The sequence below is a fragment of the Lethenteron reissneri genome, chromosome 10 (genome assembly GCF_015708825.2).
Source record: "Lethenteron reissneri isolate LAM-NWPU_2019-01 chromosome 10, ASM1570882v1, whole genome shotgun sequence".
NCBI classification, from domain to species: Eukaryota; Metazoa; Chordata; class Hyperoartia; order Petromyzontiformes; family Petromyzontidae; genus Lethenteron; species Lethenteron reissneri.
The window spans coordinates 9,854,106-9,926,194 of NC_083788.1; the positions used below are offsets into that span (position 1 = coordinate 9,854,106).

Below are 72,089 nucleotides of genomic sequence, written 5' to 3' on the forward strand. Positions count from 1 at the left end.
AAAATCACGTAGAGGGGAAACAATAAAATAATACAAATATAAAACAATAAAATCCTCACGACGTTTCGACTGCAACACAAGCAATCATCAAGAACATTTTCTTGCTGTTTTTCACACCTGATGATGATTGCTTGTGTTGCAGTCGAAACGTCGTATGCTATTATTTAATTTAATTTATTATTTTATCTTTAGACGTGACTTAACCGAAAGAACCAAATAATCAATTATCGTATTCTCTAGAATATAAGATGCTCCGGAAAGTAAGACGCACCCCAGCACTTGTGCCCGTTGTCAAAAAAGTTCAACAAATCTGGATACATACGCACCCACCTACCAGATAATAAGTCACATCTAAGTTTAATTTAAAATACAGGGGATTGAAGAGGGGAGGTCATAATCTAGAGAATACGGTATATCCCAGTTTCGTTACCAGAGATTATATAATTAATTTCAATAAAATCTCGACTTAACGCTTTCGTGACTGCAGGAATTCATATTCTCTGGGTCTTTCCGTAAAGTCACGTAGATGGGTTCAAAGAAAATAACAAAAAACTACGACGTTTCGATCTCAACACAAGCGGTCGTCATCAGGAGGAAGAAAAAAAACCGTCGTAGTTTTTTGGTTATTTTCTTTTGTTATTTTCTTTGAACCGATCTACGTGACTTTACCGAAAGACCCAAATAATATCATTTCAATTAATCAAATTACTATAAAAAAAATAGAATCTATGCCTCGAATTTCCTGGCTGGCTGCTGGCTACGCTCCTCTCCACCCCAACAATAACTCTGTAGTTGGTCGCTGCTTGCGGACAGTTGCCACCGCAACTAGCTGGGCAACTGGCTACGCGTAGGATCTTTAGTGTAACGAATTAACGTTGAGTTGAAACGGCGGAAGAGCTGGGAGTAACGGGTGCCGATGACAAGCACGGTTCATTTCAAATCACTCGAGCTTTTCAATTTGTGCTCCCATGAATGTAATTCTTTTGCCAACATAGTCTTGAAATCCTAGTTACTATATATATGTAAAAAAACCTTACAATCCGTATTATATTGGCATTCTGTTATGTAAAAAAGCAAACTACTTTGAGTGCTCCGCGTACAAAAGTTGTCAGAAGAACATGGAGATGATTGCTGTGTTATTTTACGTTGCAGAACCACGGGTTCTCTACGAGTAATAGTGCAAAAACAACAACAATTATTATTATAATGATCTGTAAATTACTCAATTGGGATTACACGTAGCAACATGGCTCCCGACTGCAAAAAAAAAATACTTGGCAGGACTACTTATAAAGTACATGACTTGTAACTCAGTGAGGCTTTTAATTCAGGAATGCTTTTGATTTCGTACCATTGCGTGTGCAGAAGTTTGGAGAGTGGTGGCACCGTGGTAGTTTATGTATATTTTTTGTATCAGGTCAGGCCCACTTCTTCAGAAGCGACCTGGCCACAAATGATAGCTCAACAAAGTGGATTATCGCGTGGCAACGTATAGCCGCAGCCACACACTCTAAACGCGTGACGTTGATTCTAAGTGTGGAGGGAAATACCGGAGGACCCGGAGAAAAATCCATGCGACCAGGAAAATGAACAAGTGCAACAAAAAGTTTTCAGCAAAATATAAAATACTTATAGAACGGGATCGGACACGCGCTAGCTCATAGAGTATAGCTAGTGGCCAGATCCCATCATCATCATTTGTGATGGTCGATCCACTGCTGGATGAAAGGCTTCCTTCCCCAAACCGCCACCACCTCTCGTGACCCTGCGTTGCATTTGCCCACAAACCGATCTCGTCGCTTCATCTCCACTCGGGACGCATTCCAATCCGTGGCTTTCCACTCCAGCTCATCGCTTCCGATGCCTGCGTTCTTAGTCTCTGGTATTGCTCGGGCTCAATGGCCGAGAAAGAGCGGCGGAGATGGGACAAGCACTGATACAGCGCCGCACACATACAAAGGGCATCATCATCTACAAAGGGGCACGGTGTCTTGCGGCGTCACGCATCAGGGAACTTCCTCAGCGGCGGACGTAAATTATTATTGGTCCTCGCGGGCTCTTTAATAATGGATCAGAGCTTTTTTCTTCTTGGTTCTTTCGGTAAAGTCACGTAGAAGGGAAATAATAAAATAGACGCTGTCTTTCCGACAGACCTGGACGGCTGCTTGCGATGTGGCCGAAACGTCGTGAGAATTGTATTTTTTAAATGTTTTATTTTTATTATTTTATTATTTCCTTTCTACGTGACTTTACCGAAAGAACCAAGAAGATTAATCCCTGCAGTCACGACAGCTTTAAATCTAGACCAGAGCTTTGTTCTATACCATTAAAAGTACATTTGAAAGAGCCCCCCCCCCCACCACCACCACCTCACATCCTCTTTATCAGACCCGCATACAAAATTCTAACACACACAGGATTTTCACATGTCTCGACCACAAACCCACTCTTCCAATCTAGATTGTAAACAAACCTCACTGTTCTGGCATGCTATTTGCATGAAGGACGCTGTATATAACATCACGGTATTATTATTATTATGTATGTTGATTGCACACCTCCCCGTGTCGCTGTTGTGAATCAGGGAATATTCCTCCGAAATCTCACCAATTTGTGTAACCTTTTAAGACAACGCGGTGATATTGACGTTGGCGTTTTCACACACACACACGCAACAACCCGAATCTTTTGTAAAAAAAAAAATTGATTGCATAACCTCTTTTTCTCTGCATAGTGGAATTTGTTTTTATTGTAATAGCCTCCACTCCTATACGCAGGCTTTCACAAGCAATGCTGTGATTCATAAGTGGGTTATTTTTGGGTTATATTATCGTGGAGGTATGGTGTCAACATGCTTGCTTGCTTTTCAACACTCCGATTTGGCTGACAAAAACCAAATCAATGGGCACAGAAGTACTTATTAAAATGTGATGATTGGGACGATATTGGTCGTGAAAGCAGACGTATAAAATGTAATGGCTTTCCTCCCTCCCCCCATGATGTGACAACTTAGTTTTAATTGCCTCTTTAAAGGTGGTGGAGAGTTAAAGTAAAAAAAAACATTCCACTTTCACGGCACTCGCACCCAAAATAAATTAATTACGAATCAATGGATGACGATGTTTGCTGCGCTTACCGAACGGTGAAAGTTTAACACGGAGGCTTTCGCGGGAATACTCAGATTGTGAATGTTGTGGATTTGCTTTCCAACACACCCGTGTGTTGTACTAGTAACGAATTGGCACGTTCTGTTTACGTGACAAACCTTACCAATTGGCTGTGTCGGGTGGTGGTGGGTTTGACGACACATTTATTTGTATTCAGACTGTGAATGTTGTGGATTTTTTCTCCAAAACACCCGTGTGTTGTACTAGTAACGAATTGGCATATTCTGTTTACGTGACAAACCTTACCAATTGGCTGTGTCGGGTGGTGGTGGGTTTGACGACACATTTATTTGTATTCAGACTGTGAATGTTGTGGATTTTTTCTCCAAAACACCCGTGTGTTGTACTAGTGTAATGCGGGCGTAAATGGGCGGGGCGGATATGACGATCCGAGAGGGAGGAGTCAGGGTGACGTGGGGGAGAAGTTATAGCGGGGAGACAGGAAGCTATCTGGGTCAGTCGGGGGAGTGAAGGGTGGTGAACACGTTGGGTGGTCGCCGTGCCTCAGCCTGGTGGCTGAGGGGCTCATGACGGCGCCAGCCAGCGGGGTGGAAGAGAGAGTGGAGGATTGAGGTTGGAGATGGCGAGATAGCCACAGAGGCCACGAAGGGCTGAGGTAGGAAGTGGCGAGATAGCCACAGAGGCCACGAAGGGCTGAGGTAGGAAGTGGCGAGATAGCCACAGAGGCCACGAAGGGCTGAGGTAGGAAATGGCGAGATAGCCATAGAGGCCACGAAGGGCTGACATTGGGAGGTGGCGAGATCGCCACGCACGGAGGAACAGGGAGCAGCGATGGAGCTGCTGTGGGGGCAGCCGGAGGGCTGCACCAAGAGCCTGCAGCAGAGCTGCAGGAGCGTGGAAGGCTACGGGAGCGAAGGCAGATGTGGGGCTGCCAGGGAGAGAGTCTCAGGAGGAGTGCCGTGTGGGAAGGAGAACGCGAACCCCAAATAAAGGACACGGAGTCAGCAAGAAGTGTCTGAGTCCTTTTATTACACTAGTAACGAATTGGCATATTCTGTTTACGTGACAAACCTTACCAATTGGCTGTGTCGGGTGGTGGCGGGTTTAACGACACATTCATATTTACGCGATAGAACCCCAAAAAATAACCTATATTATGGAAGAATGGTGACATATTCCACGCAGTACAGAGGAAAGTTTTTTTCTTTTTACGAGCGCAATTTTTTGTCGTCGCGTACCGTACCTGCATGGATTATGTTCTTTTTGAGATAGCGCCAAAAGGAACCCCGCCATATAATTTGCAAGCTACGGGGACTGCCTGCCGCGCGATGGTCGGCGAGGAAACTCGCGAAGAGCTGAAGGACGAACCGACGTGTCCATTTCAGCGGGCCGGTGTCAACGCGGAATATTAAAGAACGTCGAGCCGGCGAGCTTCGGGGGAGATACACGAGTTATTTCAGGTGACCCACGAAATGAGGACACGTCTGGGGTTTCCAGATACAGCTCTGTGTCGTCTGCGCGTGCGTTCGTGGCAAACGGAGGCGCTGGAAATCTGGCGGTCCGTTTATGTCAGCATAATGTTGATTTTATTAAAGCAACAAAATACTAAAAAACGCAGTTGCCGAGCACAGGGCTCAGGGGCCATGAACGTCAAACGGCCGCCGACAAACAGCACTGTATCGATGTTGTAATCGATCAAGAGTTGACACGTTGCTTGGCTTTGAGCGAGGTTAGTGTTGTAGGAGCTCGGGGCGGGAGAGAGACGATGGGAGAGGGAATCCAACGTGGAGCAGTGGGAGCAGTGCGAGGGAAGAAGCAGAAAGACCCTCAGTGGTGTAGCCCGCAGTGTGGTGGTCTGTGGATGAGTGAGTGTGTGAGTGTGTGGCTGAGTGTGTGTGAGTGGGTGTGTGAATGTGTGGGTGAGTGTGTGTGTGTGAGTGTGTGTGTGTGAGTGTGTGGGTGAGTGTGTGGGTGAGAGTGTGTGTGTGTGTGAGAGTGTGTGTGAGAGTGTGTGTGTGTGAGTGTGTGGGTGAGTGTGTGGGTGAGAGTGTGTGTGGGTGAGTGGGTGAGTGTGTGGGTGAGTGTGTGTGTGAGTGTGTGTGTGAGTGTGTGGGTGAGTGTGTGTGTGTGAGTGTGTGGGTGAGAGTGTGTGTCTGAGTGTGTGGGTGAGAGTGTGTGTCTGAGTGTGTGGGTGAGAGTGTGTGTGTGAGTGTGTGGCTGAGTGTGAGGGTGAGTGTGTGTGTTAGTATGCCCGACTGTGGTGGCGGGCACAAGCCGGCGTGAGTAGTTTAAACGTTGAGTTTTATAAGGGCACCACGGGGTGACCAGCCCCTCCCCTCCCCACCCAGCCCCACCCAGCCCCACCCTCCCCACCCAGCCCCTCCCCACCCTCTCCACCCAGCCCCTCCCCACCCTCCCCACCCAGCCCCTCTTTCCCCACCCAGCCCTTCCCTGCACGACGGACACAATAATCCCCTGTGGGCTGGTGTAACCAGGAGGTTCCTACCAGTAACAAACGCTCAATATTGCGCATGAAGCATGGGGAGACGCGTGCTTGGAATTACGCTGGTAGACGGATCGGAGAACCTATGCAAGTTCGGGATAACATATCGACTGCTGGGGCAGGCCAAGTCAGTGGTCGGTGGTCGAGGCTAACAGTAGATTGGCAGCTAAAGGAGGGAACACGCCCGAAAGGATGCCCACCACGGAGATGGAGCGAAGGAATCGTCGAATGTGCGCGTGATCGATGGCTTGCTGCATCGCAAGAGCGCGAGAGATGGAGAGGCTTGCGGAGGCCTTCATCCAGCAGTGGATCGATCACGGCCGCCTTGTTAAATAATAGGTGCACTTTTAAGTAACGGAGTAGCTAACAGGGCAAACATTTAAAATTGTGCATGTGCACCTTCTGTTAAGCGCAAACATTTGATTTCATCAGCACAGTTGTGATGTTACACTTAGCTATGCATGCTTTGTGCATTCAGTGAACAATCTTCTATCCTAGATTTGAAGTTTCCGTGACTGCAAGGATTCATACATACTCTTTAGTTTTTTGGGTAAATTCACGTAGGTAAAAAAAAAATCTAATATACGATGTGGAAGTGGCAGGGGTTGTTAGCAGGAGGAGTGAAATTAACGAACAGCATTCTTAACCAACGCACTGTATGCACATTGACCCATGGGACACACATTTTGAATTACATCCGTGTACATGAAATCGAGTGTCAGTTCACAGCAGCATCAAACGTTTCGGTCTGTGCTGTCTTTTGCCTCTTTTGGGTTTGACACGGCTGTGAAATATACTGCCCTTGCGATGTGTTCCTACAGATTGAGGGATTAAACGACCCCACGAGTTGGTAGTAGGGCTGAAGGATTTGGGGAAAATATCTAATTGCGATTTCTCTGACAAATATTGCGATTTCATTTGCGATTACATTTTTTTAAGTCAAGCTTCAGTTCAATATTCACTGTGTAATGGATTTAAAACATGTGATGGAGCATTACCACACGATACCATCAACATATGAACTGCTCTATATATTCTAATGCAAGGATGATAACTTAAAATATTAGAATTGCTTCCAACGTGTATTTATTTAAATGTTTTAATTGAAAAAGAACAATGAAACACAGAACAATTGTTAAGTTAAATAAATTAAGTTATAATAATACAAAATAAATCAATTCCAATAAGAAAGTAACAGGACTTTTCAAACCGCAAAAAAATCGCAGCCTTTACGATTTGCTAATCGCATTATTTAAAATTGCGATTTCGATTTAAAAACGATTCATCGTTCAGCCCCAGTTGGTAGCACTCCCGAGGCATCGCCTTGCCTCGCGATGCTATTCCTCTAAATCCGAGGGACGAGATATGTGGCTCCACGAAAGGCTGTCACTGCCAAAGGCATCGCCAATAACCACGACACCACAAGCAGCTTAGCCGGATTTCCGTGCAGTCTATCAGCAAAGCACACGGCGTCCGCACATTTCATCGCGCAACTGACATGCGGCCGCATTAGCAGGATGCAAATAAAGCACAACATTCAATTGCTAAGGTCAGGCTATCAGGGATATCGCTTGCTCCAATTAGCATCGTTAAAATAAACTGCAACCGGCGCGCACAGGCAGATGCCACGCGCGGAGAACGGAGATGAGAACAGACACAGCAGGGCAAGCCGGCTTCACTCACGTGGATGATGCACGGCCACTCGACTGGAAATAACGTACGTGGCCTTAGCGCGGCCGCTAATGGAAAGCAATTAATACGTTCACAATAGGGAGCTCGTGAGGAAGGAATGTAATGGGTGGAAACACACGGCCACTCAATTAACATAGCCCCACATTCTCAAACGGACATCTCGATCGCGGTCGATATTGCAATAATCTACAAAGACACACGCTGCTTGCCGTTTACACATATATGTTAAATTATCACAAGTTTATTACTGTTCTTCTTTCAGAGTTATGCGCACACAAATTCTGTCGAGTGTACGGCTTCCATGACAATGGAATGCGCCCTTCTGCCTTTTGAGACCGGCCCTAATTGGAAGCGACTCGCGTGGTCTGTTTTGTCAAAATGTGTAAATAATTCACAGACGGATGACGATCTTGGTAAAACTAGGACAGGTGGCAACCCTCCTTTGAAACGATCGCAGTCACCGTATTCTCTACTGCGGAGACTCTAGACGTGTGAGACAATGCCAATTTAGCCATGCTGCTTGCTGCATTGGCAGTGGTGCACAGCTCACTGTGAATGGAACAGCAGCAAAACAACTCAACACATTGATGAATAACACTGTGGCCTTAATAGATGTTTTTTTTTAAATAGGCAACGTTTTGGCCAATGGGCCACCTTCACAGCACACGGAGGACCATTTCCCGAAACGTCACCTTGCATACATTTTTTTTAGGGCTACAGTGTTACTGGCGAATGAGTCAGGGCGTGTGATGGGTGACTCATCTTTCCCAGCGGTTCCATGCATTGCCGCAATCAAGGGCCCTAATTATTTTCTAGAATCATGTTTTTTTATATATGTACTTGTGAAAATCGCTGCCTCTGGTGAACCTACAGGGGTCACGTTAACCCATGACAGATAACATAATAATATAAAGTATCACACTCTGTCAATCCGCTGTTGGATGAAGGCCTCCTCAATGCTATGTGGTGGTCATAGGGGTTGCTTCTTTGTACGATACTTCACTATTCTTTGGCACGTGTCGTGAAGGGTACTGCAAGATCCGACCATGTCCGTCGAGTGCTCGCTGAGCTGCATTGGCTTCCAGTTTGCCCAACGAATACATTACAAGGTGGCATGGATACTGTGAAGGATAAATATACCTTGTCGATCACATCAAGAAGCACATATCATCACGCAAACTCCAGTCATCCTCGCTCGTGGCTTTTTAACCAGCGAACAAAGACGGTCATCGCGAAGCGTTCCTGTCAGATGCGCTTTTGCGGCCGTCTGGAACGCTCTCCCTTCCGATATTAGGACGCCACTGGAGCTGTGCACTTTTAAATCTAAATTGAAAACTACATTTCTTAAGAATTGCATTTTTGTGTTTAGTTTCGTTGCCCTTCCTCCGCACCTCCTTATTGGCACGGTTGGCTACGTACGGTGCGAAAGAAGTTCAACGTGCATACATGCCACACTGGTTAGCGCGAGTTGTTGAAGCAAGAGAGGGGGGGGGGGCGGTAGGGGTGGTGCAGGGTGACAGATATCACTGTGCAGCTGACGTGAGTGATAGAAGGGCCTCCCCTACCATGCATATTGCTGCCACTTTATATGTTCAGAATGGCCGTAATTGCTCCACTGTGGCAGTCATTATCTTTTTCTTCTCTCAAGGACAGAAAGTACACATCCCACAAATTCTCAATAAATTGAATATTGTAAAGCATTCTAATAATTCATGTGCAAATGACCGCACGCATTGTCAAAGAAAGGGTTGCAGTGTTTGGTTATCAAGTGTCCCCAGGCATGCTGATTGCTGTAACTGTTGTTTAATCAAGGAGACGTGAAGAGAATTCCGTCAACTCCTTTTTACGAATGACTCCTGGTGCACAAGAGGTATCGTGGGTTCGATCCTGGACCCTGACGATGCCTGTTGTTGTATATTTGGAGTATCGTGTGTTCTCTCTCTCTCTCTCCTTGCGACGGTCCCGTGATTTTCTTCTTCTCCGGTTTTTTGTCTCCCCCCCCCACCCCTCTTCCACATTTAGAAACAACATGCGCCTTTGATTACACTGGTCAACACACTTTTTCTGGCATAAGGTATTCCAACGGTTTTAAGGTAATTTTGGGGTGCTGATTCCAAATCTGGCATCAGTTTTTTGTCTATCACATCAGGTTTTTGAGATATCAAATATTGCATTTTCAATAAAACTGCAGAGGAAAAATATTAAATAAATGCGGATATCTACATAAAATTATATTATAAACACACTATCCTAAAAATACAGCACCATATTTTAACACTAAAGCAGTCACTGACTCGCAACAACTTGCAATCATAAGTGACAGAGTTAATTTCGGGTAAAATCAATGAAAATGGGGTATGCCGATAGCATACAAATGAGATGTGATAGAGCAAATCTGAGATCAGATTTGGAATCAGCACTCTGAAATTAATCTTAAACAGCTGTAAAAGTCCAGGCCAGAAAAATTTGTCTTTTTTTTTGTTGACCAGTGTAAATTGGCTCCTGTTATACATTCCCACGTGCGACGATGATGAGATGAGCCACTGTGACGAGCGATCACGTGGTGGCCATTTCGCCTCTGAAACAAGAGCTAATGGCTCAGTGGGGCTTTAATACCTGGCACTGGTAGGAACCTCCTGGTTACACCAGCCCACAGATGATTATTGTGTCCGTCGTGCAGGGAAGGGCTGGGTGGGGAGGGAGGAGCTGGGTGGGGAGGGGAGGCTGGGGAGGGGCTGGGTGGGAAGGGTGGGGCTGGGTGGGTTGTGGGAGGGGTGGGGCTGGGTGGGGAGGGGCTGGTCACCCCGTGGTGCCCTTATAAAACTCAACGTTTAACCTACTCACGCCGGCTTGTGCCCGCCCTCACAGTCGGGCATATTTGCGGAATACACCACGCCGCCGTTGACCCTGCAGGCCATTGACCGAGCAACCCAACGTTCCTACCAGCTCCCTCCGCAGGAATGTGTTAAATAAACAGTTTTAATTTTACACAGTCAAAAGTCACGACTGCTCGTACAAAATGAATGTTATAGAGTTCGTGTGTGTGGCTTTTCACGTTTTGTTTTCGATGACAGGGAATGTATACAATCCACAGGAGGAGAAAACATGACTACAATGAACCAATTGAAGACTAAATGTGTCAAAAAATCAGTTACCGTATTCTCATGATATTCAGACACACTTTTTCCCCCTTTCATTTTAAAGTAAAAGTTGGTGGGTGCTTCTGATACACACGGTAGGCATGTGCTTTCGTGTGTGCGTGTGCACAGTATCTGACCAGATTTGTATAACTTCATGAACACCAGGAATATATTTGGGGTGCAGTGTTAATGTTCGGAGGGTCTTGTAATCGTCAAGAATACGGTACTCAAATATGAATACGGTACTCTGTAGGGGGGGCTCACCTCTGCCATGTATGGGCAGCGTTCCTCAACGTGCGATCCTCGCAGCCGGTTTGAATCGAGGCAGGATTCGTTATCGATGATTTTCTTCACAGTCCTCGTCGAGTCGAGAACAACCTGCAGGGAACGTGATTTTGTAAAAAAAAAAATTTCACGCATTCGTCGCTCACATTTTGGATGCTGGTAGTTTACTTATCTTGGTAGTTTATGTATGTTGATCTTCTTTCGCTCCGTACGTAGCCAACCGTGCCAATCGTATTATTGTATTTGCAAGCACGTTACGACTTTGGGCATGTAATAATTTAAAATGCAACAAAAATTCGGACCAAATATTCGATAAACACTCTTTTGTCCTCATTTGCCAGGTGTTTTCGTGACGACGCTGTCAAAAGACGGGTCAACAACGGCGGAGCAGCGGTGCCTGCGTGAACGTTCGTGGTGGAGTAGGCAAACCAACGACTTGACCGCCGCGTGAGAAGATCCACGACTTGTCGCCACGAGCAGCTGGCCGCCTGAAGACGGCGACGCGACGGAATTGAGCAACGTTTGGAAAGGACCAAACATTCGATAAAGAGAGCGCGGCGGAAACCGCTTTAAAACAAACACGCGTCCTGCGTGAAGGGTCATACCGGCCGCGACAGCGGAATTTATCGGGTGATTCAAGACCGAAATCGAGCAGGTGAAGTCTACTTGCCATTCATTGCAATTTCTTTTTTTCCGTTACGAAACCCGAGTCTAGAACACTTACGGGTTGACCTTTGACAGATGCGAAGCTTTGTCCCTCCAGAGTGTACAGGCGCATTCGCATTTTTTGAATCGCAGCACAGCTGTTGAGCACGAGGCAATGCGAGAGATCGTGATTCACCGAATTCACAGGCACAAGCCAGTTTATTGTTCGTTGATGGGACCAAACGTAAAGTCAAGTGGTTATCATTCTAAATTTCTTTCATGCCATCACACCTTATCACCATCACCCGCTTCCATTTGCTAGGTCGCATATTCGCTGTAAAGTCGACACACGACCATCAAGGTCTGCTCTTGCAGGAAGTCACAATCTGGCTTTAGGACTTCAGCTGTCACACCATGGGTCAGACCCACCTTCCCTCTCCTAGGGAGGGTTGCGGCATGGATACCGTGCAGGATAAATAAAAACTAAGCTTTTTTTATTTTACCAGGTAAAGCCCACTGAGCTATATAGCTCGTTTTCAGAGGCCACATGACCAACAATTGATAGCTCAACGAAGTGCCTTATCATCAAGTGGAAAGTTATATCAATGCCATGTTGCAGCGGCAAAACACTCGAATGCACAACGTGAAATGAACGCCTTTCCAACACCGCGTGGATTGGAGTCGTGGACACGTGACCTCTCTGTACATTCGTGACCTGGCATGGGAAACGCGGGGACCGGTGGTCTCAGGCCACCAAGGTTGAGGCCTACCACCATGGGCCTCCACCTTGGTCACCAACCTCTCGGTGCGGCTCCGGTGACTGTCTTGGTGAGCTGCCCTCTCCCACCCCACCCTCGTGACACGCATCGCTGCCTCTTAGCCTGGCTACGTCTTTCGAGGTTTCCTGCCACGTTTGAGCCCGAACCTCCAAGTTGCTCCTCCGCCCCTTCCATGCAGGGTGAGAAGAGAGGGGAGAGGCAGGCGGGGGCGAGTCTAAGGGGGTAAAGACAACGCACAGCCACGAGCTGTGAAAACAACATTTTTGTCCTTGCCATGTCTCACCGGGACATTTTTTTACGTCACTTTTGGCTGGAGGGACCAGTGGCAGATCCAAGTTGTGAGGGGAGGGGGGTGATGGGGGCGATTTCCACTTGAAATCCATAAAATTGATATGTTATTGATATTCACCAGAGAAAATGTGTTGAATGTTTAAAAAAAAGATTTATATAAAATGTAGAGCCCTAATTAAATTATAATTTTGGGACCCCGTTGCCAAGTTTCTAGATCTGCCTTCGGTGGGGGCCTTACATTGAGCTGCCTAGCTCCTCAAAATTGGGAACAAATTGTTACAAACTCCGATGCCACAATTATCATCGCTAGACGGGAGGTGATGGACAGAGCTTGGCGATCTCGTCGCCATCATCATCATCATTGGGCGCGGCTAGTCGGGGAGGGGGTTTCCCACCTTCAGGATGGAAGATGTGCGGCCAGTCCGGCAATTTTAAAGGGGCCTCGAGCAATCGACCCCCCCCTAAAAAAGTAGTCGATGACAATTTATAGTCAAACAATCGACTTAATCGACGAATGATAGAAAAAAAAATTGCAAACACCCCCCCTCCCCCGGCCCCTTGTGTTCCCTCAGTATGCTCGTAAACTCTTCCCTTTCCCTCTTTCCCCCAGTAAAAATGTCGAATTTGGGCCAACGTTGGCATTGCGGTGAGAACCGTTGGACGAACGTCGGCAAAAAACCATTGGCCCAACCAACGTACCACGTTTACTGGGAGCAATCCCAGGCCATAACGCAGGGCATGTTGACCTCGAAATCAAATGACTGTTGCATTTTGCCTCTGCACGTATCTGCAAACCTAACTCTCTGCACTTGCACACATGTTGCCTCTTCGCAGTTGGGCTGTGAGAGGGAGGATATATATGTATATTTTTATGTTTTTAAGAATTCTTGAATGTGATCGCAGACAACAACAAAAACCCCGCAACAATCGTAAGCTATTTCGGGAGGGCCAGTGGACAAGGGCTCCCACCAGCAAGCTAAGTCAACAAGGGCATGGCAGCAGGAATACGGGCGATTGATTATTCCTGGTTCTTTCAGAAAAAAAGGTCGATAGCACGGGGGAGCGGAGTGTGTATGAACACCGCGATGGTCCACCCCAGTTCTGCGAGCCACGGGAAACTAAGGGACAAGCGTTGAAACGACACGTGCGCAAGAATATCAACACGTCCGTCAATAGCACAGTGACCGTAATGGAAACAATATATATATGTACACCAGGTGACATTGAAGGGCAACGACCTTTGTTCATAGCACGTAAAATCATGTATGTGCTATAATTTATGTGCTGTGGACAATTGCCAAATACATTCTCTATGGAATAACTTTCGTTGTCTATACAGTAGAGATCCTCACAAATCCGACAGCAATCATGAATTAATTATTTATCTCGCATACTGCCACACATCTCTTCCCCCCACCCATCGGCCTCAATGCTGCAACCCTCCGGGAAAACGGTCGCCTGCCCCTTCATCAGGACGCCAATAACATCCCTCATCATCGCTTGAAGTCACGGCAAGCCCCCCTTGGATCCATGCGCTTTAACCTTCAACAATGCGAGTTCAACACCCCGATGAAGCTTGGAGAGATGAATGGAGTTCAAAAGAACTCACAAATTCATTGTGAGAGACCCAGCGCAGAAGATCCTTGGGTTTGATCTCCCACGAATCTCATGGTCCACTCTAAATCGCATCCACCGCATAAACCTTGCCAGAAAATGAAACTCTCTCCAGTGTGTGACTTTGGTCATGCAGAACAGACCGTACAACGTTTCACGACGCAATGCCCCGATCCACATCTACGAAAGAGACATCACGGGCGATACACTCCACTGCTTCTGACGCGCTTATCTGGCTTGACCAGCTGAATGTGACATTGTAGTTGTTGCTTGCGTCTACATCGGCAATATGAAAGATGATCACTTGTTGTGCCTTCGCTTGTTTCCAAAGTAGAGTAAAGCATTCTCCCTTGCTTAAACAGTTTGCACTATTTTTTTAAATCATTTTGTCCAGTAAACTATTTGCGTGCGATGGTGTAAACTTACCTTCTTTAGACGTCCACACATGTAACCTTTTCATATACATTCCGCCCTGTGCATAAGTTCCCTGCGTATCGCATGAGCGACGTGCCGCGCTCATGCGTTGATGTATTTTTTTTTAAAATATCGTTCACATGCACGACGAATGCGCATGTGGCTTGATTCTGCCACATCCGGAAAGAACAAATATTTACGCATTTTGTTGTTGTCCTTTGCAGACATTCTGGGTATGCAAAGTCGTCAAAATGAAGTTCCATGAAACCGAGGTGATTTTTCCGGAAGCTGCGTTGACACCGACGCAGAGACGATGCCGAACGGTGATCGCGATCCACCGGGCGTGAGCGAGCGCGGCCCCCGATATTTCATGAGCGGAGGACGTTGAAGCACATCTGCCGGCGCCGATGGACCTCGTCACACATGGGGCTCAATATCAGCAAGATGTGGTTACTGTTGCTCGCTTCTGCCATGCCGGTGGGTCTCCAGCATATCCCACACTAGGCATGCACTGATTCACACCCACCCTGATGTCAAAATTCGACCGATTAGCATTTCAAGAGAAGAGCTGTACGAAATACCGGCTCACGGGCTGGGCCAAATCTGGCCTGCCAAATCATTTTAATCCAGCCGGCGGCATCACTAAGGCTAACTGACGACAGCCTGGATTAAATCTGAGATTAAATGAGTTCAAAGTGGTCTCAGCCCCCCGTGGACTTCACACTCTTTCCTCATTATACACAGGGGGTGAGAGCTAGACCAAAGTGCGGATCACATCGTTACTCTTTCTGTTTTGCAATTAATATTAGTTTAGCACTGTGTCGCACCCCATCCTGAAACAAAGTTACGCTCCATAGCTGCATTAGCTCCTGTAGCACTCGCAAGCCGAACTGCAGCTCCGACCCCCGCCGCACCTCATAGAATTCAATGTCAAGCAGTCGGGTTGACCGATGAGCCAGCACTCGTCAATTGACTCTGGTCACTCGCTCGCCGGCGGTCAGTCGCCTTCCTTATTGCTCTTCTATCGCCGCGGCCACGGTGACCGTCCCCATGGACTCCTCCAACCGCATTGAGGACTCGGCTCACCAGACCGGCTGCTTCCACCACCGCTCTGTTCCACCGCCGTAGTGTAGGTCACAAAGGCTCTTTGGGGACTTTAATTTTCCCCTCGCATTGCTCGGCTTTGCAATTCCCTCTCGATCGACTCTCTTTTCCCAACGTTTGCTCAAAAAAAAAAACGTATTGACTCTTCTCTTTACACATTTATAGTGCCGCTTGGTATTTTGGGCCTTTGAAACCCTTGCTCAAAAACCATGATAAAAAAAACAATCTAAATTACTGTGATACAATTTGGCAGACAAGTGTAAATCTTGATTTAAAGCTTTCGTGACTGCAGGGATTCACATTCTTGGTTCTTTCGGTAAAGTCACATAAAAGGGAAACAATAAAATAATAAAAATATGAAACAATAGAATTCTCGCGACGTTTCGATTGCAACACAAGCAATCATCATCAGGTGTGAAAACCACAGTAAGAAAATTTGAAAAAAGTGGCGTTTTTTTGCTGTAAGCGATGAACTGTTATATTCTCGTCAATTGAAGCAGCCCATGGCAGAATGTTTTATCTTGAGATTTAGTCTTGAATGTGGAGTTGCCATCTCTGGGGTACAAAAAAGTGGGGACGTATCAAGGGAAAGGACTCTGAACGACAGACGAGGTGAGTGGTATGTCTCGAGTGGTATGTATATTATTACGTATGCAACTGACAAATAAAAGGGGAATTTTTAACGTCTCTGGAAGACTTACATTACAGATGTCCTCGTGTGGCTATTTCAACAAGAGAATGATCCCGGGAAAACCAGGACAGGTGGCAACCTCATTGTCGATTGCGGAGAACATAGATGTGTGAGAAGTGACTCATCCTCTTGGCGGTTCCATGAATTGTCCCGTATAAGCACCACAATTCACCTGTAAGGGACAAAGATGGGTCATGTTAACCCATTACAGATAACATAATAACATAGGCATTGTGACGCGGTGGCATTTAGACACAATATAAATATTAATTGTAATGTATTGTACTTACGGCTGGAAATGGGAAGATATTGCTGGAGGGAACTCATAAATGATTCCCTCCACCCACACTCGATCTGAGGAGAAGGAAGAGCTTTGCTCCATGTGTGGGTCTCTGATCATGTCTGTGGGTCTCTGTGTGCATGTGGGTATCTGTGTCGATCTATCTGTGGGTCTCTGTGCGTGTCTGTGGGACTCGATGTTAGTCGAGAGGCCTATCTGTGAGTCAAATAAATAAACACATGAATCCTTGATTCCGTTCAGAACGCAGTCACTGGGTTAAAATTTTCACTCCCACCACGGTACTCTGGGGCGCACCGGCCCATTTCCACCACTGATTGTGCTGTATTGTGTTCTGCTTTGTCGTTTTGTCAGGGAACAAACAGCAAAATACTCATGGACACCTACACAAAATGGATGCTCTACAGCATGGAGTGCAAAAACAAAATGGAGGTTCAGCCGCATCCGGATGGTAAGGAGCTTTGCAATGTAATCTTGAAGTGTAAATGTATTCGGGATGATAATCCCTAATTTTGAATTCACCCAAACGAAGAAAACAATCCTAAAATATGAGTGATAACTACAAATTCAGTTGTCGGAGTTTGGAGTGCAGGATGTAGTTAAGTACAAATGTTATATAAACATTCGGTGAGCCCTGGGCCATTCTGGGTAATACATGATGTAACTAATTGAATCAAAATATGTTCTTCCTGCCAAGGGTTATTATGCTAATCCATCGGCATTGGTTCAAGCAAGAAAACCTTGGGACAGCTTCGAACTCCTGGGCCTAAATATCGACGTGGCCTAAGCGGCAGAGCATTCACCACTTTTTCACAGAGGTTCGCCGTTCGAAGCCAGAGGTCCCCCTGGTTAATGCGGCCGGTGTATTAACCAGGGCGACTGCTCGTGTATTAACCGTGAGAAAAAAGAACACGACTACGCGCCATCTGCTTCACAGTGGACGTTAAAGATCATGTGATGTCATTCACAAGAGTTCCGGCGTCACAGTCCGAAATCAATCTCCACAAATTACTCAATTGAGACTATACATAGCAATCGCTATGCCCTACTGCGAAAAAAAAAACTTGACCGGATCCTCCTGAAAAAGAGACTTGAGACTCGGTAAACACGTGTGACGACAAAAATAATGAAATAAAAATAGCAGTCAGGATTGCTGAACAAATATTGCTGGCTTACCAGATGGTATTGATAAGAGCACTCCAGATTGGGCCACTAACCCAGTAGTATTGCCATGATGTAGGCTTTCTCCCAGGGCCACAAAAAATACTTTGGAGGCCTGGGGCAAGATTCTTGTTGAGGCCTCTTTGTGGCCCTCTCAGCCCTTTCTAAAGCCCCCTTGGGCCGTTGTGAGACCCCCTCAGATTTGAGCCCTCACCCACCCCTCCCCCACCCCTCCCCCTCCCCTCCCCCACCCCTCCCCCCTCCCCCTCCCCCTCAGCCACCACCCCTCACCCCTCCTCTCTCTCTGCAGCTCTGCTTCCCATGTCTGCATGAAGTGTTGGCAAACCTGTTGTGGTTTTTCCAGGATAATCCTCTTGTTGAGGTAGCTCTTCTGGGAAATCTGTAAGTCTCCCAGAGACATTGCAAGTCCTGTTTTTTTGTCAGTTGCTTTATAATAATTATATACATCATTATAATAATAATGAATATATATATACAATTGAAGACAATGTTTTTTACATGAAGTTCTCCCTTCTTCTGATATTGTGAGATACTTCTCTTCCCAGGGTACGTCTCAGTTTGGTTTGTATTCGGTACTCCCCTACGGATTCTACAAGGCTTGACCAATCTTTTTCATCGTACGGCTGATGTTGATGTAGAGCAACAACTACAATATGTTTTTACGTTGAGGTGGTTGAGCCAAGATAACTGCAGTCAGGTGTAGCAGAGTGGGTGCATCGCTGCCGTGATGATGATGCCTCCTCCTCCATCGTGTTTGTGTTTCGAGCAGAGACTCGTTTTATGTTCTGTGGTTCCGTTCCGGGTGGTGATCACAGTCGCGCACTGGAGATTATTATTGTTATTTTATTCCATTTGTGCGTCATTAAGTACCTATGATTAGCACGGTTTAACACGATACATAATACATATCTGCTGCCATGTATTTTGCGGGGGCTGTTTATGGTTGACCAACATATCGGCGGCAGTCTTGTCTTACGCGTGCTCTTATCTCCCGTTCCTCTCTCTCCGTGCCACTGTGTGCAGCAGGCCTCTTCTGCAATCGCTCATTCGACCAGTATGCATGCTGGCCAGATGGGCAGCCCGATTCTCTGGTCAACGTGTCCTGTCCCCCATTCATGCCTTGGTTTGAAAAAGGTAAACAATATTGGGTAGGCGTTTGCATGTGCACGCGCGCATTAAGCGTAATCGTAATTACAATCGTAATTGTATTTCCGACTCGCTGGAGCCTTTTAAAGCAGCCTCCCTCAAAGTGCTTTAAAAAGCCAATGGATACGGTCAAATCAATATGCGTGTCAAACGAACATAATCAAATAATCCAGGAATATACAGTGTAAGCAAAGACAAGCGAAGGAGCGGGTATGGAAGAAGCTGGCGTGGCCTCGTTGGCATGGGCCCTCGTGCAGACAATGAGATGGGGCTCCCTGTCAAATTGTCCCCCCTTTTTCAAAGCCCAGCGCCTCTGGCCCGAGGGGCTTCGGTGCAGTTGCAGTGCCTGCACACTACTCGATAGCTACGGAGGTAGTAACTGCTGCCCTGCAGTTGTTCCATCACAGCTTGCGCCAAGCACCTGAAGCCTGTGACACGCGGTAACACGAGCCGCAACTCCAGCAAAACGGTCGGAATCTGAGACGGGGGCAGGAAGAAAAGTGAATTACGATTGATCGACATCACGTTGCAGATAGGGGACAGGTCGTCGGCAGAGGATGAGAGTAAGATCTTCAAAAGCCTGGACTTTGAATGAGGGCAGCGCAGACGGCTGGAGAGAGAACTTTGTAGACTGTGGGGGAAGCTACAGAGAAGGTAAAACTTTCCCAATTTGCCAGAAGGCCCGCACTGATTGAGCGTGAGGGAGAGCAGAGCAAGACGAGAGAACGAGAGAGATGGGGGAGGAAGGAATCAGCGAGTCCACACGGAGAATCGTTACAGCAACACCGCTCTGCGTTTCCCAGGGCTTCGTTGCAGCCGGAAGCAGCCCGGAACGCCGTTCTGGGAATCATTTCGGCACCCAGCCTCACACAATGTCACTTTATTTAGAACTTACAATATTTGTTATTATTATAATAGAAACATAGGGCAAAGTGATATTGGCGATGTGCACGTTTGGCTAGAACATACGTACATATCTTGCACTCCACTGCTAGTGCCTAACACTGATAAGCCCAAAGCCAGGTGAGCCTATGGCAGCGTTCTGGGAAGAATCAAGTGAGAAATGAAGCCCCTGGTGTTTCCCGGTGTGGCCGGCAGTGCGAGGCGGGCTGGCGTTCCGGAGGTGCGGCGCGGACGGGCAGTGGGTGGTGGACGGGGATGGCCTGCCCTGGAGGGACATCTCGCAGTGCCAGGACGAGACGCCCAAAGACGTAAGACGCTTCCCACGCTCCGCCGTGGCTGGCCTAGCTCGCTTCACGCTAGGCCTCGGCAAGGTAAGGTAACGTAGAAGGGAAGTAATAAAATAATAAAAATAAAACATAATAAAGTAATATAATAATATAATATAATAAAAAATATTTTAATTATTTTATTACTTCCCTTCTACGTGACTTTACCAAAAGAACCAAGAAGATGAATCCCTGCAGACACGAAAGCTTTAAATCGGTATGATGATTCTTCCCGCACATGATGAGGGTTGACAAAAGGTACGAAATAATTTTTTGTCTAAATGAAATAACCCTTCAAAGTCCCGAAAGCAACAGATGCCTTATGTCAAGACACAAAACGTGTCAAAGATTCTGTTGAAATGGATGGGAAAGTGTCATTCGCAAGGAGGGCTGTGTTTGGACAGGAGAGGAACATTCAGACCCTTACATGGGTGGCTTCATTAGTGTCAATCAGCACGAGCATTAACGCGCTGGCATCCTTTAAACGAGGCAACACTTGAGGTTGCCATGGGTCAATTTAGAACAATAACATCGTCGCTTCGTTTTGGGATTTAACGTCGTTATTGCTGCTGCGCTTGCCATCAATTTCTTCTCATGACCATTTGCGCTCCCTGTCTCCACTATCATCACTCTTCTTCTTCTTGACGTTTTTGCTGACATCTGGGCGGCAGTATGTATGTTAAGTTGGCCTATATGGGCATCCTGTAAACACGCGGCGGCTTCAACGCAGACTCACCTCCGATTAGCACGGTTGGCCGCGTACAGTGCAAAAGAAGTTCAACATACACACATTTCTACATGCGAAAGCCGGGTTCATAATCTTGGTTCTTTCGGTAAAGTCACGTAGAAGGGAAATAATAAAATAATAAAAATATCAAACAATCAAATGGAAGCCGGGTTGTTAAAAATGCCCGATTGCCATCTTCTTGTGAGATCCGGACATCGTCATTATCAGCCATTCTCAGCATTCTCAGTCCACCACCAGATGAAGGTCCCTCCAACCGGCTGGCGTCTCTCGTGAACCCACGATGTAACGATAACGATCATCATCTACCCCGGGCACTCGCACACGAGCTGATTCCATCGCTCCATCTCCCCGCTGTGTGTGTGTGTGTGCATGCGTGTTGAACTTCTTTCACGCCGCATGTAGCCAGCCCTGCTAATCACGGTGAGTGGGTGCAGTGAGCGCCGCTCGCAGCAAGGAGGGACCCTGGCTTCGAGTAGCGACTCGGGTGCCGTTCTGCGTGGAGTTTTGTACATTCCCCCACCCCCCCCCCCCCCCGCTGTTACGCAGGGATTTCCTCCGCGTTCTCTGGTTTCCTAGCATAGCTAAATATAATAATTATAGTAATAAACTGAAACAAAAACCCATACATTTCGATTTAAAGCTTTCGTGACGGCAGGGATTCATCTTCTTGGTTCTTTCGGTAAAGTCACGTAACTTTACCGAAAGAACCAAGAAGATAAAAACCCGTACACTGTAACCGATCTTGGGACATAAATCCCAATGCTGAAAAATGTCCCTGCAAATTTCTCAAGTGGGATTACACGAATAGCAGCACGACCGCCCCCTTTACTACCACAACTACTACAGCAACAAAAAAACAACCTGGCAGGCCCTTGAGACTCGCTGAGACTTCCCCGTGGCGAACGAGCGTACGAACGCGACGACAGCGTGGTGACTCGCGCGACGGCCACTGCGGGTTGCAGAACGGGACGCGGAGGCTGCTCGAGGGCTTCAAGAAGATGTACACGGTCGGCTACTCGCTCTCGCTCGCCGCCCTCGTGCTCGCACTCGCCACCTTCCTGATGTTCAGGTGGGTCCCTCACGCGGTGCACGGGGGGGGGGGGGGGTGGGTCTGTCTGTCTCACGGAAATCCGGTCACATCCCCATCAAACTCAATGACATGAGCGGCACAGGTTACGGAATAATCTTCGCCGGCTGGTTGGCTGTGTAAAGCGAGCAATACATTATTGTAAATAAATGCACAGTATTTGTCCCTTCTTCTTGGTTCTTTCGGTAAAGTCACGTAGAAGGGAAATAATAAAATAATAAGCAGCCGTCCTCAGGTGAAGACCAGGCCTGTCTTCCCGACAGACCTGGTCTTCACCTGAGGACGGCTGCTTGCGTTGTGGCCGAAACGTCGTGAGAATTATTGAATGTTTTATTTTTATTATTTTATTATTTCCCTTCTACGTGACTTTACCGAAAGAACCAAGAAGATGAATCCCTGCAGTCACGAAAGAAGCTTTAAATCGAAATTTAGCATTTGTCCCCTTTACAATTTCTCAATTTGAGGATTGTTTATACTGCTTTAGAGCAAAGGCGTTCCCTCTCCTCTCTTCTCTCTCTCTCTCTCTTGGGCAGGAGGCTACACTGCACCCGCAACTACATCCACATGAACCTGTTCGGGTCGTTCATCCTTCGAGCCATGTCCATCCTGGTGAAAGATGCCCTCCTGGAGACGCACTGGGAGGTGGACCCGAGCAACGCCACCGAATGGGGAGCTTTCCTGAGTGCAGAGGTGCGCGCGTGCGCGTGTGTGCGCGTGCGTGCGTGTGTGTGTGTTTCGCGTGAGTGTGTGCGTGCGTGCATGAGTGTGTGTGTGTGTGCGTGCATGAGTGTGTGAGTGTGCGCATGAGTGTGTGTGCACTGCAGGGGGAGTGGTAGTGTTGCGATTAACTGAATTGGGCGTGGGTCAACCCCTAGATCGACTTAGCCTCAAATGAGTACCTGGTGCAGTGTGTAAACTTCGCCACTGGGGAGACAAAGGAGGCCGGGTGTGGTGCTGACCACCCACCTCCTCGTGTGCCTGTGCGGGCTTTCAGACGTGCTACTCGCTAACAGCACTTGCCCCAACAGTCTGTTAAGGTTATACGGCGGATCTTTGTCTTTGTGCACTGTGTATGTTCTGGGCCTTCCCTAGGCCACCACAGGATCCTTTGTCTTTGTTGCGTGTATGTGTGAGTCACTGCCACCTCTTCAAAGGTGTCTGGACGAGCGTGGAAGAATAGTATATGCGCGGGTGGAGAGGGAGCGATGAAATCAGCTCGTGTGCGAGTGCCGGCCGGAGTACTGCTATTCCTCTTCCGTCGTGGGTTCGCGAGAGACGGCGACGGCTTGGAGGGGCCTTCATCCAGCGGTGGATTGAGCGTGGCTGATAATGACAACGATGATGATGTCCAGATCCCACGGAAGATGGCAATCGGGCGTTTTTAACAACCGCATGTGTGAACGTAATGCGTGTTTAACTTCTTTCGCATCGCACGTAACCAACCGTGCTAATCAGAGGTGCGGGCGGAGGGCAACGGTGGACGGCCTCATCCCTCTGTCCGTTCATCGTTCTCCACGGCACGTCAGAGACTGCAGAAAAAAATCCGAAGAACATGGCATTTTTTTTTTCACGAGCAGCGAGATGAATGAACAAACACGTCCCTGCGATCGGAGTGCAGCGTGCGCGTATCCTGCCACCGCGCCTGTGGCTGTTGCTTTCTTCCACGAGTCGATGCGCAACGTATCAAATCCGAGCGAAAGGTCAACTGTCTAAAGCTCTCGGAGGCGGTGCGGTGCGAGCATCTCGCTAATTAGGCACCCCCCTTTGCTGTGGCCGTCGATGTTAATGTTTTGTGGCATAGCTGCACGCGCCGTTTATTTTTTAGCCATGATCCAGTTGCGAGACCCTGAAACAATGGATATTACTAATGCAATTACTTGAGCACGTTGCTGTGGGGAAGGACAACAAACTGGACGCGAAAAGCGGCTCTAAATAGATTAGTTTTAAATCTCAATTTGAAAGTGCATAATTCCAGTGGCTTCCTAATACCAGAAGAGCGTTCCGGACGGCCGCAGAAGCGTATCTGAGAGCACGCGCTGCGGTGACCGACGTTGTTCGACCACAAGATGCTGCGAGGATGACCGACTCTTTATACCAGTGGACAAAAACATAACGACAAAAACATAACGACTAAACGTTTCATGTGTTCTGCTTTCATCACCGATTCCACGAGAATTGAGCCGGCCATTTTCGTGGGACAGATCAGAGCAGAAACGAAACTGAACTATTTTTTATTTTACCACCCAAGGCCCACTGAGCAATATAGCTTTTTTTCAGAAGTGACCTGGCCACGAATGATAGCCCAATTAAGTGGCTTATCACGTGGACATGTACAGCAGCCAAACACTCTAAACGCATGTTTCTAAATTTGGAGGAAAAAACCCGGAGGACCTGGAGAAAAATCCACACGACCACGGGGAGAGACGTGAAAACTCCAAATATGCAGGTCGAGATCGATCCCACGACCTTCCGCATACCAGGTGAGGCAATTAACATCTCGCCACCGTGGCGACAGAACAAAACCAGCACAACAATGGACAGGCACGACGCGGCCAGCACGGCCGCCGCTTGCGTTATCCCTCCTCGGCAGAGGTCGCAACCGGGTACCCGATACCCGTACCCTACCCGATACCCAGCTACCTGTACCCGGCCGGGTACGGGTACGGGTACCCGTTTGCGACCCTGGTGCGGCCGGGTACGGGTAAGGAATCAAAACCCGTTTGCGACCTCTGCTCCTCGGTGACGGACAGCCGTCGCCGTGGCCCTCGTGTCGGGACAGGTGCCACGTGAAGTCGTTGAAGGGTCACGGGCAAGAGGTCATGGGCCCCCGTGGGTGTCGTGGCTTCAAAATGTTGTCTTTCATTGCTTACTTGTTTGTTGCGGTTGCACCCGATTCAAGAGCCGAATGGCTCACAGGGCTATACCTAATAAATGAACTTGAACTTGAACGAGACCAAAAAAAAAACCTGGATGCAGCAGCAGCAGGCTTGGCGGGCGGCGGAGGGCAGCGAAGAAAAATCCATCGCTGTTCTGCACCAGCGCGGTGAAGTATGGTCAAATAACCCCCACGACCCTCGCAGCATGGGGAGCCCCTCATAAAGGGCCGTGCATGTACACGTGCAACAAAGGGGCAATTGTGGTGCGCCGCGCAATCAAGCGGCCGCGCAGTGATTGAGCGTAACAAGCGAGGCCTGGAGCTTTTTGACACGCGCGTTAAATCAATTTCCAGGTATCAGACCTTGCGTCGCCCCCGCGCTGCTTGTGGCCCCACGCGCACGTCCTCCGCAAATTAGTTGAAGCAGACACCACTTAGCGCTGCATGTCGACGATTGGAGGAGGTGTGGGTGGGGGGGGAGCCACTTGCGTTTCCCTGCGCAGATCAGAGAGACCTGACGAGGCGTGGGGTCACGTTAACCAGCTGGCCACCGAACAAGGACAGTCACCGCTTTCAGACGCGCTTCTGCGGCCTTCTTGGAACGCTCTTCCTGCCAATATTAGGAAGCCACCGGAGGTTATCCACTTTTAAATCGCCTAGATTGACAAGCTCATTTCTTTGGAACTGCTTTTTGCGTTTCGTTTGTTGGCCTTGCCCCGCACCGCCAGTTCGCACCGTTGGCTACGTACGGTGAAGATGAAGTTCATTATACATGGATACTTGGGAAGTTGAACATGCATACGTACAGCGGCGAACAGAACAGATGCCTCTATGATCGCCATCCGTCAGAGCCATGTTCAAGTTTATTTTGTCTCACCAGTTTGGGAGCTCAAGGCCCAGGATATTGTCTCCTGTGCAACAGTCGCCTGGCCTACCAAGGTGACAAAGGCAAAAGGAAATTTTTGAACAAAAACAACCGTAATCAATGTTTGTTTTGGGTTACATCGTGTAAATATAAATGCGTCGTTTATATTTTACGCGATCTAACCCAAAAAAACCCCTCTATTATGAATAATACTGGTCGCGAAAGCCTGCGATAAAAAAACAACAACTGTATCACGCCAGGAATCGCAAATTGTGCAAACGTAATTCGCTGTTGCGCCACAGAAAATGAATCGGGAATTACATTGCGGGTACGTCCACTGCGGAGATGGAGCGATAAAATCAGCTCGTGCGCAGTTGCTTGGTGGATCGTTGCATCGCAGGATCACAAGAGGTGGCAGCGGCTTGGGGAGGCCCTCATCCAGCAGTGGATTGGCCGTGGCTGATGATCGATCATTCCGTGCGACACTCCTTTCCGAGCGGTTTTCTTTTTTCACCGGTAACATTTCATCGTTACGGCAGGGAACCCGGAGGAAACCCATTCAGAGCAGGGGAAGGGGGAGAACTAAACACAAACAAACTCAACGCACCATTGGAACCTCATTTGCCAGTAAAAAATATGATAATTGTTTTTTTACCCTTCTATCTGGCAACAAAACTGACACCTTATTATTTTTTTATTTTTTTATTTTTTTATATTTTAAAAATATTTTTTACAAGGAGTCATGTTTGCATAGATCACAATACCTGCAGTCATAATGCCAACAAAAAACATAACTCTGATAATGTATGCACTGTCCTTGAAGTTGTGGTCTATGCAAACATGACTCCTCGTAAAAAAGGTGTCAGTTTTGTTGCCAGATAAAAGGGTAAAAAAACAATTAGCTTATTTTTTACTGGCAAATGAGGTACCAATGGTGTAAATGCTTACCCCGAGCTCTCATACTCTGATGGTGCACTGTCTTTGAGTTGTGCGCCTTTTGGCGTCATCTGGTCCAACCCATGTGAGACTAGGCTCTAAGGAAAGCTGTCTCGGGTGTGGAGCAATACAATTCAAGGACAGTGCATATCATTATCATAGTTATGTTTTTTGTTTGCATTATGACTGCAGGTATTGTGTTCTATGCAAACATGACTCCTTGTAAAAAAAAAAGTGTCAGTTTTGTAGCCAGATAGAAGGGTAAAAAACCAATTATCAAACTCAACGCAGACAAGGCCCCAAGTTAAGGGAGTCGAGCCCCAGGGCCTTGTCACTGCACCAGGTACTCACTGTGCTGCCCTACCGCCCCATGTAACCGATAGTCGATGTCGCAGGGCTGTGATGTATGCATACTCTTAGTTGTTTAGGTAAAGTCACGTAGGTAAAAAATAAAATAAAAATTAATAAAAATAAAATAATATTTTTGTATTATAAATTTGTATTCATTTTAATTTCATTTTTTACCTACGTGACTTTACCGAAAAAACTAAGAGTATGAATCCTTGCAGTCACGAAAGCTTCAAATCTAGAAATATGGTGTACGCGTTTGAACCATTATAAAGCATTCGGTATATTTTTCCAAGACACAGCCACCAAGAGCCCCCTGGGTTAATCTCACAGCCGTGGCTGTGAACGCGACGGCCCACGCCCTGACCAGCCGTTATCAGTGCGACCAGCAGTCACCGAGCCCTGCTGACCCCGAGCGGAGGATTCGAGTAGGCAGGGATTGGTTGCGTAAAGCAACCACGACGGTTTGGTGCAGATAAAAAACAACAACAACACAAATTGCCTTTTGCAGAGAGCCCGCCGTTCAATCATGAGAATTGACTCCAAAAAAACCACGCTTGAAATGAGAGCAGCAAACCCGCACGTGCCCGTGTGCGTGTGCATCGATCATCGCTGCACCTGCGCTATGATTGCGGTGACACGAGCTCGTTTTCTAGGCCGTGACGTGTTGTTTCAGTGGCAATTGGAAGTCCTGACCCTCCAGCTTGGCAGGCTGTGGCTCGCGTCACCATTTGCACCGGGGGAGACAAAGGCGGACAGGGAACGCCGTGCTGGCCACCCCACCCTCTCGCGCCGCGTGCCAGCATTCATGGGCCCTTGCCCCAGCGGTGTGTAAAGGTTAAACGGTGACCCTGTGATGTTTTTTACATCGATACTTCAATACGTCATTCATCATCGACAACAAACTATCGGTTTGTCTTACATTCCCACCCCAATTAAAAACTCTAAACGTCTGGCATCGGGAGTTTTATTCTGGGAAGTTGATAAGGGAATTTGTAACATCGATACGTTAAAATGTACAGGCTTTTATCATCGTGGGAATTGTTCGACCATTCTTCACCACATTGGTCAATGCGGTTTGGTGACGGTGGGGGGGGGGGGCCCAGGGCCGGCTCACACAGCACTCCGCATGCCGATGTTAGCCGTGGCCGGGGATCGAACTCAGGCCACCACCGCGCTCGAAAAGCAGCGCGACAGCTCTCGCACGCTGACAACTCCGCACTCCAGCGCCAACACCATTTCGCGTAACGTATTGACGCATCCGCAGTGTACTCTCTCGCACCGCTGTATTATGCTGTATTCGAGCTGTCGGGTAGGCAACCTGCGACAGAGAGGGCACACGTCAATTTACTCTAGAAAGTGAATTGTCACGGCCTCTGGTGTCCCCATTGTAAGCGAGCGCATGCTCTGGTTTCGCTCCTCGGTATCGCTGGGCGGAGGTGGGATTTGACCCGCTGAAACCCTGGCCCTAATCACTATTGACTTTTCATCTGTCCCACACACTGCACAGTGTGTGTGTGTATATATCTGGAGTTTACAAGGGCAGCCTTTGCTCAAAAGCAGTATAAACAATCCTCGAATTGAGAAATTGTAAAGGGTACAAATGCTGCTGCATTTATTTTATAACAATGTATCGCTCGCTTTACACAGCCAGCCAGCCGGCCGGCGAAGACTATTCCGCTGAGAAAATAATATCTCGCGTAACCTCTGCCGCCCATCTCATCGAGTTTGGTGGGGATGCGACCGGATTTCCGTGAGACAGACAGAGCAAACGCGTGGATTTGGGAAGAGACGCGCGTGAATGACCCGACAAGAAGCTGTGATGGAGAAGTAGGTTGTCGGCTTCGGGCAGCAGCTTCGTCGCTCGAAGGGAACGATGGACGAAGGTCAAAGAACTACGATGGAGCCGCAGTCGAGGCAGCGGGACGCGTTGAGCCACGGCGACGCGAGTTCAACTCCCACTCAACGACCCAACACCGGGGACGATGATCTGAGCCGGTGGTGGGTCGACCCCAGATCGACTCAAATGAGTTCCTGTTATAGGGCAATTATACTGGTAAGGAACCCACCGGTTCCACCAGCCCACAGGGGATTATTGTGTCCGTCCGTCTGTCGTGCAGGGAGGGGCTGGGTGGGGAGTGTGGGGCTGGGTGGGGGGTGGGAGGGGTGGGGCTGCGTGGGGAGGGGCCGGTCACCCCCCGTGGTGCCCTTATAAAACTCAACGTTTAACCTACTCACGCCGGCTTGTGCCCGCCCTCACAGTCGGGCATATTTGCGGAATACACCACGCCGCCGTTGACCCTGGCCATTTGACCGAGCAACCCAACGTTCCTACCAGCTCCCTCCGCAGGAGGACAATGTGTTAAGAAGCCCAAGGCGGCTGGGCGTGGTGCTGCCCTCCCACGCAAACCCCCCCCCACGCTTACCCCACCACGTCTCTTACCCGCACTTGCCCCAAACAATGTGTTAAGGCTATCCTGGGGTGGGGTGGTGGGAATCTTTACCTTATTCTTAGGTTTTTTTTCGGTGAAGTCATGTAGGTAAAAAATTAAATTGATAAAAGTTAAACAAAAGTAAAATAAAAATAAAAATCACGGCGTTTCGGAGGCAACACAAGCTATCGTGCTGTGACTGTTACACCCGAAGACGGAAGCTTGTGTTGCCTCCGAAACGTCGTGATTTTTTATTTATAATTTAACTTTTATGAATTTAATTTTTTACCTACATGGTGACTTTACCGAAAAAAACCTAAGAATATGAATCCTTACAGTCACGAAAGCTTCAAATCTAGAATTTTTACCTTCTGTGCGTGCCCTTGCCCCCCCCCCCGCGCACGCTCCTTCTCGCCAGGCAGCCGTGAGTTGCCGCACCGCCCAGGTGCTCATGCAGTACTGCATCGTGGCCAACTACTGCTGGCTGCTCGTCGAGGGTCTCTACCTGCACACGCTGCTCTCGGTCACCGTCTTCTCCGAGGAGGCCCACTTCCGCCTCTACCTGCTCATCGGCTGGGGTGAGCATCGTGCGTCTTCTTCGTCATCCTCCTCCTCCTCTTCTTGTATAATGTACTATATGTATAATGTTCAATAATCAAATCAAGCATAGCTACTCTTTTTTTGGCATGCTAATCGGTTGCGTCGATCGCCCGACCGGGTTGCAACTTTTGGAGCAGGTTTTTGACGAATCGAACCCGGGACCGCCGGACAATATCGGAAGCCGGATAATAGATGATCAACTTTATTTGTTGTTTTGGGCAGTAGAGGGCAGTGCAGAAAGCACGTGGCGGGATGTGTACCGCAGGGATCTAGGCGTGGGTACTGTTTCGTGGTCACTGTTAGACACCTTTGCCGCAGACCAAACCTTGGGCATATTTCTCGTGCCAGCGTTGGTCTGTAATGAATCACTGCGCAGTATTATGTCATGAAGTTTTAAGTGTTCAAGCTGCAATAAAGTTTCAACGCGGCAACGCCGGTACCAGATGTCGGCTCAAATTAATTCCTGCCACCTGAACACAAATGCCAATTCCCAGTCTGTCTGGGTCAGGGTATATATATATTTACAAAGACAAAGATCCCCCGTGTAGCCTTAACAGACTGTAGGGGCAAGTGCTGTTAGCGAGCACCTATGAAGGCCCGAACGGTACACGAGGGGGTGGGTGGCCAGCACCACGCCCGACCGCCTTTGTCTCTCTAGTGGTGATGTTTACACACCGCACCAGGTACTCATTTGAGGCTGAGGCCCAGGACCGGTTCAGATAATCGTCACTGGTGTTGGCCGTGAGCGGGAATCGAACCCGGGTCGCCAGGTTCATAGCGCAGCGCGCTAACCGCTACACCACCGCTCCCCACACACGCCCACACACGCGTCAAAACCGCTTGTGAGGAACCACGGGTGTTTTGGCTTTATTCTGTGAGTTTCAAAAATCGCCCTTGTATTCTGTACACCGGTGATGTTCATTGCATGGCCCGCGGGCCACTGGCGGCCTCTGGTAGCCTTTAGTACAACCCTTGACGTGCGGCCCCCGACAATACACAAATCCAAACACACCCCCCACCCCCACCCCCCCATCATTATCGTGCTGTCAAACCCCCAAATGGTTTCAAATGGTGTGGCGGCCCTAACGCTGATGTCTTATCGGCGAAAGTGCCCCCCCCCCCCTCTGAAAATTATGTATGTTGAACTTCTTTTGCACCGTACGTAGCCAACCGTGCGAACCGAAGGTGCCGAACACAACACTGATGTACACCAAAGGAGGGTTGTAGCAGTGTGCTCGCCGAATGTATAATGCATCGCCTATTGAGGTTAGAGATGGACGCGAGTTGTTTACTCGAGCAGCAGATAGAGGTCACCTGTCGGAAAGAGGTGGAGTCACAAGGGCCCGCTGAGAAGTAACAGATGATTTTGAGAATCTAACTCCCGTGTCTGCTTAAGATACCTTTGCTGTTCATGAGGTGGGCTAAGAGGGGATAAGCGAGGAACCGGTGTTTTAAAAAAAAAGCGCAATTGAGGACACTCTACCAAATCACTATTAAATAATCGCCTTGCTTTACAACGAAAACAAGTCATCGCTCGCCGACCTTAACACTATACAGCGACGCACGGCTCACCGCGGGCCGTAGAACAAAACCTAAAAAGGAGGGGAATTCTCGACCGTGGTCGCGGCCTTTCCAGAACGGACGGCCGAGGGACGACGGGAAATCGTTCCCTTCTAAACGTGTGCATGCCCGCCGCCGCCGCCGCTGCACGTGTCCCTTGGCACGCCGGGAGCGATGGCACGGGGGGACCGAACTTGCTGGTTTTTGTGACCTGCCTGTGAGCGCCACCCGCGGCTGTTTAATCCTCCGGCCACGGGCCCAAGTTTTTACAGCAGACCGACGGGGCCAGTTGTCAAACGCACGTGACGGATTGTACACAGCGCAGCGCGCAAAGGGAAACTAATTGTGTGCTCCTCAGAAGCGTGCGCGCGCGCGCGTCCGAGTGTGTGTCATTCGTCACCTGTAATTGCTTACGCTTTCTGCACGCGCGCAGTTGTGCGTGTTGATGTACGCTCAACGGTGTTTATGACTGTGATGCGGGGGCATATTCATAATGTGGCAGACTTTACAGCCCCCTCTGTCTGTGCTCTGTTTGGTTGAGGTACATCCACGCGCCATGTCGGGTATGGCGGTTATTTGACCGTACTTCACCGCACTGGTCAAGCGCAGGTCGGCGAAGGAGGGGAGGGGAGGCCCAGGACCCGTTGAGATAGCACTCGCCACTGATGTTAGCCGTGGCCGGAGATCGAACTCGAGTTGGAGTGCTGTCCAGTAAGCCAACCACTGCACGTACCGCTGCTCTTTCTGCATGGGTAGCAAAAACGACAAAAGGTAAAGGAGCAGCCCTGCAATGCCTTGCTGGCTCCACTGCTGGCTGAATGGCCTCCACTCGAGGGAGCTCGAAAGTGCTCCCTCTCCAACGCATGTCCGCCTCCTCTTTCAAACTGAGCAGACTTGTTGGCAGAGGTCAGAGTACCCACACTGCGCCACACCGCGTCGAATGTGGTGCGGTGTACCGGTTCATACTGCTGCTTGGGTGGCAGAGGCGGGGCAGGGTCGGGTGAGTGTGTCCGGGTGCGCTTTAAGCAACATTACCATTGTTTAAACTGACACAGCTGGAGATTCGAACCGGCAGCCACCACCTGGACTGCAAGTCCCATCCGATGTGCTAACCGTTACGCCACGGCAGCGTATGCGTGTTGCGGTGTCGCCGCGCTTATTATACGCTTGCGATGCGTTCAGATTAATGTTGGTTTTCCCACTGCGTTGAGCATCAGACGGCACTCCGTCTCCTGTGTGCAGCGGTTAGAAATGCCACGTGCCTGTGCGGCACCTCCACTGTGGTATCCTCGTTGTGTCGACACCGGAGAGGCGACGGGTCAAGTCGACCCACCAACTACGAGCCACGCAACGCTCACTTCAGTACTAATCTTATAAATCGTTCTTGTACTTGGCCTTAAATTAGTTCCTAGTGTGAAGTGTATACATCAGCACTGGGGGGTGCAAAGGTGGTCAGGCATGGCGCCGACCACACTACCCCCCCACGTGCCATTCCGGACTTAATAGGTGCTCGCTGACTGCACTTGCCCCAAAAGTATGTTGAGGCTATACGGGAGATCTGTGTCTTTGTACCTGTATGTATGTACCGTGCTTGTACAAGTATGTGTGATGACTCTCGAACAACTTCTGTCTTTCTGCTTGATTTTTTAGGGCATGTCGCGCAGATGACGTCCACTCATATCCCACAGTGCTCAGCTAAGACGAGCAGACAGCACTTGGGCTAGAATCACAACAGATACTTGAGCTAGGACAGCACCCAAGGGGCCGTCCATAAATGACGTCACGCACCTGATGGGGGTGGGTGTCAGACATTTGTGACAATGTGTGACGAGAGGCGGGGGGGGTGGGGTGAGAAATGTGACGTCACATCAAAATGCGCAACTTTAAATAAACATAGACAACGCGTTCTACTTAATGGAATAGACTTTTTAATAAAAAAAATTCTCCTACAACATCAGAGTGCAGCGCCACATTAAATACGCACTACAATGACAATAGTTGAAAGCGATTTGAAGCATGTTTTATTTTCAAAATGGAAATGTGGTTTTTGGGGGGGGGGGGGGGTTGAGCTTTGTGACGTCATATTTGAGGGGGGGGGGGTCTGACTTTTTGTGACGCCGTGTGATATTCTCCCCGGCGTGGCCCCGCCCCCCCCAGGGCCACGCCCTCTTTCCCCGAACTGTCTCAGCCAATCACGAACATCCCCCCGTAGTCCCCTGCTGCAATTACCCCTGGTGACCACCTGGCCACGCACTGTCCCTACATTATGTGTGTATATGTGTGTGTGGGGAGCGGTACTGTAGCGGTGAGTGTGTTGCGCTAAGAAACTCGGGAAGCCGAGTTCGATTGCCACTCGCAGCCAACACCGGTGACGAGTATCCGAACAGGTCCTGGGCCTCCCCTAGGTCGACTCAGCCTCAAACGAGTACCTGGTGTGGTGTGTAAACATCGCCACTGGGGAGACAAAGGCGGCCAGGCGTGGTGCTGGTCACCCAGCCAGCCCCTTGCGTGCTGTTCCGATCTTATATAGGTGGTCACTGACAGCACTTGCCTCAACCGACTGTTAAGGCTGTACGGGGTATCTTTGTCTTTTGCGTGTGTGCAAATATTAATGAATGTTTGGTATATGTGCATTCATCACTTTAGCTTTACTAAATCAGTGGGGTAGGAGAGTTAATTGTTTTTATACGTGAATATTTATTGGAACCGTTGTTGTTATTTCGGTGAAATAAAAAAACAACACCTCAGAATTATTATCTCGCGGATGCACACACAGCCCAAAATAGGAGGCAGTTCAACAGCCGCCCTCCTCGTCGAGGCAGAATATGGCACGGAGCATTTGTCCGAGTTTGCCCAGAAAGTGGCAAAGCTACACACACACACACAGGAGTTATTTGGCCGCAGGTCTTGCGACTCAATCACAGACTCCCGAACTCAGAATAAACAAACTAGCCACCGCCCCAAAATAGAATAAAGAATTGTTTTTGGAAACGTTTTTAAATATTTTTTTTTAAATAATCGGTGTTAATGGCTTTATATGGCAGTTTCATTAGGCCGTGTGACTCACGGTGTTATAATGAAAAGCCAGCTGTTCACTCTTGGATGCGGATGGTATTTTCCGTCTTCTCTGGATTACGAAACACACTTTTTCTCACCCTGTGTATTAAAGCAAAATAAAATCAATTGGGGCTGCGGTCTTATAATCCAGTAGTTTTATGTGTGTGTGTGTCTGTCCACATTTATATAACTTTATCGACGCTTGACACAAGTTTGATGTGCGTCATACTTTGCGGAGCGTCTTATAATCTGGAGAATACGATAGTAGTGGTCTAACGAGTCATAGATTCATTGATATCTGTTATCCCCCCCCCCCTTGCTTCAACAACTCACACTGACCAGCCGGGTATGTACGTGTGTTGAACTTCTTTTGCACCGTACGTAGCCGACCGTGCTAATCGGAGGTGCGGGGGAAGGACAACTAAACACGAAAAGCAGTCCTGAAGAAATTAGTTTTAAATCTAGATTTTACAAGTGCTTAGCTCTTCAGTGGCTTCTAAATATCGGAAGGAAGAGCGTTCCGGATGTGCTGCGGAAGCGCATCTGAAAGGGCGCGATGCGTTGACTGCCTTGGTTCGATGGCGAGCGGAAAGCCACCGCTGCTGCGAGGGTGACCGAAATTCGCCTGATGATGGTTTATGCTACTTGGTGACGAGATCGGAGAGAGGTGTTTTTCGTGGTTCATTTGTGGCAAGCACTTTGCGTGTAATGAGCGCGACCTCGTATAACGCATTCGTTACGAGGTCAGCCGGAAGCCAATGGCTGTCTCGCCCACACGGCACACGGCGGTTTGTGGCGAGGACGTGCGGATGGGACGCGACGCGTGGCAGCGAGTTTGCCAGGCCCGTCGTTGCTCCGCCGATTAATTATTGGCAAACGCAGCTGCGAAAGCGTTCACCGAGGTGGCGGCGTGTGGAAAGTGCTGTGATTTTTGCCAAAAATTGTTCCGTGTCATGGGAAGCCTGCTTTTTTCAAGATACATTTTACACGTGGCCTCACCGGTTTGGGAATGTATTCTCACCAGAGCCTACAGTTTGTTAAATGTCTCCCACTATTCAATCTTGGTACGGATTATTTTTCCTTACAATTTGAAATGAATGCTTTATCACTGTTTTGAGACACTTCATATATATTACAAATTGGGTGTGCTCTGTTTCAATTGTCACCAACAACATCCCGCATATGTATGACAATCATGATTACAGTGGCATTGGGTGATCATAGTCGAGGTGAATGATGATGATGATGACGATGATCAGAATTTTTATTAATTTGTCCCCATCACCATTTTCCACCTCCCTCTGCCAAAAATCACGACACTGCAAAATGCGCGTCTATATACAGGGCGGTGCTTTTCATAGATATCCCAAGCTGCTGAAATAGCACGTGTGTGTGCGTCGGCGGCTTCGTCGAAATGTGAAGAAAAAAGGACTGTAACCGTGCAAAATAACTTCATTTTGGATAACCTTCGGCAACATCGCCACCTACTGACAGACGAACATCCACTTTCAGGCCAGCGCCGCATTCACCGTGTGCCACACAGGGGACAGCAGCCATCAGGATGACAAAAGCTGCGCTCGCATCAGTACCGGATTATCCTCGTAGCAAAAGTAGCTACACGTGTAGTAGCTACGGGCCCCACACTTTCAAGGGCCCCGCGCTAAATGCTTTCAAGCTATCAATTTCGGCTCAGTGATTCCGCACTTGCTCTATTACTATAGTACTATACCGCCTTCAACTTTTATTATCTGGCTGTATAGCAAATACTAAAACACAATTACTTTACTGTGCAAGCAAAAGATGTGTGTTTTAATATTTACGTGTTTTTAGGGCCCCTTTATAACATATGCTACAGGACCCGCACTCGCTTAATCCGTTACGCTTCTGGGCGGAATAGAAATGCGAGGTGCTGTTCCGGTCCAAACCAGAGTCTGACTTCGAGAGGTTTACTGCTCGACTGGTGATTTAGGAGGCACTGGCGAATGCTGATCGCAGATGCATTGGGGAATTCACATGAACTCATTACAAACAACGTAAAAAATCTATGAATTACAAAAAGGAGTCTATAATGCTTAAGACTCGATATTAATCAATGAATATGTGCATTATTAGACCCCTCGTAAGAATGTACGCGTGTGCACGAAGAGAAAGATTCCCCTATAGCCTGAACAGACTGTTGGGGCAAGCGTTGTTAGCAAGCGCCTATGAAAGCCGGCACGGCACACGAGATGGTGAGCAGCCAGCACTATGCGCGGCCGCCTTTGTATCCCTCGTGGCGATGTTTACACACCGCACCAGGTACTCGTTTGAGGCTGAGTCGACCTCGGGGAGGCCCAGTATCAATTTAGATAGTCGTCACCGATGTTGGGAATTGAACGCGGGTCACCGGGTTCGTAGCGCATTGTGCTCACGACTACATGACAACTGCACACATGGCGCGCGCACACACTCAGCTGACTAATCTTAACATATCAACTTTGTATATATAGTGTAAGATTATACTTAGCGTTTATAAGAGGTGGCGGTGGGCGTGATTTGCACTTACGATACTAACAGGGGGGGGGGAGATGGGAGGCGATGACATCAGTATGAAGGGTTCAGTGAGTACACCCTGAGTAGTTGTATAGAAGCACATTGTGGTATAATAAGATATACTTGTTCCTTGGCAAACGAGGCCACTTACTATTCATTCACCAGTCGAGGGTGTACTTGAGTAAAGGTAAAGGTGCAGCCCTACATTGCTTGCTTGCTCACGTAACAAAAAACACACATTTTACCAGGTAAGGCACACTAAACTATATGACTCTTCTTCTGGTTCTTTCGGTAAAGTCACGTAGAATTGAAATAATAAAATAATAAAAATAAAACATAATAAAATAATTCTCAATAATTCTCACGACGTTTCGTTCAGGTCTGTCGTGGAGACAGAGACAGAGACTCTGTCTCCTCGACAGACCTGTTCTCCACCTGAGGACGGCTACTTGCGTTGTGGCCGAAACGTCGTGAGAATTATTTTATTATGTTTTATTTTTATTATTTTATTATTTCAATTCTACGTGACTTTACCGAAAGAACCAAGAAGATGAATCCCTGCAGTCACGAAAGCTTTAACTCGAAATATATGACTCTTCTTTTCAGAAGCGACCTGGCCACATATGATAGCTCAACGAAATGGTTTATTAGGTGGATACGTATAGCAGCCAAATTCTCTATTCTTAATGTGGAGGGGAACAAATAGAGGATCCGAAGACAAATCTACGAGACCACGGGGATAGAGACATGCAAACTCTGGGATCGAACCCACGACCTCCTGGAAACCAGGCGAGGTAGTTAACATCTCGCCACCATACATAGTTAACCATTATACTGGTAGGAACCACCTGGTTCCACCAGCCCACAGGGGATTATTGTGTCCGTCCATCCATCGTGCATCCAAAATATGGGAGGGGTGGGGCTGGGTGGAGAGGGGAAGGTGGGGAAGGGCTGGGTGGGGAGGGTGGGGAGGGGCTGGGTGGGGAGGGGCTGGGTGTGGAGGGTGGGGCTGGGTGGGGGGTGGGAGGGGTGGGGCTGGGTAGGAGGGGCTGGTCACCCCGTGGTGCCCTTATAAAACTCAACGTTTAACCTACTCACGCCGGCTTGTGCCCGCCCTCACAGTCGGGCATATTTGCGGAATACACCACGCCGCCGTTGACCCTGGCCATTGACCGAGCAACCCAACGTTCCTACCAGCTCCCTCCGCAGGAATGTATTAATTGTAGGTACAGGGGAAAGGACAAAAAACTGAACACAAAAAGCAGTTCTACAAGAAATTCGTTTTCAATCTAGATTTAAAAGTGCATAGCCTCCAGTGGCTTCCTGCCAAGGGAAGGGCCTTCCACTACAAGGTATCTATAGAAGGTAATTTTGGCCTACTCCTCCACACAGGTTGAAGTACGCACACTACTCCACCACACACGATGTACTTACAAAAACATCAGCAGACTACCTGCTGGATCTCGTCACTGTTTCGAAGAACAAATATGACCTAAGGTCTTCGCTCATTTACCAGCTTCACATTCCATATTGCCGTACAAATACTGGAGGAAGGGCCTTTGCTGTTGATGCCCCCAGGGTCTGGAATGCTATCGCCAATAAACTGCAACTTGGATCGCTACCTGTGAGATCTTCACTCAAAACTGCTCTAGAGGAGTTGTACACCCCTAGCTGCCACTGCTATACAGAATGGTCTGAAATCAAATGTATCGTTTTGGATGACCGCTGCAAAGTATGATCTTTAGTTTTGATTATAGTGTGTTGATTTTTAAAGATGTATTGAAAAATGTTGATCCTGCTACTGATGCTCCTGCTGTTGTGGAGTGACTCATGCTGCCAGCTATGGCTGCAAAGTTTGGTCGTACATGTTATGTATATCGTTTATTGTTAAATTTGAATCACAGTTCCTATGATCACTGTTACATTGTTTTTATAGCTTTATTTTGTTGATTTTGAAAACGTTTTGGTTTAGCCATGTGTTTGTTTGTTTGTTGTAGTACAGAGTTAGCCAGTAACTTTAATCTAATTTGTCTTATTGTTTGACTTGCATCCCACTCGGATTTTTGCACACAGCGCTGAAATAGGGTGTTTTTTCTGGAAGACTTTGCTGTTTTTTACTGGATTTTTATGTTGCGTGTAGTCACTTTAAGATGTTTCTTGTTTGTTGCGGTTGCATGGCTCACAGGGCTTAACCTAATAAATGAAACTGAAAAACTTAAACTGAAAAACATGGCCTGCCGATCGACTTAACTGTTGCGCTCCCAATTATACTGCTGGGTGGACAGAGGTGGGGCCAATTTAAGAAACTCGGCCCGTTGTTTCAGTCTGCTAACCATTACGCTATGGCAGAATCCCGAATGTACGTACGTACATAACGTCAGTGGCAAGCTGCCTCTCATTTATTTACTGTCGAACTGACCTAGCAGGCGGACAGTCCTGCGGAGTCTTGCTTTTCCGAGCAGTTCAACTGAACTCTGTGTTTGGTTAGGAGATCGGGATAAGGAAAAGGAGACCTTGCTTCATCAAACAATGGCAATACATCTGTGCGTTCGTGTGTGGAGTTTAATTTCCCTACATTGCCAACAAAAATATGGCTCTTCTTTTCTGCAGGCACGCCAGTGATCTTCGTAACGCCTTGGGTCGCCATGAAATTCCTGAGAGAAAACAGCGAGTGAGTATGACATAAAATGCTTCGTGTGTAAAAAAAAAAGAAATCCCCCCGTAGTACTTAAAATCTATTGGCAGTAACTTCTGTTTAATATTAGAGAGCTTGCGGCGTGAGTAATGGTTCATCTCGAAGACGGCAGTAAATTATATTGACTTATTATTTTATTTTATTGTTCATGGAAATCCTTTTCTATTTAAGGCAAGTTAACTTTTGCAGTGCAAGATTGCGTAGTTTATTCTCTCGTGGCTCATTTTATTTGCCGGTTAGATGTCGGGACACATTTTTTAAACGGTTATGTTTATAGACTAAGTTCATGAAGCCTGTCTTCGCCGGGAAAAAGTTTTCAATAGATATAATAAGTAATCTGATATGATTTTATTTTTTAACAATTTTTATCTACGATCCCACACTAACTCGTCCCAAAATTTGTATTTTTCCGCCAAAAAAATAAAATTGTTGACGACGTGAATCAACTTCTTAGATTTAAAGACGTACCCATCGGAAAACCACTCACTTTAAAGATTCCATTTTTTTTCTAATTATTCAGATTTGAACATCGTTCAAACTCGCTTGAATCCGAAATATCTAAAAAATAATTGAAGAATGAACAATGGTTCTCGCTTTAATTTTAATTTCAATGTATTGCTTCTATCAAAGGAAAACACTGCAATGTTACATTTTGAATGGTTTCTGAATGACACTCACAAACATTCTAGATTTGAAGCTTTCGTGACTGCAAGGATTCGTACTCTTAGTTCTTTCGGTAAAGGCACGTAGGTAAAAAATGAAATTAAAATTAATAAAATAAAACAATAAAATCACGACGTTTCGGAGGCAACACAAGTCTCCGTCATCACATGTTAATGGGCCACTTAAAATCGAGATTTGGGGGCCTTAACATGAAAAGTCTCGGATTTTCGAATTGTTCCTGATATTTGTGTTCTAAAAGCTACCTATGTACCAACATTCAGCTTTCTACCTTGTCGGGAAGTACCCTAGAGGTTTTTGAGACATATAGATTAAGGTCCATAACACAGTTGTTTTTAAATTAGATCGCGTAAATATAAATGCGCCGTTAAACCCGCCACCACCCGACACAGCCAATTCGTAAGGTTTGTAATGTAGACAGAACATGCCAATTCGTTACTAGTGCAGTGGCATAAAAATGAGTCTCTGGAGCGCGTAGCGCTGGGGATTGGTAGAACGGGGTTATGTTATTAACCATGTAAAAAAGATTTAACTACGCATATTTGTACCATCTTATTTGACAGGTACTGGTCTATTTTACCGAGTTGCTGACATCCCCAGCGTTTAACAGCGCTGCTGTTTTGGTTTTGGCAGCCAACATCGGCTGTACCCCCTGTGAGGTTCCTCATTTGTACCTTCCCTTCTAGCCCCGCCCACCTTCCCAGTCCCTGACTGCCACATTTAGATAAGCCCCTCCCCACTCCCCTTAACCAGTATATAAGATCTTGTCTTTTGGATTTCTCTTCACTTGATACAGTACATTTAGCTGTGACGGTCCCACCTGAAGACGGAGACTTGTGTTGCCTCCGAAACGTCGTGATTTATTATTATTTTATTATTATTTTTTACCTACGTGACTTTACCGGAAAAAAAACCCAAGAGTATGAATCCTTGCAGTCACGAAAGTTTCAAATCTAGAATGGAGTGGAACTCGTCGTGCTGCCGGCGTCATGGTCTTGGCCTCTTCGAAGCTGTCCTGACCCGGTGTGTAGTGATCCCCTATGGATGTGAAGGTCGCAATAAACAAGAGAGAGAGAGAGTGCCTCCTACAAGTGTCTCTTAGTTAGTACACTACACTAGTACAGCGCACCGGTGTGTTAGAGAGCAAATCCACAACATTTACAATCTGAGTACGACGTTTAAACTGACAGATTAAGGTATAAATTTTGATTTAAAGCTTTCGTGACTGCAGGGATTCATCTTCTTGGTTCTTTCGGTAAAGTCACGTAGAAGGGAACCAAGAAGATTAAGGTATCTTATTATATCGATAATACACGTGCAGTATATATCTTGTGGAACAAATACGCTGATGCAATTCACCAGATGCATTTTTTTTGGGGCTCACAAAGTGTCCCATCGCGTCAAACGAGCGCGGTGAAATTGGAGACGGATCGCCGCTGCGTGAAGTTATTACGCCCTGACGGTGATAGCGAAATAAATCTCTAAATGGTCACGATTGTGACACTGTTAAGTGCCGGCGCCCAACGAATACGTCCCAGCAAATAAAATCACGACAATTACATTCGTAGCAAAAGATGATCTATATATAAATATAAAAATGGACAAATTTGTGTCAACGAAGAATGATGGATTTTTGTTTTTACCAAATATAAATAATACTGCAACTCAAGTTTCTTTTCCCAAGCTGTTTCAATGCCAATAGTTTGTGAAATGTGTGAGAGAGCCGTGTGCGCTCGTTGCGTTGTTTCAGCGCATTTGTGAAGAAGGGCAAAATCGAGCATATTTTAGCGTGACATATTTTCGTGAAATAAAATCTCTCAAAGTCATCATCATTATCATCATCTCACGTGGCTTCTATTCTTTCACTGCCATTCCATCACCAGTCCTATCCTTCGGCCATGAGTCCTGGGCAAGCTCACTTCGATTTCGATTTGAAGCTTTCGTGACTGCAGGGATTCATCTTCTTGGTTCTTTCGGTAAAGTCACGTAGAAGGAAAATAATAAAATAATAAAAATGAAACATAATATAAATTTCGATTTGAAGCTTTCGTGACTGCAGGGATTCATCTTCTTGGTTCTTTCGGTAAAGTCACGTTGGAAAATAAAACATAATAAAATAATTCTCATTATTTTATTATGTTTTATATTTTATTATTTCCTTTCTACGAAGCTCACTTAGTTTTCTTGGAAGTCGACACGATGCCTCTGTACAACTCGAGTGCCTTTTTATGTCTTTCGGTGTCATTCACGACACACAGCTCATGATGCTAATTTGTGTCCGGTACGTTTCGCCGATTGATCTTACCTTCTTCGTCACAATGTTCATGTCTCTGATCCGCGTGTCACAGCAGGTGGTACGGCATAGTATATTCACGATTCTCTAATAGCAGTGCATCATCGCCTTATGTTGGGAATGGTCCGTGGAAGAAGATATCATAGAACTCATTCTGAAAGCTTTGACCTCTTATCCATGCCTATGGGGATAGCACCTTCCACCTGCCCTGCTATATATATTACGAGAAAATTATATATTCAGTTCTGAAATTGAACCGAATAAAGAACATGACCAAGCTTCAAGTTTATTTTGTTTAACCAGATGAGAACTCAACAGTATCGCGTCACGCGCAAGAGTCGCCTGGGGCTTTAGTGGGAAGTGGAGGCAGTGTGTGTCACCCAATGAGTGAGTGACAAAGGATGAACTACGGCAACATTTGCCACCTGTGTGATATCACGTTGGTTAACGCTGCCTGTGTGCCGATTGTCTGCGCTGTGCAGGTGTTGGAGCCAGAACAACAACTTGAGTTACTGGTGGATCATACGTTCTGCCATTCTCTTGGCCAACGTGGTAAGCATCAGGGCAGACTTATTGAGGTCTTCTATCAGAAAATGACGCATGTAAAACGAGTGGTTCAGGTCATGAAAACATTTTAATTAACTCAGAGCTTAATATAATGCTGCCCAAGAGTATGCCATCGTCCGATTCACCGCGTTAACACTTCCCTGCATACTACGAACACTTTAATAATTTCCGTGATGAGACGTATCGAGATGAATCCCACTAAACTCGATATATTTGAACATCGCAGATGTTTTAAATTTTTTAAAATAATAATGCTGATTTGCATTTGACATAATTCTGATGGTTAAGTGGTTTATAAAGGGAACACTAAACTTCACGATTTCAAACTGATGTTTAGTCTTTGGTTTGAAACTATGATTCTCAACTTTGTAGCTTTAAAATTCTACAATCCATTGCTTGCGTGGTGTGTAAGTTTTTCTGGAGCGTAGACGTGTACCTGGCATAAATAAGTTTCTGACGAGATGAGATTTCTGATATTTTTAAATCCAGTGCCGAGAATTAATTTTCCCGATTAACTTTTCTCCACGGCACTTGTTGATTTTACCAGATGAGCTGTCACCACTTGTCTGCGAAGGGATTTCGCATGAACAATTCAATTTGCCCTCATCATAAAGGTCACTGCGTATCAGCAGGATTAAAGGAAATGTGATCAGGAACAGCTAAAGGCAAAGCAACGCGATGTGTATACATTTGACAAATGTACAGCACATTGTAGATGTTTCATTCGGTACCTGGTGGGTGCTGCCATGCTGTGACGATCAGCGCCACGTGACCAGCAATGCAGAGGTCGCCGGTTGAATTCCATCTCCCGGTGCGACGGTTGAAATAGATAAGGCCAAGATTATTAAATCAATCTCACCGGCAGGTCACCTTGCCGTACCAAATGGTCATACCGCAGTGTGTCAGTCGGCAGGTCGTGTGTGGTGGGGCAGAGTGTGGCTAACTGGCACTTCTTCCAGGATGTCTGGTTAGTACGAAAGAGTCGGGGGGCTCTCTAGAGCTCGCTGTAGTGGTGGCTCCTTCCGGCAGCAGTGGCCATGAGTAGGCAATTGCAGGGCTGCACCTTGACCCTTGCTTGTTGTCTAACAGGAGTTTTTGTTGTGTTATTTCAGATAAACTTTGTGATTTTCATAAGAATTCTCAAGATTCTCATCTCCAAGCTGAGGGCGCATCAGATGGGGTACACCGACTACAAATTTCGGTATGTGTGAATGTTAAATGCTGCGCGCGCACACACATACGCATTGCGTATATTATTTGCCAACCCAACTCAAATTAGAGAATTAATAAATGACGCTCGGTTCTAGATAAATCTTTTAAATCACCGCTTTAATCGCTCGTCAAATATATGAATTTGAAACACAAATTTAACGTCGTCGTATCCCACGAAATGGAGATCACATGGCTCGGGTTCAGAAATTGAAAACCGTGCCAGTAACGATTCACCCTCTATCCCGATTCGATGAATTTAAAGATTCAGTTTAGCGATTTTACTCAATCGTCGATTATTATTTTTATGATAATATTTTTCTAACGCGATGACTGCAGGGGTCAGAGCTGTAACATTTATTCGATAACGTAAAAAAAATCGATTAATCGATTAAAAGTTATAATCGATTAGGTCGATTGCACAGGGCCACTTTAAAAAAATATATATATTGCGGCAGCCCCTACAAAGCCATGCCTAGCGTGACGTGCCTGGTGATGCCGGTGACATCACGAAGCCCCACCCATGACCTCCCGTCCAGCAACACACACAGGAACAGAATTTAAACTTTTTTTTCCCTGGGTCCTCCGTAATTTTTTTCCCTCCACGTTCAGCAACACGCGTTTAGAACATTCGGCTGCTGTACATTTCCACACAATGAGCCAATTCGTCGAGCTATTTCTAGCCAGTTCGCTTCTACAAAAAGAGCTATACAGCTCAGTGAGCCTTACCTGGTAAAATATAAATGTTTAAAAGTTTACTTGAAGTAGATCCCTTCCGCCCGCAGTGGTTAGAGCAAGCAACTGCAGGGCTGTGCATTTTACCTTCGAACAATCGATGAAACCTAACGCATCGTAACATCGTCTTCACACACCCCTTGTTGCCCGTGCCCTGCGTTGAGGTTGGCCAAATCGACGCTCACCCTCATCCCGCTGCTGGGCATCCACGAAGTGGTGGTGGCGCTCATCACCGACGAGCAGGCGCGGGGAGCTCTGCGGATTCTCCGGCTCTTTTACCTGCTCTTCCTCAACTCCTTCCAGGTGAACGCCGACTCGCACGGGAGCTGCGGCCGGACACGCTGGCAAATTGGCACCTGGGACAAGCTGCAATCCTTGCACACACCCCCACCCCCCACTGCCTCCGCCTTGTGCAATGTCACGGGGCAATCGCGCAAGCCGCTGGGAGATTACTTCTCGGAAAGGAGTGATGTTTTTTTATATAAAATTGTGGGTGAATGACTTGAACTAACCCCCATAGTGCCGCTCCTCCCACCCCCACCCCCCCCCCCACCGGCAAATCCACAAACGGTCCACCAGAGCCACCCGGCCACGCTGATTCTGAAACAACCGACGGCGTCTGTTTCGTGGCGCCGCGATAATCTCGCGCGGTGTGGGGGGGGGTTGGGTGGGGGAGTTGGGGGGGGGGCACGACCGCATCGCGCGCGCCACTGAGCCACGACGCCGCCAGAGGTCAACTCGTTAACCGGAGAAACAGCATTGGGGCCGCCGCCGCCTTCCGCGGTACAAAAAAAAAACAGCGAGACAATTTCCTCCGCCCGGCAACCTTCCCGCAGGAGTTGCCCAGCAAGGCGGCGGTGGTCTCGATTTTACGCCCCCTTCGAGGTGAAACATTCGCCGACGGCTCGAGAGGCGGACAGTTTTTGTTCCTCGCCGGAATGAGAATTCTCACGGCGACCTCGACGAGCCGAGTTCATTTCCCAGCCCAGAGTGCATTACCGGCGGTCAATCGGCTCTTTCCCGCACAAGGGGTGATGCGTCTGTTTGCGAGTGATAGCCCAGCTGGTCTTAAAAGAAGCCCGCATACTCCCTTCACCCGCTGGCAGTTGGACTGACAACAGCGGGGGGAGGGCCGGTGCTGATTGCCTGGCCATAACAGTTGATCGCTAAGGGCATGCGTACTAGCAGCTTAAAAGGAGGGTAATGTTGGTAATTGCACGCGTGTTTGTGCCCGCGTTGTTGCACCGTGAGAAAATTCATTGCGATTCCACTCAGCACTGCGGTGGGTCGGCTTGACGTCAAACGCCACTCCGATTCAAGCACCCATTTGTCTGTCCTCACCGACAAACAATACGGAAACTCGATAATTGTTTTTTTACCCTTCTATCTGGCAACAAAACTGACACCTTTTTACAAGGAGTCATGTATGCCTAGACCACAATACCTGCAGTCATAATGCAAACAAAAAACATAACTCTGTATGCACTGTCCTTGAAGTTGATTGGTCCACACCCGAGACAGCTTTCCTTAGAGCCTAGTCTCACATGGTGTTGGACCAAATGACGCCAAAAGGCGCACTACTCAAAGACAATGCATAAAAAGGTGTCAGTTTTGTTGCCAGATAGAAGGGTCAAAAACAATTATCATATTTGTACTGGCAAATGAGGTTCCAATGGAATAAGGAAACTCGTTGATAATAATAATGTACAAAAAGACTCTGCGACTTGAATAACACCGTGATGTTGTTTTTGTTGTTCTTCGTTTTTGCGGGGGCCGCAGGGTCTTCTCGTCGCCATTCTTTACTGCTTCGTCACAAGAGAGGTACATGTCGATGGTCAAGCGCTGGCACTGGCTGGGTAATGGGCCGATAGATGCGTGGGGTCTATTGTTGGCACTTTCCGGTGAGAGTGATCAAAATATGGAGGCTCGTGTTGTTACTGTTGTTACTATTAATTTTAATTTTATTTTTTTACCTACGTGACTTTACCGAAAAAGTTACTGGCTTGTATGAGTAATGGATGTATGGGGTCTATACTGCTCATGTTGGGGCTAGGGTTGTTGCGATATGATTTCTACGATAAATTGTGTAATATAATATCAACAATAATGATAAAGTCTGTTTTGCAAATTAGCGTTACGTCGTGATTGTTGATGCTCATTAAATTTTCCACGGTATTTTATTCCCTGACATATAAATATCCCAAGCAATCGACAATGCGGTGATTATACGAATCGGTCATTTTTGTAATTCGTGTAATTGTTACATTATTTTAGGTTTAACACGCGGGTAGGCTTTCGCGACCAATATCATCCATAATCCCGTTTTTTTTGGGTTAGATCACGTGACGAATTGGCACGTTCTGTTTACGTGACGAACCTTACTAATTGGCCGTGTCGAGTGGTGGCGGGTTTAACGACACATTAATTTATTTACGCGATCTAACCCCCCAAAAAAACACCCGTATTACGTACGTTATTTTTGCTTGCTGTGACCGAGAGAATGCACATTGTACGAAATAATCTTCGTCGTTGTGGGGAATATTAATAAAATAGGCAGCCAATGCATTTCATTCAAATCCTCGTCCCTTCACGTAAAGCGAAAAAATTGTGTTTTTCCCCCCACAAATCCCATTGGCCAACACAGCCTCCTGCAGCATTTCAGCAGCGTTGGTATCGACGCAAGCAAAACTCCGTACCGGCTCCGACATTCACTGTCTCATCATAAGTGTGTATATCGTGTGCTTGTACGCCGGTACTGTATATCATGAAATACGACACTGTGGCAACGATAGCTTTGGCCTCAGTGATGAGCCAATTCACAAATGGTCCGGGGGAGACTAAGGAATGGCGTGCCCTGAGAAATTCGATCAGTGTTGTTTGCAGCGTTAGTGTAGCGGCCCACGCCCTGCGCTACGGACCTGGTGACCTGGGTTAGGATTGACATCCATGGCCAAACATCGATGGCGAGTGGCATCTGGACCGATCCTGGGACTCCCCCTGCCTCGTCAACACACACGTTGACTTAGAGGGGTCAAACGTGGTCAAACTTTCATCCAGCTGTGGATCCGCAGGTGCGGATTTTTTTCTTTTCCTCTGCCATTCCTCCTCTGTGGATACCAATAACGCCTCCACGATGTGATTCTTTTTTCTGGTTGTACTGCGTGCCGAAGGGCCACGCGGTACAACGCGAAAACCCCTTGGAGATCTGCGACAGCGCAGACGCGACAAACCTTACATTTCGATTTAAAGTTTTCGTGACTACAGGGATTCATCTTCTTGGTTTTTTCGGTAAAGTCACGTAGAATGGAAATAAAAAAATAAAATAAAAAAACATAATAAAATAATAATGAGAATTATTATACGTGACTTTACCGAAAGAACCAAGAAGGCGACAAACCTTCGCGGAGTAAAAAATAAAAACCTACAATTTCTATTCGCCTGTCTGGGGGAACAATTGAAAAAAAAGCGTCGAAAAGGGAGGAATTGAAAAAAGTGATGCCCTGAGAATTTTACTTCCATGACATTTGGATGTCTTTGCCTTAGAGCACAGAGAGAGAGAGAGAGGGCAGAGCATTTACTGTGGTTGTAGATTTATAGGACACCGGAGACAGGTTTGGGACGATTCAAGTCGTCTGCATCTAAACTTAAACTAAAAACCAAAATATTTTTATTTAACCAGGTAGTATGGCCCACTGAGCTATATAGCTCTTCTTCAGAAGCGACCTGACCACAAATGATAGCTCAACAAAGTAGCTTATCACGTGGAAATTGGCCACCAAATTATATAAACGCATGTTGATTCGAAATATAGAAGGAAAAACCGGAGGACCTGGAGAAAAATCCACGCAACCACGGAGAGAGAGACACGCAGACTCCAAATATACAGCAGGCGTCAGTGTCGGGATTGAACCCACGACCTCCTGTATACCAGGCGAGGTAGTTAACATCTCCTAGCCACCGTGATGATGATGATGAGAGAGAGAGAGACACGCAGACTCCAAATATACAACAGGCGTCAGTGTCGGGATTGAACCCACGACCTCCTGTATACCAGGCGAGACGGTTAACATCTCGCCACTGCGGCGTCTTCGCAGGTTCAGGCCGAAGTCCGCAAGCGCTGGCACCGGTGGCGGCTGGGCCAAGACCTGCAAGGGCGCCACATGTACATCAGCGTCACGCGCCTGCGCCCCTCCATCGGCCGCGCGGGCAACGGCGACGCCGGCGAGAAGCGGGACGACGGCTCGCCACCCTTCGGTGCGGGGCTGGAGGCGGCGGCGGCGGTGGCGGGGAGTGGGACGGCGGAGACGTTGGGGGAAGCTGCGGCTGGAGGTGGATTTTTGCCTCTGAGGCAGGTGGTCTGCGGGCGCGCTTTCCTCGACGAGCGGAAGACGGAGAGCGATTCCGGGGGGACTCTCACTGACGGCGACCTCGCGCCGGCGCTGGTGACGGAAACGCGGCCGTAGTGACCCCCTTTGTGTCGAGGTTCACGCTGACCGGTCGATTCAAGAAACGTATTCACGCGCACGTATTCAATTACTTCACTTCAAGAGGACCGTTTGGATGCTGGATCCTTTGGCGTTCTAGGCCCTCTGGGCCCTGTGCTCAGCAGCGGTGATTTAAAACAAACATATTTTTTTTGTCCGTGATTATTAAGTTATAAAGGGGGTGTCCTTAAAAACGTTGACTTTAAAGGGTACTCAAGATTTTAAGCAGCGAGATTCGCAAGAGGTGACGGACACCCGTTTTTTTTATAAGGCAAACGAAGACGACGAAATGAGAAAAAACCTCAACTTCTGCCGCTACATCAAAGTGGTCTCCGGTCACCTGAACAATAGCTATGAATATTTATTGCGAAACCTCCCGCAATACGGACGTTCATAGAACAGGTTTGGGTTGATATACTGAGCGAGATTGAGAGAGCACTCCAGAGAACACCAGAGCTTTAAAACAACAGCAACCAGTGGAAACTGATCTTAACAGAACAATGTACAGAGACTCCTCTACTTACGAACATTCGAATTACGAACTTTCAGAGATATCGAAAAAATGTGTCCGTATGTCCAGTAGGGCTGAACGATTAATTGATTTCAAATCGAAATGGCAATTTGAAACAATGCGATTAGCAAATCGCAAAGGCTGCGATTTTTTTGCGATTTGAAAAGTCCTAGTACGTTCTTATTGGAATTGTTTTTATTTTGTATTATAACTTTATTTATTGAACTTAACAATCGTTCTATGTTTGATTGTGCTATTTCAATTTAAACATTGTAATGAATACATGTTGGAAGCAATTAATATATTTTAAGTTATCAGCCTTGCATTAGAATATATAGAGCAGTTCCTATTTTTAATGGTATCATGTGATAATGCTCCATCACATGTTTTAAATCTATTACACAGTGAATATTGAACTGAAGCTTGACTTAAAGTAATCGCAAATCAAATTGCAATATCTGTCAGAAAAATCTCAATTACATATTTTCCCCAAATCGTTCAGCCCTAATGTCCAGTTGACTGTCCGGACCGAGAGTCGTGAGTTCAACCGCGGAGCAATAAATGGCGGTGGTTGTTTGCTGTCATTACCCAGCATTCCCAGCATATTCTGCCTGGACCGCCGACGTTCTCTGTGCTTTTCACGAACACGATGCTCTTGCCTGTTACAAGTTGATTTATGAAGAGAAGAAGAGAGCAACTGTGCAGACACCTCTTGGTCAGTTTGTCAAGAGAGTAGAGAGGAAACACGAGCACCAAAGGGAATTGGCATCTACATCTGCAGAACGCGAAGAACCAGTGGCATCTACATCTGCAGAACGCGAAGAACCAGTGGCATCTACATCTGCAGAACGTGAAGAACCGGTGGCATCTACATCTGCAGAACGCGAAGAACCAGTGGCATCTACATCTGCAGAACGCGAAGAACCAGTGGCATCTACGTCTGCAGAACGCGAAGAACCAGTGGCATCTTCATCTGCAGAACGCGAAGAACCAGTGGCATCTACATCTGCAGAACGCGAAGAACCAGTGGCATCTACATCTGCAGAACGTGAGGAACCAGTGGCATCTACGTCTGCAGAACCAGTGGCATCTACATCTGCAGAACGTGAAGAACCAGTGGCATCTACATCTGCAGAACGCGAAGAACCAGCGGCATCTACATCTGCAGAACTCGAAGAACCAGCGGCATCTACATCTGCAGAACGCGAAGAACCAGCGGCATCTACATCTGCAGAACGCGAAGAACCAGCGGCATCTACATCTGCAGAACGCGAAGAACCAGCGGCATCTACATCTGTAGAACGCGAAGAACCAGTGGCATCTACGTCTGCAGAACGCGAAGAACCAGTGGCATCAACATCTTCAGAACGCGAAGAACCAGCGGCATCTACATCTGCAGAACGCGAAGAACCAGCGGCATCTACATCTGTAGAACGCGAAGAACCAGTGGCATCTACATCTGCAGAACGCGAAGAACCAGTGGCATCTACATCTGCAGAACGCGAAGAACCAGTGGCATCTACATCTGCAGAACGCGAAGAACCAGTGGCATCTACATCTGCAGAACGCGAAGAACCAGTGGCATCTACATCTGCAGAACGCGAAGAACCAGTGGCATCTACATCTGCAGAACGCGAAGAACCAGTGGCATCTACGTCTGCAGAACGCGAAGAACCAGTGGCATCTACATCTGCAGAACGCGAAGAACCAGTGGCATCTGCATCTGCAGAACGCGAAGAACCAGTGGCATCTACGTCTGCAGAACGCGAAGAACCAGTGGCATCTACATCTGCAGAACGCGAAGAACCAGTGGCATCTACGTCTGCAGAACGCGAAGAACCAGTGGCATCTACATCTGCAGAACGCGAAGAACCAGTGGCATCTACATCTGCAGAACGCGAAGAACCAGTGGCATCTACATCTGCAGAACGCGAAGAACCAGTGGCATCTACATCTGCAGAACGCGAAGAACCGGTGGCATCTACATCTGCAGAACGCGAAGAACCAATGGCATCTGCATCTGCAGAACGCGAAGAACCAGTGGCATCTACGTCTGCAGAACGCGAAGAACCAGTGGCATCTACATCTGCAGAACGCGAAGAACCAGTGGCAACTACATCTGCAGAACGCGAAGAACCAGTGGCATCTACATCTGCAGAACGCGAAGAACCAGTGGTATCTACATCTGCAGAACGCGAAGAACCAGTGGCATCTACATCTGCAGAACGCGAAGAACCAGTGGCATCTACATCTGCAGAACGCGAAGAACCAGTAGCATCTACATCTGCAGAACGCGAAGAACCAGTGGCATCTACATCTGCAGAACGCGAAGAACCAGTGGCATCTACATCTGCAGAACGCGAAGAACCAGTGGCATCTGCATCTGTAGAACGCGAAGAACCAGTGGCATCTACATCTGCAGAACGCGAAGAACCAGTGGCATCTACATCTGCAGAACGTGAAGAACCAGTGGCATCTACATCTGCAGAACGCGAAGAACCAGTGGCATCTACATCTGCAGAACGCGAAGAACCAGTGGCATCTACATCTGCAGAACGCGAAGAACCAGTGGCATCTACATCTGCAGAACGCGAAGAACCAGTGGCATCTACATCTGCAGAACGCGAAGAACCAGTGGCATCTGCATCTGTAGAACGCGAAGAACCAGTGGCATCTACATCTGCAGAACGCGAAGAACCAGTGGCATCTACATCTGCAGAACGCGAAGAACCAGTGGCATCTGCATCTGTAGAACGCGAAGAACCAGTGGCATCTACATCTGCAGAACGCGAAGAACCAGTGGCATCTACATCTGCAGAACGCGAAGAACCAGTGGCATCTACATCTGCAGAACGCGAAGAACCAGTGGCATCTGCATCTGCAGAACGCGAAGAACCAGTGGCATCTACATCTGCAGAACGCGAAGAACCAGTGGCATCTGCATCTGCAGAACGCGAAGAACCAGTGGCATCTGCATCTGCAGAACGCGAAGAACCAGTGGCATCTGCATCTGCAGAACGCGAAGAACCAGTGGCATCTACTTCTGCAGAACGCGAAGAACCAGTGGCATCTGCATCTGCAGAACGCGAAGAACCAGTGGCATCTGCATCTGCAGAACGCGAAGAACCAGTGGCATCTGCATCTGCAGAACGCGAAAAACCAGTGGCATCTACATCTGCAGAACGCGAAGAACCAGTGGCATCTGCATCTGCAGTACGCGAAGAACCAGTGGCATCTGCATCTGCAGAACGCGAAGAACCAGTGGCATCTGCATCTGCAGAACGCGAAGAACCAGTGGCATCTGCATCTGCAGAACGCGAAGAACCAGTGGCATCTACATCTGCAGAACGCGAAGAACCAGTGGCATCTGCATCTGCAGAACACGAAGAACCAGTGGCATCTGCATCTGCAGAACGCGAAGAACCAGTGGCATCTGCATCTGCAGAACGCGAAGAACCAGTGGCATCTGCAGAACGCGAAGAACCAGTGGCATCTACATCTGCAGAACGCGAAGAACCAGTGGCATCTGCATCTGTAGAACGCGAAGAACCAGTGGCATCTACATCTGCAGAACGCGAAGAACCAGTGGCATCTGCATCTGCAGAACGCGAAAAACCAGTGGCATCTACATCTGCAGAACACGAAGAACCAGTGGCATCTACATCTGCAGAACGCGAAGAACCAGTGGCATCTGCATCTGCAGAACGCGAAGAACCAGTGGCATCTGCATCTGCAGAACGCGAAGAACCAGTGGCATCTGCATCTGCAGAACGCGAAGAACCAGTGGCATCTACATCTGCAGAACGCGAAGAACCAGTGGCATCTACATCTGCAGAACACGAAGAACCAGTGGCATCTACATCTGCAGAACGCGAAGAACCAGTGGCATCTGCATCTGCAGAACGCGAAGAACCAGTGGCATCTGCATCTGCAGAACGCGAAGAACCAGTGGCATCTGCATCTGTAGAACGCGAAGAACCAGTGGCATCTACCTCTGCAGAACGCGAAGAACCAGTGGCATCTGCATCTGCAGAACGCGAAGAACCAGTGGCATCTGCATCTGCAGAACGTGAAGAACCAGTGGCATCTACATCTGCAGAACTGAAGAACCAGTGGCATCTACATCTGCAGAACGCGAAGAACCAGTGGCATCTGCATCTGCAGAACGTGAAGAACCAGTGGCATCTACATCTGCAGAACTGAAGAACCAGTGGCATCCACATCTCCAGAACGCAAAGAACCAGTGGCATCTACATCTGTAGAACGTGAAAAACCAGTGGCATCTACATCTGCAGAACTGAAGAACCAGTGGCATCTACATCTGCAGAACGCGAAGAACCAGTGGCATCTACATCTGCAGAACGCAAAGAACCAGTGGCATCTACATCTGTATAACATGAATAACCAGTGGCATAAATGTCTGCAGAACGTGAATAACCAGTGGCATCTCCATCTGCAGAGCGTGAAGAACCAGTGGCATCTACATCTGCAGATCGTGAAGAACCAGTGGCATCTATGTCTACAGAACGCGAAGAACCAGTGGCATCTGCATCTGCAGAACGCGAAGAACCAGTGGCATCTGCATCTGCAGAACGCGAAGAACCAGTGGCATCTGCATCTGTAGAACGTGAAGAACCAGTGGCATCTACATCTGTAGAACGTGAAGAACCAGTGACATCTACATCTGCAGAACGCGAAGAACCAGTGGCATCTGCATCTGCAGAACGCGAAGAACCAGTGGCATCTGCATCTGTAGAACGTGAAGAACCAGTGGCATCTACATCTGTAGAACGTGAAGAACCAGTGGCATCTACATCTGCAGAACTGAAGAACCAGTGGCATCTACATCTGCAGAACGCGAAGAACCAGTGGCATCTACATCTGCAGAACGCAAAGAACCAGTGGCATCTACATCTGTATAACATGAATAACCAGTGGCATATATGTCTGCAGAACGTGAATAACCAGTGGCATCTCCATCTGCAGAGCGTGAAGAACCAGTGGCATCTACATCTGCAGATCGTGAAGAACCAGTGGCATCTATGTCTACAGAACGCGAAGAACCAGTGGCATCTGCATCTGCAGAACGCGAAGAACCAGTGGCATCTGCATCTGCAGAACGCGAAGAACCAGTGGCATCTGCATCTGTAGAACGTGAAGAACCAGTGGCATCTACATCTGTAGAACGTGAAGAACCAGTGACATCTAGATCTGCAGAACGCGAAGAACCAGTGGCATCTGCATCTGCAGAACGCGAAGAACCAGTGGCATCTGCATCTGTAGAACGTGAAGAACCAGTGGCATCTACATCTGTAGAACGTGAAGAACCAGTGGCATCTACATCTGCAGAACGCGAAGAACCAGTGGCATCTGCATCTGTAGAACGTGAAGAACCAGTGGCATCTACATCTGCAGAACGCGAAGAACCAGTGGCATCTGCAGAACGCGAAGAACCAGTGGCATCTACATCTGCAGAACGCGAAGAACCAGTGGCATCTACATCTGCAGAACGCGAAGAACCAGTGGCATCTACATCTGCAGAACGCGAAGAACCAGTGGCATCTACATCTGCAGAACGCGAAGAACCAGTGGCATCTGCATCTGTAGAACGTGAAGAACCAGTGGCATCTACATCTGCAGAATGTGAAGAACCAGTGGCATCTGCATCTGTAGAACGTGAAGAACCAGTGGCATCTACATCTGCAGAACTGAAGAACCAGTGGCATCCACATCTCCAGGACGCAAAGAACCAGTGGCATCTACATCTGTAGAACGTGAAGAACCAGTGACATCTACATCTGCAGAACTGAAGAACCAGTGGCATCCACATCTCCAGGACGCAAAGAACCAGTGGCATCTACATCTGTAGAACGTGAAGAACCAGTGGCATCTACATCTGCAGATCTGAAGAACCAGTGGCATCTACATCTGCAGAACGCGAAGAACCAGTGGCATCTACATCTGCAGAACGCAAAGAACCAGTGGCATCTACATCTGTATAACATGAATAACCAGTGGCATATATGTCTGCAGAACGTGAATAACCAGTGGCATCTCCATCTGCAGAGCGTGAAGAACCAGTGGCATCTACATCTGCAGATCGTGAAAAACCAGTGGCATCTATGTCTACAGAACGCGAAGAACCAGTGGCATCTACATCTGCAGAACGCAAAGAACCAGTGGCATCTACATCTGCAGAACGTGAAGAACCAGTGGCATCTACATCTGCAGAACGCAAAGAACCAGTGGCATCTACATCTGTATAACATGAATAACCAGTGGCATATATGTCTGCAGAACGTGAATAACCAGTGGCATCTCCATCTGCAGATCATGAAGAACCAGTGGCATCTACATCTGCAGAACGTGAATAACCAGTGGCATCTCCATCTCCAGAACGTGAAGAACCAGTGGCATCTACATCTGCAGATTGTGAAGAACCTGTGGCATCTACATCTGTAGAACGTGAAGAAACAGTGGCATCTACATCGACAGGAGATTATACAACTTTTAAAGCCATTCCCCATGTTTAGTGTACATGCCGTACAACATGTTTGTAAATCGACAGGAGTAAAGTTGGACTTATGAACAAATCGACTTACAAACAGACCTCTGGAACCGAATTCGTACGTAAGTAGAGGAGTCCCTGTAAATAGCTTTTACCGAATCCTCCAGATCACAAGACGACCTGGAAAGTTAGACGCACACCCTAAACGTGTGCGTGATGTCAATAGTTCCACACAAATCGGGTGTCACACACACACATAGATACCTGCCGGATTTTTTATCAGATGCACAACCAACTTTTTCTTTTAAATACCGGGGGGGGGGGGGGGGGGCTGGAATAAGTGCATCTTATAAGACGGTGTAATAGTTTTTGCGTTTAGCTGCTAGAGGACTGAGTGAATAGGTTTGTGATTGTGACCGACACAGCTTGCTTCAGTGGGCAACACCTCTGGCGTTGTTGCCTTGCCGGTGCGCGTTGTTGTGTTGCTGGTGCATGTTGTTGTGTTGCCGGTGCGCGTTGTTGTGTTGCTGGTGCATGTTGTTGCCTTGCCGGTGCGCGTTGTTGTGTTGCCGGTGCGCGTTGTTGTGTTGCTGGTGCATGTTGTTGTGTTGCCTGTGCATATTATTTATTTTTTCTAAGTGTATTCGTGTAATGTGCCGTGTGAGTTTGGTAATTATAATATTGGAAGGCATTCATGACATCCGGATTTAAACACAAGACCAGGCCTGCACTGGGTGTATTGCCGGTTTAGCAGTGAACTGTTGTTGTGTTTTATATCAATGTGGAGGTTCGTACACCGGCGTTACGCGAGGCTTTGGCATGCAACCATGAGATGCCGTGGCACACTCTCCGATCCATATTTTGTATCCTCTTACTCGGGTTGCCGCGACAGCATCTCCACGATGAGATATTAAATTTGACGTTCATCACGATGTAAGTTTGCTGTGACGTTTTTATATCACGTGATTTACATCATAATTAAGTGGTGTAATGTTTCCCCAAGGGCGACTCTAGCGTTATTAAAAAGTATTCAACTGCATTTCACCCAACATAAGCCTGCCGTAAGCCTTTAAATCATCGAAACTTTTACAATTTGTAACGCATGTAACGCACGTGAGGTTGTGCAACGATGTTATTTAAGCGCCGTTCATTCAATGGCTTACGCCAATTTCTCTTTTTAATAACTATTACTATCGTAAATGTTAATTATTGTTATTCCATCTTCAAGTAAGACACGATTCTTAAATAGAGATGCTCGCCGGTAATAACGATGTAACGATTTGAAGTTTTCGTGACTGCAAGGATCCATACTCTTTGGTTCTCTCGGTAAAGTCACGTGGGTGAAAATAAAAAAAAATAAAAAATTTTACAATTAAAATGAAAACAACTCAATTAAATCACGACGTTTCGGGCGCAACACAAGCGTCCGCATCACGTGGGGACAACCACAGCGAAAAAACAATCGCTGGAGGATGGCGAAGGGATGGCTGTGACGAGAGATTATACACCTGGGTGGCAGCGAGAGGTAGGGATAGAGGGCAGGGGGGAGGGGCCAGGGTGATCGAGGCGCGCCGAGGCTGTCCACACCTGATGACGGACGCTTGCGTTGCGCCCGAAACGTCGTGATTTAATTTAGTTATTTTCATTTTTATTCAAAAATTTTTTTTTCACCTACGTAACTTTACCGAAAGATTTCGATTTAAAGCTTTCGTGACTGCAGGGATTCATCTTCATGGTTCTTTCGGTAATGTCACGTAGAAGGGAAATAATTAAAGAATAACAATAAAACATAATAAAATATTTTTCATCTTATTGGTTTTTTCGGTAAAGTCACGTAGAAGGGAAATAATAAAATAATAAAAATAAAACTGAATATTTTATTATGTTTTATTTTTATTATTTTATATATTTTATCATGTTTTAATTTTATTATTTTATTATTTCCATTCTACGTGACTTTACCGAAAGAACCAAGAAGATGAATCCCTGCAGTCACGAAAGCTTTAAATCGAAAAATATGTTTTATTTGTATTATTTTATTATTTTCCTTTTACCGAAAGAACCGAAGAGTAACGATGTCGTGCAAAACGGACGAGACGATCGATGGCCGTGGTTCTTTGTATCGTTTTGTGATTCGTCATTGGCGTCATCGATCCGTCCCGGAAGAACTCCACGCCGTGGCAGGTTAGCAGGGAGCCGGCAGTCAAACATCGACGTCTCCAGCTCCTAAGCAGCCCAAGTTTACGGCGAGGTCAACCTCATTTACTTCGAGCTGGGGGACGCCTTTCAACGATTCACAAAGACTCTCTCTTTTCTTTTTTGCGTGGAGGAGGAGGAGGGTTCCAGCGTTCGATTGTTTGGCCAGTTCCTTGTTTTGACGGAGTGTTTTTTTGCATGCATGTACAGTATATCTTTTGTACGGATATGTACGTTGAACTTCTTTCGCACCGTGCGTAGCCAGCCCGTGCTAATCGGAGGCGCGGGGGGAAAGCCTCCGGAGGAAATCTCCCCGGAGAAAGCCCAAGCATAGCGAGGGGACACTGCTTGCGCTTAGAGCAGGGGTGGGTAACGTCCGGCTCGCGGGCCGTATGAGGCCCACGAAATCATTTGGTGTGGCCCTGCCAAGGCAACCGCAGGCGGGACTCGAAATTCAATAAATCTAGGAGCAAATCTGCAAAGCAGTTGCGAGTAGCAGCAACATCATCAATAGCAGCTAACATCATACACGCCTCGCCCAAAGAGAAGCAGTTCCAGCCATCACATTAGGGGCGAGTTAATTACATGTTTGACCAAATATAACGGGCTAATTTTAAGTTGATAATCTTCTTGGTTCTTTCGGTAAAGTCACGTAGAAGGGAAGCAATAAAATAATAAAAATAAAACATAATAAAATAAAATAATTCTCACGACGTTTCGGCCACAACGCAAGCAGCCGTCACCTGAGGACGGCTGCTTGCGTTGTGGCCGAAACGTCGTGAGAATTATTTTATTTTATTATGTTTTATTTTTTATTATTTTATTGCTTCCCTTCTACGTGACTTTACCGAAAGAACCAAGAAGATGGATCCCTGCAGTCACGAAAGCTTTAAATCGAAATATAAGTTGATAATTTTGTATGGCCCGTGAATGATGTTATAAATATAACAAATGGCCCTTGGCAGAAAAAAATGTTCCCCACCCCTGATTTAGAGGGTCGCCACGGTGGCGGGATGTTGACTACCTTGCCTGCTATATAGGAGGGTCGTGGGTTCGATTCCGACCCTGCCGCCTGTCTTTTTGGAGTTTGCGTGTTCGCGTGGATTTTTCTCCGGGTCCTCCGGTTTTTTTCTGTCCATATTTAGAATCCAAAAGGCGTCCAGAGTATTGGGCTCCTGCTATAGATGTCCACGTGACGATGAGCCACTTCGTTGAGCTGTCATTTTTAAGAACGTGTTGGGGATCTTTAACGTCCACAGCGATTCATGACGATAACGTGGATCAGAATCAGTATTTATACTGGAGGAATCCGACGATCTATAAAGCTCTCTTCACAAATGTCCAGTCGGGACGTGAAAGAAGGTTACAACAACAAACAGTACAAAGGGATGGATAATCAAGGTTTTTTTGGGGTTAGATCGCGTAAAAATATATAACGACGGGTTTTAACGACACATTTATATATTTACACGATCTGACCCCCCCAAAGAAACCCTCTCTTACGGATGATATTGGTAGCGAAAGCCTCCTCCGTGTTAAACTGACAAACACCGTGGATTTGTGCGACGTCTAAATGTGACCGCATCTCCAAGACGCTCGTAGAGAAACGGCAACGCAAACGCACACACATTTTGCCGCTGTGGGAACAAACACAACAAAGAAAAATATAATTCAGAGTAATTCACCTCCCCCACCACCACCCACCACGCTCTTAAAAAATCGAAGCAGTCAGTGACTGCGCCCGGGAGGTCAGGCAAGGGGCCTCAAAGGCAACGCTGGGATCAGGGCCAGCAACAGAGGGAACATTAAAAATGAACAGAATGAAAGACGTGAATAAAAAAAATCTTATAATGGAGGGAATAAGAAAGAGAAATATTTTTGGAATTGGGTATCGGAAACACTGAGCCGAGTTTAACTAACCGCCTCAACCAAAGCGGAGGTGTGGGGAGTGGGACGAGGCTCAGTTAAGGGCGCAACCCTGAAACTGCTTCCTCACGCCACTGCTGATGGAAGGGCCTCCACTCTTTTGGCCTACTCTTCCACCACGGCTCGACATCTTTCGAGAGAGGCGGCAGTTGCTCACACGTTGCTCCATCGCGCACGGCTTGCCGAACGGCGCTGTACCGCAATCATCATTTTTATAATAATAATATACTATTATTATAATAATATACTAAATTTCGATTTAAAGCTTTCGTGACTGCAGGGATTCATCTTCTTGGTTCTTTCGGTAAAGTCACGTAGAAGGGAAATAATAAAACAATAAAAATAAAACATAATAAAATAATTCTCAAGACGTTTCGGCCACAACGCAAGCAGCCGTCCTCAGGTGAAGACCAGGTCTGTCGGGGAGACAGCGTCTGAATGAATTAATTCATTCATTCAGACGTTGTGGCCGAAACGTCGTGAGAATTATTTTATTATGTTTTACTTTTATTATTTTATTATTTCCCTTCTACGTGACTTTACCGAAAGAACCAAAAAGAATAATATACTATTATTATTTTTCACCGCGATACACATTTCACTCGTGGAATGACAGATTGTGGACATGTAACATAATTGTACGTGGCAGGTAACAGGGTGTATATTCTACATTTCCTCCGTTGGCAGGTCGTAATGGGAATGCCTGAACTAAGTTCAGTACAATTGACATGGGGGGTGGGGGGGGGGTGCTATTTTCATCTCGAGTGACAGACAACCCAGGGCTTGAACCCATCAACTCACACTTGCCGGCTCAGTACACTGACATGGGCCTTAATAACCCATGCAGGCAGGCATAGGGCAGAGCCGAAGCATTGCCGGATGGTATTGCCTCGTCTTTTTTTGCAATCTCGTGAGGTTGCAGTAACAATACTTTTGTCGTGAAAACAATCTCGCAGAGTATTGGTTATCATTATTTTAGCACGATGCTTTTGTATACATTTCGTTGAAACGTTTATATATATTGAGTTGCGCCTCGTTGAGTAAAATATTGAATTGTTTGTTGTTGTTGTTGTTGTTTGTGAATTGCAAGTGCCATTATCTGTTGAGAACTCACGTGGAAGCTGTTGTGCCGTATGTACAGTACTGTGCTTTCTTGAAAATAAATCCCGTTAAGTTATTGCAAACATATATCCCGTGTGCGTGTGTGATTGATAATTATTGCGGTTTGCGTGTAACTAAGCTGGGTGACTGGCTACACGGGATTTTTCCGTGCAACAAACAAACTTTGAGTTGAAATGGAGAAAGAAAGAGGTTCGGAAGACATGTGTGGAATGCAAGGCCGAAATTAGAATATATTCAAATATGCTCAAAATGTCCCCCCACCCCAAAATATATTGCTATCAAAAATATTGAAAAATAATCATTGCTCTGCTATGTAAATAAAAACAACAATTTGCTAAACCTTGGCCACAATATCTGGACTTGTCTTCATATAACAATGCATAGATTTCTGTTTATATGATTGTGGTTATGGTTGTACTTTATTAATCCCTAAGCTCTGCCATTACATACAATGAAACTGGAAAAGGTAAAGAAGAAAAAACACAACAATGTAATACAATACACTACTAGACATTATTGTAAAAAATACGTTTAAAAAATCCAATCCATGTGTTAGTGATTTTTTGTAATATTTTAGGCAGGAAATTAGTTTTCAAATTTAGATTTTTTTTCTGGGGGGGGGAGGGGGGCCCAGACCCCCTGGAAGATTTGCTCCCCCCCCCCCCCCCCCAATGTTGACTCCATGGCTACGGCCTTGGTGGAATAACAGACAGCAACATCGAAGATGTTGTAGTCACGGTTACAGAACACTTACACGGTTCATTTAAAATGTCTCGAACGTTTCAATTTGCGCTCCGATTAACGTCATTCTGTCACGAGAATATTCATTAAATACGAGAGAATACATAACAGAAATATTTGTAAAAACCTCACAATAAATATTGATCTTGGCATTTAATTTCGTACAAAAGGATGATTTAAATCTTTTTTACTGCTTCAAGTACAGAATTGTGAGAAGAGTATGAATGTGACTGCTGTTGCCTGTTTTCCGTTGCAGAGCTACGGGGTCCTCTGCGAGAGTGACAAAAAATATTTCACCTTGCAACGCGCCGTCGCATCCACAGCAGATTATTTCACTCTCGTGGAGGGAGCGAGAGAGAGTGAAAGAGAGGGGGAGACAATTATTCAGAAGAGGCACGAGGAGGAACCACGGATAAGCGTGAAGGCGTCTATCCTTCGGCGGTGAGCTGCCGCCAAATTCCCCACCAAGCTCTGTGGTCCTCTATATGTCAAGGTGTTATCGGCCGATTAACCCTTTCCCGTTCCGAGACGACTGCAAGTTGCAGGGTAAGTTTTCGGAACTCGCAAGCGGTTCAGCGTTTTCTCTGTTTACAGAGGCGTAGCACCGTTGTTTTTAAAAGACATTCACTCATCGCAGAGAACTGTATCGACACGACCGCGCTCTACGATAGCTGGCGCCAGACTGTGCCACACGCCCTCCCGCATGGCCTTGTGGGAGCCTCGGTAAGTGTTCCGACCTGAAGACGTACCGATGACGTACACGTGCGTCCACGTACGTCATCGGTACAGTACGTCATTGGCATGGGAAAGGGTTAACCCATTCCGATGATGGATTAAGCATGTGGGAGAAAAGCGGAGCAGCCGGAGAAAACCCACGCATTGCGAAGGGACAACGCTCTATCTCACACAGACGGGAGCCCACGTGTGCCATATCATATCAGCTGCTCGTGATGGCTCCTCCTCGAACCCCATAGGAAGGCAGTTTCACGACATCTGCGTGGGATACGCCAACCCTCGCTGCCTCCACAGTGCTGGATTACGGGCCACGCGCATAGCCACCACTTCCCGCTTCGTGACAGCGGCACGGTCAAAACCGGTGAAGAGTTCGTTCGCTTAAATGTTCTTTTCATAATATTGGCGTGGAAAGCCAAGAGGCTGATGGACTCAAATATATTTCCATTCATATTGTGTAACATGTATGCTTATATTGGCTTTTAATATAGATGGCTTTGCGCAGGGCTTAATAGAAGTTGTTGAACTTTGTGATTTTTTTTTGTCCAAATATAATCCAATCGTGTTGGCATCAAGTCACGAGGTGAAGGCATTTGCATCCAGAAAGACGGCCGCTGTCGGTGCGTCGCACTATCTTGGAGAGCAGCTCGAGACATCTAACACGGAATTCAGGGGTATTTTTTGGGGGTTAGATCGCGTAAAAATATGCGTCGTTAAACCCGTCACCACCAACCAACTAGTAAGGGTTGTCACGTAAACAGAACGTGCCAATTCGTCACTAGTACAGCACTAACCGGTTGTGTGTTGGAGAGCGAAGCCACAACATTACTTCACTATGCAATATATTTACGTGTTTTTTTAGGACCCCTTCATAACATATGCTACAGGCCCCGCACTAGCTTAATCCGGCACTGATTACAGGCTGGGTTATTTATAGGGTAATCAACATATATTAGTCTGGAACGATATCCCTCTGCACATTCGCAGCATCACCTCAATCGCCTCCTTCAAGAGACACTTAAAAACTCACCTCTACAGCCACGTGCTTTTGAGCGACTCTGAGCTTGGCTCCGCGCCTCTGAGTTGCGGCCACTACGTCTGCAAATTTGCGCGCGTTACAAATTGTACTATTATTATTATGCACGCAAATTATGCATGTGCAGCATGCACGTACATCCTTCCGTTGTTTTTTTTGGTGCACTAAATCGCAATACCTGTTCTTGTCTGCTCGCAAGTTAATCACCACCGACGTACGAAGACCCGTATAGGCACGCAGTTTTAAACAGTGTTACACATTGCTGTTCAAGGAGATGACGTCACGGAACTATTCAATAGACCCTCTTTATCTAACGCTCGGGTCACGTCTCGGCATGCCGTGGCAAAAAAAAAATGATTTCTCGGGGCTGAGATGATCGATCTCAAGTGGGGAAAAAAATTACCCAGACTTAATGTGATAGGCGGGTTTTGTGCGCACGTGCAATCAGTTGTGATGCGGTGGGGAGTGGTGGTGTAGCGGTTAGCGCGCTGCGCTACTGAACCCGGCTACCCGAGTTTGATTCCCGCTCACGGCGAACACCGGTGGCGATTTTCTGAACCGGTCCTGGGCCTCTCCTAGGCCGACTAAAGCCTCAAATGAGTATCTGGTGCGGTGTGTAAACTTCGCCATTAGTGAGACAAAGGCGGCCGGGCGTGGTGTTGGCCACGCACCTCCTCGTGTGCTGTGCCGTCCTTCATAGGTGCTCGCTAACAGCACTTGCCCCAACAATCTGTCAAAGTCAACGTTTTTGGGTTTAGATCGCGTTATTTATAAATGTGTCGTAACCCTCCACCACCCGACACGACCAATTAATGAGTTAATGATGACGTCACCCTGCTGCTGCTCTATATAAGAACGAGAGACACAGCAGAGCCTTACCATTCTGGCGAATTGCCCGATGATGCTGGATGCAATTACCAGCGAAACGTCGCGCTACTCAAATTGTAAATGTTGTGGTTTCACGCTTCAACACACCGGTGGGCTAAAGCAGTGAACTATTTGTCTTTTGTCAACGTGACACTTTTTTACTGATTGGCCGTGTGTCGGGTGGTGGAGGGTTACGACACATTTATAAATAACGCGATCTAAACCCAAAAACGTTGATTATGAATAATATTGGTCGCGAAAGCCTACGTGTTAATCTGTCAAAGGTTATACGGGGGAGCTTTGTCTTTATTTGTCTTTATTTGTGATGGGGCTGTGATCATCACCTCTCTGTCTTGGCAAACGCGGTTTGTTCACAAGCAGCAGCTGCACGCATTTTAAGCCAGGATTCGTGGTCCAAAAGTCAGAAAACATCGCGTTATTTTATTTATTTTAACACTGGCATTAAAACATTGTAATTGTTCTTCTTGATTCTTTCGGTAAAGTTACGTAGAAGGGAAGTAATAAAATAATAATAAAAATAATAATAAAATAATATAATAATGTAATATAATAAATAATATATTTCTTTTATTATGTTTTATTTTTATTATTTTATTACTTCCCTTCTACGTGACTTTACCGAAAGAACCAAGAAGATGAATCCCTGCAGTCACGAAAGCTTTAAATAGAAATTGTAATTGTTTATTCTCCAAGTTGATATTTGACCTAATATCATTATTGACGTCTATTTTTCTTCTTCCGTTGCAAATGACGTTTACAAATGGAAAGAAAATTGGCGAAAGACAAACGAGTTCAATTATTTTCTACGTATCCTAAAGAAGGCAGCACGTGTCGATCAGATGCTGAGGGCTTTAATATGTTGCGCCGTGACAGAAATATTGCATTTTCACCTGTCGGAAAAGTGATCAGGCCTTTTAATGGTCATGGAAACCAGTTTGAACGTTCGTTAAAATAAATGAAATAACCCTGTGTGATTTGTCAAAATAAATATAATAACCCGACGTGTCCTTACTTTTGGGCCACCCTGTATTTTGGAAAATAGCAGGTGGCTTGCAAATACCACGGAGGTAAAGATTTATCTTCCTATAGCTCTGAATAAAAGCAATTATTAAGTCCAGTCCAGTGACAGCGTATTTCTACTGGAATGCATCCAACGTATCAATCTGAAATTGGTTTAACACTTCGGCTTTCGCGGCCAATTTTATTCAAAATAAAGGTTTTTTGGGTTCAATCGCGTAAGTATAAATGTGTTCTAACCCACCACCACCCGACACAGCCAGTGAGGGTTGTCACGTAAACATTTAGTTACTGCTTCAGCCCACCGGTGTGTTGGAAAGTAAATCCACAACATTTACAATTTGAGTACAACAGGTGGTGGAGGGATACGACACGTTTATTGTTACGCGATCTAACCCTCGAAACCTTTATTATGAATCTGAACTTGGCCTACAAATCTGAGAGAGAGAGAAACAAATAACGTCACATGGCCTAGTTATAAAGCACTAAAGTGTAGGACAAAATAAGAGAAATAAAAATATGGTTTAGCCGGAAGGTTCCTAACATCTCAGTGTTTTGGCACGGGATGACGCTTTTTGTTCAAATTGTATAATCATGCGCTGTCTCAAACACCGCGCATCGCTTCTGCGATAGACACACCTGGGAATCAATATCAGGGCCGCTCGCTCACTCGCTCGCACGCCGCCAAACGTTTATCGGCCGTGGCTATTGAGGCCATCTGAAAGATCATCGTCTACAATAGGCTACTCGCAGACAATCAACGGGCTGTCAACGGACTATATGCACACTGACAGGAAGTGTGAAAAAATTAAACCTTTCGTGCGGCGGAAAGCCATCGCCGCTGATCGCATGAAATCGCACGTGGTCGCATATTTGCATTGGCCCTTTCTCCCACTGTCATTATCTAGACACGATGAGTGATGGGTGCGATGGAAAGTTGAAATAAAAGGGACATCGTATTAACCCGTGTAGATCGTGAGCCCCAGTGTTGGACCGCCACCAACATTGGATTGATTTCTTGCTCAGGGAGGCCTCAACTGAGTCCCAAGACTCGTTTGCAAGGAGGATGCCGTCATGGGTTGATTGGTCAGCCACGGGAGTTGCGTAGTAGGGGGCGATGCTGCCGTGTATTTTCTCAATTTAATAGCTCAAATATGTTTGCTCTAATAATAGTTTTTTCCCCTTTTTTCTGGCAACAAAACTGAAACCTTTTTACAAGGAACCATGTTTACATTAACCACAATACCTGTGGTCAGAATGCAAACAAAAAAACACACTGATAATGTATGCATTGACCTTGAAATTGTGTATATTTTGTTTGCATTCTGACCGCAGGTATTGTGGTTAATGTAAACACGATTCTTGTAAAAAGTTTCAGTTTTGTTGCCAGAATAAAGGGGAAAAAACTATGATATTTTGGTACTGGCAAAGGAGGCCTCATGATATGTTTTCTCTGGTGGGGTTCTAAGCCTCATGGCAGGATTTCTAGTTTTAAATATTCTCGGGGACTTTGGTAAAGGTGCAGCCCTGCAACTTCTTCCTCATGCCACTGCTGGCAGAAGTGTCTCCACTCGAGGGAGCTCCAGACAGCCGCTATAGTTTTGGCTTGCTGCTCATCGCTAGACAATTAAAAATGTAGCTGAGATTCAAACTTCTCAATTTCGAGTTCCACTGTTCAATGTAGTAGCTGCATAATTGAACACATTTTAATTGAATCCTTTCAAAGTCACCCATTTGTCACCTATGTTATTTCTGATCACAAACTTCTGCCCGGTGTACACTAAAGTTTAACTCAATACGGAAATGGAAAAGTGAAGTCTCAGTTTTCAGGGATCAAACCCTCCTCTCGCTTTCATTCTTTCGGTGCAAAAGTCAACTGCTGAGATTCTCTTTCGAATCTCTTCAGATTTTAAACTTGCTCAGGATCCGCCTTGTTCCACGCATATCTGGCTCTCCGTGTGCCTCTGTGACTAATGCATCGTTTCAAACCGGTAAATATTTGGGGAATCGTTTTTAAACTCGCAGCACTTCCGTCGAACAGGCGCATTCATAGAACCAGGAGGCACGACCTTCAAAACAATAAAACTAGAATTTTGAGAGGCACCCCTAGACTGTACATATATATGGTATAATATTTATATTCTTGCGTATGATGGCAATATGTGCCGGAGCCGAATGCCAATATCGAGGTCCGCTGGCCATGACGATGGGGCTTCAGGAGAGGGTCCGCGTGTTGTTGTTTTCCCGGTGCGTCTCCCACGTTGGTGGAGCGCAGACGACGGCGGGTGACTCAAGTGGCCGTGGGGTCCATCGTCTGGGTCACGTGGCCGCAGTCGCGCGCGCCACTGCGGCCACGTGCTCGCGATGATCCATCCACGGAGGAGAAGAGCGCATCGGCCTCTTGATGCTCCGATGCGGTGCATGGTTGGACGTCTGTGAACGACTGAACGACCGGACGTCTGTGGAAAAATAGAGCTTTGTGGCTCATCGGATTCCTCTCAAGAATAAATACATATTCTGGTTCTCGTCACGCCACCGAGTGTCTTCGAGGAGGGATGCCAAAGCCAGGAGGTGCGATCTCGGTGTGGGGCTCGATTGAGGCGGTGATTCCGTGCGTCCGCAATTGTCCCACTCCGTTCCTCTGCGTGTTTCGAGGACGAAAATGTACAATGCAGAGCGTGACAGCGAGGAGAATGGGGATATGAAGAGTGAAGTGGGTGGTGATAGTGGCGGATAAGATGTGAGGCACCTGCCTGACCACCCTCTCTTCCCTCCCTCTCTCCCCTCCCTCTCCCCCTCCATCCCCTCTCCTCCCACCCCTCCCTCCCTCCCACCGCGCGATGCATCGTTCTTGCCGTCTCCTCGCCTCAATCGCAGTCGAGGCGTCTTTGGTGAGCGATATCTGAAATCGAACGCAATTCACGCAGCAACGCAATGCGCGCTGTCTATCACGCCCGCGCCGTCGCTATTGATTCACGCGGCACGTCATCTCTGGGAGATGCAGAATCAACCGCATTTGCCAAGATAGAGAGTTGATGGTATCAGCCCCATCACAAATGACAAATAATGACAAAGATCCCCCGTATAACCTTTAACAGATTGTTAGGGAAAGTGCTAGATTTGAAGCTTTCGTGACTGCAAGGATTCATATTCTTAGGTTTTTTTCGGTAAAGTCACGTAGGTACCTACGTGACTTTACCGAAAAAACCTAAGAATAGGGAAAGTTCTGTTAGGGGCCGTCCATAAATGACGTCACGCACCTGGGAGGGGGGGGTCATACATTTGTGACGATGTGTGACGAAGGGGGGGGGGTTGAGAAATGTGACGTTACATCAAAATGCGCAACTTTTTTTAGGGGGGGGGCAGAGCTTTATGACGTCATATTTGAGGGGGGGGGGTCTGACTTTTAATGATGCCGTATGACGATAGGTGGGGGGGGGGGGGTCAAAAATCGTCCAAAATCGCGTGACGTCATTTATGGACGGCCCCTTAGACTGCAGGAGTAATCCGATGAGCTCCGGCGCCCTCTTTCACAGATCTCCGGTAGGAGGCGCGTTAGAAACTTACGCGTGCAAGTGCCGCACTGATGCACGTTGAACTTTTTTCGCACCGTACGTAACCAACCGTGCTAATTGGAGGTTTAGCACGCTTGGCAAAGTATCGTAGGGGTGAGCGTCACGCTCTATTCCTGGACTGGCGGCAAGTCAGGTGAATGATTACAACCAGAATGAACAATGACTTAATCGAGAGACAATGCTGCACTGATATCTTGAAACTGGGTCACGTGACACGGAGAACGGGCATGTCAATCAAGGACTCTAGCGCGTGAAATTGACTCACGCGAATAAGAGTTTCGCACAGCAGTGTGTGTGGGTGTGTTGACGTGCTGATAACTGTTACAACTAGAGCCCCCGGCAGCCCCTCCCCTCTTGGGTTGGCACAGTGGCCCCCCTTCCCTGGGGGTCCGAGGTACCTGCAGATGGGCCCTGTCCACCACTGCTGGTAAATGTGGCCCACCTATGGCACTACAAAACTATAAACAAATTTTCGATTTAAAGCTTTCGTGACTGCAGGGATTCATCTTGTGGCCGAAACGTCGTGAGAATAATTGTATGTTTTATTTTTAATATAAAAAAAAATTCTATAAACTTTTTTTTTATTTTACCAGGTAAGGCCCACTGAGCTGTGTTGCTCTTTTGAAGAAGCGGACGTGGCCGCAAATGAGATTCTTGATTTGAAGTTTTCGTGACTGCGAGGATTCATACTCTTTGGTTTTTTCGGTAAAGTCACGTCGGTAAAAAATTGAAATAAATTAAATCACGACGTTTCGGGCGCAACACAAGCGTCCTTCTTCAGGTGGGGACAACGTAAAGCAAGCTTGTGTTGCGCCCGAAACGTCGTGATTTAATGTATTTTTATTTTTTACCTACGTGACTTTACCGAAAAAACCAAAGAGCACAAATGATAGTGCATCGAAGTGGCTCTTATCATCATGTGGAAATGTACAGCAGCCAAATACTCTGAACGCACGTTGATTCTAAATGTGGAGGGGTAACCCCCCAGAAGACCCGCAACAAGTATAACCCGTAAAAACAAAGTTTTTCACTATAAATCCTTTATATGCGTGGCGGCTAGAGTCCTCTCGTCCTCTGGCTTGAGATGGCTGCCACCTAAGGGTCAGATGATTGCATGCCACCATTAAGCAATTGGTAATTAAATATATTTGTGTCCTAAAAAGTGTAAAAGTTTGGAATTTTTTTCACGAACATTAATTGTCACGCACAACGAGTCTGTGTGGAAAATGTCAGCTCGATTGGATCACGGGAAGTGGGTTAAAAAACGACCGAAAGATTTGCACGGTCGTAAGCAAGCAAGCGAACTTAATATAAAGGATTTTTAAAAAATCCATGCGGCCACAGGGTGAGAGAGACGCCACAGGATCTGGATCGAACCCACGCCCTTCTGTATACCAGGCGAGGTAGTTGACATCTCGCAACTTAACTTGAACACCCCATTCATCTCTCTCATCCCTGTCTTGTCTGCATCTCGCGTCTCTCATCTCACTGCGTCGACGTTTCCCTACTCTCACCACATCTCTTCCATCGTCTCAAGAGGATTTCTATGAGCACCATTGGGTCAGCACCACCACTGACTTGATCAATCTGCAACAATGTCTATGTTATAAAAAAAATAAGGATAGGTTTTACCCTTTCTAGCGATAAAACAGGTGTTAAGATGTTCGAACGCCAAATAGAAACGCAAGGAATCAAGTCTGCATTAACCACACGTGCTTGCGGTGAATATGTAGACAAAAACATGTTCTGATAATATGATGCAATGTCTTTGAAACTGATTGGCCTACACCAGAAACAGCTTTCTTCATGACCTCGTCTCACCAGTGTCAGACCAGAGGACGCCAAAAGGCGAACAGCACAAAGCCAACGCACTATCAGAGCACTCACAGCTCGGGGTGAGCAGCTACAAAAGAGGACCTTTTAGCTTCATCAGATTTCCGCAGGATAAACACAGATTCTGACACCGATATTGCGGCGCTGTTAAAGTGCCCG

At 47.0% G+C, this 72,089-nt stretch overlaps 1 protein-coding gene across 2 annotated transcripts; it reads left to right on the top strand.

Annotated features, from left to right (window-relative positions):
* Positions 1-11,097: 11,097 nt before the first annotated feature.
* LOC133340595 (glucagon receptor-like) lies at positions 11,098-49,849 on the top strand. 2 transcript variants are annotated; one of them, XM_061548947.1, is made up of 14 exons: positions 11,098-11,403; positions 14,716-14,968; positions 16,939-17,035; positions 18,790-18,900; positions 20,011-20,123; positions 21,852-21,958; positions 22,510-22,666; positions 29,851-30,010; positions 39,792-39,852; positions 43,333-43,402; positions 44,530-44,618; positions 45,526-45,664; positions 47,141-47,182; positions 49,456-49,849. In XM_061548947.1, the coding sequence occupies exons 2-14, from the start codon at positions 14,915-14,917 to the stop codon at positions 49,822-49,824; spliced, it is 1,569 nt and encodes a 522-aa protein (XP_061404931.1). In that variant the 5' UTR covers positions 11,098-11,403; positions 14,716-14,914; the 3' UTR covers positions 49,825-49,849. The 2 variants fall into 2 exon arrangements, with proteins under 2 accessions (XP_061404931.1, XP_061404932.1); XM_061548948.1 differs by having other exon boundaries at positions 18,793-18,900.
* Positions 49,850-72,089: the final 22,240 nt, after the last annotated feature.

Bases quoted from the DNA above. Each gene is read 5' to 3' on its own strand.
- LOC133340595 (XM_061548947.1), top strand. From the start codon at position 14,915: ATGGGGCTCAATATCAGCAAGATGTGGTTACTGTTGCTCGCTTCTGCC. The intron at 20,124-21,851 runs GTAAGACGCTTC...TGCGGGTTGCAG, and splicing joins AGGACGAGACGCCCAAAGAC to AACGGGACGCGGAGGCTGCT. The intron at 39,853-43,332 runs GTGAGTATGACA...TGCGCTGTGCAG, and splicing joins TTCCTGAGAGAAAACAGCGA to GTGTTGGAGCCAGAACAACA.